This window comes from Ochlerotatus camptorhynchus, unplaced genomic scaffold (genome assembly GCF_037179485.1).
Source record: "Ochlerotatus camptorhynchus isolate MF236.1 unplaced genomic scaffold, CSIRO-AGI_Acam_v1.1 ptg000242l, whole genome shotgun sequence".
Lineage (NCBI taxonomy): Eukaryota > Metazoa > Arthropoda > Insecta > Diptera > Culicidae > Ochlerotatus > Ochlerotatus camptorhynchus.
Genome location: NW_027040732.1, coordinates 1442505 through 1514593, shown reverse-complemented (window position 1 = coordinate 1514593; position 72089 = coordinate 1442505). Strand labels below are relative to the sequence as shown.

General features: G+C 40.0%; 1 protein-coding gene across 4 annotated transcripts; it reads left to right on the top strand.

The window, feature by feature from the left end:
• Positions 1–22534: 22534 nt before the first annotated feature.
• siz (Brefeldin-resistant Arf-GEF family protein schizo) lies at positions 22535–71563 on the top strand. Of its 4 annotated transcripts, none has more exons than XM_065225956.1 (7): positions 22535–22814; positions 43264–43653; positions 65031–65345; positions 66273–67354; positions 67423–68226; positions 70153–70548; positions 71083–71563. In XM_065225956.1, exons 1-7 carry the CDS (start codon positions 22792–22794, stop codon positions 71511–71513), a joined length of 3441 nt encoding a protein of 1146 aa, XP_065082028.1. In that variant the 5' UTR covers positions 22535–22791; the 3' UTR covers positions 71514–71563. The 4 variants fall into 4 exon arrangements, with proteins under 4 accessions (XP_065082028.1, XP_065082026.1, XP_065082029.1 ...); XM_065225954.1 differs by lacking the exon at positions 22535–22814 and adding an exon at positions 23240–23380; XM_065225957.1 differs by lacking the exons at positions 22535–22814; positions 43264–43653 and adding an exon at positions 45973–46130.
• Positions 71564–72089: the final 526 nt, after the last annotated feature.

Here is a 72089-nt window from a genome sequence, read left to right as displayed (position 1 = left end):
TGCGCAATATAAAATAAAACAAAATTCCAATGATATTCAGGAAATATTCCTTTAAATTGAAAGTTTATGAGCCAATAACCCAGATCAATTTCCATATGGTATTTTCAAGACAGCGATAAGTAGTGATACTGTGTCCTGGCTAACAAAGTCGATGTCGATAAAGAAGATTAACGAATGTGGGTCTCATTGAAAAAGGTACCATTAAACAAAATCAAAAGAGCACTAAAAACAGCTGTTTGAGCAATATATACGTCACAAAAGAGCACTAGAAAATGCCATTTGAGCAATATAAAGGTAAAAAAAAGGCACAAAAAGCACAATGAATGTCTAAGGGAAAATTTCAAAACGCTCAACAAAAAATAAGAAATGAGCAAGAAACGTATAAAATTAGCACTCTGAAAAATAAATTGAGCATTTTATAGGCCATAAAGGTCACTAAGAACGAAAACAATATCTTTTGAAAACCTGCAAATCTTCATCGAACCATAGAAAAACAGACGTAACACTCGCATATTGTACATCGAACACGCATTTACCGGTCAATTTAAATATGTGTTAGTTGATAACACCTCCGCCGGTGGCTCCCATAGTTAATTTAATCTTGCCTTCATTTGATTGTTGTTAAAAAATGAGGTGATAGTTCGATCACAGACAAGCAGACATAATACATTGAATAGTTTCCACTGTAAACCATCTTCACTAAAACATTACCGCCATCTGTTGAGAACACTGTCACGGGTAGCACGGTCAACAGATGGCAGTAGTGTGTAAACATCAAACGTATGGAAATTAACTGTGGGCGCCACCGGCGGAGGTGTCATCAACTAACACATATTTAAATTGATCGTTAAATGCGTGTTCGATGTACAAGATGCGAGTGTTATGTCTGTTTGTCTATGGTTCGATGAAGATTTGCAGGATTTCAAAAGATATTGTTTTCGTTCTTAGTGACCTTCATGGCCTATAAAATGCTCAACTTATTTCTCAGAGTGCTAATTTTATACGTTTCTTGCTCATTTCTTATTTTTTGTTGAGCGTTTTTGAAATTTCCCCAGGGACATTCATTGTGCTTTTTGTGTCTTTTTTTACCTTTATATTTCTCAAATGGCATTTTCTAGTGCTCTTTTGTGACGTATATATTGCTCAAACAGCTGTTTTTAGTGCTCTTTTGATTTTGTTTAATGGTACCTTTTTCAATGAGACCCACATTCGTTAATCTTCTTTATCGACATCGACTTTGTTAGCCAAGACACAGTATCACTACTTATCGCTGTCTTGAAAATACCATATGGAAATTGATCGGGGTTATTGGCTCATAAACTTTCAATTTAAAGGAATATTTCCTGAATATCATTGGAATTTTGTTTTATTTTATATTGCGCAGGGTTCGTTTTTAATTGCTCATTTTTACTTTCCTGCATGAATTATTTTCTTTTCTTTAAGAACGATTCATATTTTACGATGGCTCATCCTCATGTTCAAGCATACATTTATCTCCTGGATCCTGGAACTTTTTCAGTTTTTAAAAGATATTTTCATTTTTTTCTTGGGGAAATAATCACGATTTTACAGCATAATTGGATTAAAACAGTGATAACTGTGCGCTTTGTGTGGGACATTTTTGATTTATTTATTGCGGTTATTCAATATAACATTGCTCATTTTGCCACTTTTATGGGAAAATATGTTCAACTGCAGGTGACGAAAGTGAGTTATTTAGTGCTCAAATTTCCTAATTTAGTGGAGATTCATCCTTATTTAATTGAGCGTATTGTATTTACTATTGCCCTTTTTGCCATTTTTACCGCTCACATTCAAATTATTAAAAGAAGCTTTTTATTTGTTTATTGCCTTTTTCTTCATTTCTATTGCAACTTGTTTTTTGTTTATTGGTGCACCCCTGTAGTATTTAGTGGCCAATTTGAGATTTTTTGTTGCTTGTGCTTTGTTAATTAGGGTACGTATATATTTTAGTCATTTCAAATATGATAAACCATCTAAGTTCTGACTGACTTTCAATGTTACACAGTGTTGTTAGTTGTGCAAGATCTTGCAAAACAAACTTTTGATGAATGCATATAGATGGTTCTATGCATTTTCATGATTCTATTGCCGAAAGTTTTATGATAATTTTGAAGTTGCATTGTGGCCACTTTTTTACATGATTTTGGTCACTTTTTAGTAACTTTTTTAAATTATGTTGTTCACTAATTTACTATTTTTATTTCTTAACACTGCTATCAGCCTTGCAATCTCATTGCTTCTAGGAGATTTTGGAAATATTTTCTGAGTCAAAATAACCTTTCAAGATTATTATAAAAAAATCAAAAAATTGGTCACTCTGGAAACTACTCAAGATACTCAAATCAACCATTTTATAGAACGAATTTCAAATAATATGGAGAAGCTACAGCCTTTCAAAATGGAATTACCATCAATACCTGCTCTATTAAATAAAATAACAATCATCTTATCCAGCATTCCGTCCCTATTACAGCAACCCTTTAAAGGGAAATATGCTACAACATTCTACCCCCAAATTTCGAAAGGCATCATTAATGGTCCATGCGATTCAAACTGCTCTTTATTCTCATCCCTCCTGCAGGCCAACCTTAGAAAAAAAAACGAAAAAGGTTAATGATCCCTGCTCCGACTCCATCTATGGAAACCTACTCTTTACATTACCTCCCTACCAATATTTGCTACAACTTCCGACTCTAATACTCTAGAATTACAAAATCCAAAACGACCAAGATGACGACCGACGTCTTCTCCGACAGACGAGGTACGGTGACGAACGGAACGGAAGGCACCGTGTGCCCCTAGTCAAGTCAGTGGGTGGCTAATGAAAGTGATCCCCGGGGGGCATGTCCCGACGACGATGACGAAGGCGACGGTTGTAATCCGTGATCCACGTCCCACAGTTGAAAAGAAGGACAAAAGCGTCTGGCGTAATTTCCAGGGAAAACCAAAATTGAAAAATATAGGTTGAAGTTTATAACACTTTAAATCTTACGGAGGCTCTTTGTGTCCATCGGAAAAACACATGTGGCGGCACAATAAACATCGCAAATTGTCGATTTCATCCCTGGGGGAGGACTTTCAAGAAAAGTTCTCCCCTCTTGGCACTTCGAATTTGGAATAAGTAACTTTGTTCAGAAAGTGGAAACGTTATTAAATGATAACGCTGATAAGGAGAAAGTCATCGTCTGCCTGGGGGAAATGGGGGATGAAGAAAAGGGCAGTCGTGCTCATAAAAAGCAACGCTAACCAAGAGGGTCGGTAGACAACGACGTTGGACATAAAATTGTTTACTTTACTGTTCCTCCCTTTTTGCCGTAAAGTTTAAAGCTACTACGTAGCAGGCGGGCACTTTCGTTTTAAAGGAGCCGAGGTGGCAGACATTCGAATGACATTTGAACTTCCATAAATGTGATCACACATGCGTACTGTCTTAGCCATCATTTAGGGGACTATTTTTGCCTTCTACTTGTCTCACTCCTCGCAGTGCAGCAAAATTTGCCTGCGGCGGAAAACTCATATAAACTTAACTCAAGTGCGACCGAGTGAAGATTATATTTATTATCTTTCCACCAACCGTACGTACTCAAATATATTTAGGAACAAATTAAACTTGGCCCTCCACACTATGGCTTTGAGAGCTACTGCATACCTAACGACACCGAGAGGGACTCAGTTGACAGTCGGCTTGTTGATCCTCAGTGCAAATATTGTTTTACGAGTGCCATAAGCGTTCCGTTCTCGGCGTTGATTGTATGCAAAGGATTTACGAAGGGAATGGGGTTGTAAATTATTGGAAATTACGGCGGATATGCTAGATTCCAAAAAATATGTTACATAAAACTTCACTGAAGTTGAATTACAACGTCCCAAGAAAATAGATCAAAATCATCACAACATGGTGTGCGTCTATTTTCGGAGATGCTGTGGAATACGGTGCAATCAATATTTATACAGGAAAATTTCCGCCATCTGTATACCTATTTATACCATAAGCATGGCAGAAGTACGCCTACACACGACCGAAGGAAGAAGAAATCTCACAAAACCGGCATTCGAAGGATTCCTTTACACACTCCTCGACGGCTACATGGAACAGTCTCTGCTCCTATACCCAAAAAAGAAAATACGAATACCGAGGGGGATATTGCCAGCTTTCTACCCTAAAATTACAAAACATAGAGAACAGACGAATAGCATTTTCTGCACAGTTTGTTTTCATCATCCTCCACCGCACTTTACTCACTCGCTCACTTGTCAAGCTCTCCAGTGCGACGAACTTTTTCGCTTTCGATCGTGAGAGGAGAGTAAACGATTGCGAGTGTTTTCGAAAAGTACCATCCACTACTTCGGAAACTGTAAGCTTCTACCTTCCATTCAGGCACTTATTTAGAATGGGAATGGAAGTAGTAAAGGGTGTTTGGCACCGATTTAAATTTTCTAAAATTACCAAACCGAGTCGTATAGCAAATTTAGAATACGTGCTTATGAGCAGCATTTTCACCGTTAAAACATAATAATGTCATTACTTCCAATGTAGAAAACGCCAATCGTCAATGACGTCAGACATCGTGCGGTCGTTATGGTGCTACTGCCCTTTATACTATACGTACGACAGCAAGGCATCGGCTTTGCGTCTGTTTTTGGGATTCTTCCCCTTCATCTGCTCATTCGCAATACATATTGCTGCTTCGACTAGGTTCTATAGAGGCAACCCCGGTTCCCAACACTTTCCCATTTTGCGTCATATTATAGCTTACCTATAGTCATCGTAAAGTTACTGTTTTGCGTCTTGCATCGATTTTCGCCGTTATTGTTCTTATGAAACGAAGCGAATGCTTTAAAATTGTATTCCAAAATCGATTAATATGGATTTTCTCTAGTTTGTCACTGAGCGCCAAACGTAGGGCAGTGAAGGATTTTCATCCACTGTTATGAGTTCCTTAAACGCTGTCCAGACTGGAGAGTTATAACATGTTATAACGGTTGTCAAATAATTGCAACACAGAAACCACCATCAAGATAGCGCTATAACATGTTATAACTCTGTAGTCCGAACGTACTATTAGAATGCCTATTCGCTCCATTTCTCACTGCACAGCCGATTAAACCAACTCAAATTTGAGTTTCATTCACTCAAATTCGCAAAAGCGTAGGTTTTTCGTCAATTCCAGGAAAAACTTTTCGAAAATGAGGAAAATCGAGAGAGAGTTTTCACTCACTCTATTAGTCTGCTAATTGACTGAAATTTAAGTCGATTTTCCTCGAGTTTCATATTTCCCTCTGAACTACGTTTTAGCGATTTTAATTTTGAGTGAATCTTATCGGCCGTGTGATTAATAACAGAGAGATTTCACGTTGGAATTGCAAATTCCATTTTTGTTTTATTATTAGCTTAGCTTAGCTTAGACTGACTGCACATATCAATGGGCTACTCCGTGATTGACCAGAATCAGTGAAATTGTACAATGAACCAACTGAATGGGACTGGGTGTGACCGTCCATTCTCATAGTACAAGATTCAGTGACTCCATATTTTGTAGATCAATAACGGCGCCGACCACGTCCTTGCAATCGGTGGTAGTAGGGAAGGAATATTAAAGTGACCTTTGTTGTTTGTGGGTCGTGTTTACCTCTGCACCCCAACAATAGACACAGGAAAGGATATTTTGTTAGTAAGTTGGGTTCCTTGGATCAGGATTCACCTTGATAAGTGATGCGACCATGGTTTTAAATGAATCAGTGTTATCATGCATTATACTTGGATTTGCCTGAAGCCTAAACAAAATAGTGGATCATTATAATATAAATCTGAAGACGTTCCATCATCGAAAAGCTGAAATAAACTTAGAGCATGAGCATGAGCAAATTGACCGCCCGCGACTGCCAACACCAAAGAGCTGAAACCAATTCAAACAAATCAAATCAACAGACAAAACCAGGGTGAAAGCTGTTAGAGTGAATCATTACAGTATGAATCTAATGATGTTCCGCGTTATCGAAGAGCTCGAAGAAAACTTAAATAATTTAATTCAATAGATCTGAATGAAGGCTGAAAAAAGAGAATACTTATACAGCAATGACTCCATTTTGTCAGCTAGCAAAGTATGTGGATCTTAAACATCCATCTTGAAGGAGGAAGATATGCAATCACAATTATGTGGAGTTACTGAAAAATAACAGTCTGATGCGCGGAGAGGCTGACAGGATCGGGTCATAACTGTAATGTGAATATTAGGAAGATTTATCATCATCAAACTATTCTTGAATTAACCTGGAAGAATGCTTGTGAATAATTGTTAAACAGATAAATTAAATTCAAACTGAACATTGGATTAGGTCCTAAGTATCATCGATCAATTCTCTTCGCCGACTTTCTGTTTCGTTAATAACTTGAGCACATAACCGTTTCTTGTTGTGTTTGTCGTATTAGATGCTAGATAAAACCTTCTTTTACCGATCTGTATGCTGAAAATACCTGAGAATGTATTTACATGGCCATATGTATAAAAAGAGAAAGTCGACAAAGAGTCAATGTTACTTAGGACCTAATGCAATGTTCAGCTTGAATTGATAAACTAAATGGTTCAAACAACAACTCCAGCCTGTAGAAAAGCTGAAAATAGGGAATATTTACAATGTGGATCCTACGCTATTCCACTTTCGACGGGCTGAAAGTATTCAGTCTAGATCAATAGATTTAGCTATTTGAACCAAAGCCGGAAAAGAAAGAAAAAAAATATACGGACCACTTCCATCGTAGTAAAGATGTACCACGTACCAAGCCATACCCAAGTAACAATTTTGGTTTGATGGGGGTTCTGTAGACAACTTGGACTTGTAGAATGCTATGAAACATCTGTAAAGCTTGCAATGTTACTTGAGTTTAAAACATATGATCACTACCCTACTACACGCACACACACCGAAAGCTCCAGTAATTTCGAATTATAAATGAGCTAATTAGTAGGCTTGATTCGCAGTAAAATAAACATGATAAATTGCTCCAACAAAAAATTAAAGGGTTGTGTTCTAGACACAACCGCAGTATGACGTAGAACCACGCAAAATTGATGTATGTTATGCATTTTTGACTATTACAGGGTGCGTGACGAATTTTTGCAGTAAATGGCATATTTGAGAAAAAATACACCAGTTAGTCACAGACAAACAGACATAACACTCGCAAGTTGTTCATCGAACAAGCATTTAACGGTCAATTTAAAAGTATCGTAGTTGGTAGTACCGCCACCTGTGGCGCGCATAGTCAATTCTCTTGCGTTTGACGTTTACACGCTACCGCCATCTGTTCAGCGAACTACCCACCACAGTGTACTCAACAGATGGCGGTAATGTTTAAGCGACGATGTTTTACAGTGAGATATATTCGATGTGTTATGTCTGTTTGTCTGTGAGTTAGTTATTCTAGCAATGAATTTTGTGCGATTTATTTTCTTTCACAACATATGGAAGTTGTAAGTAAATTTATTCAAAAAAATTGCCTTCCCTTTCGACGACTGTAGTTAGACGCTTCCGGAAACTGCAGTATGCACGTTTTAAAATGTTTCGATCCATAGATGTCATCACTGCCTTGATTTTAGCTTTTAGCGACTTAAGTGTGGTTTGGTATGGTTTGGTATCCCGTTGGACGACGCCCTATACAAAATAATCCAACGGATTGATATCGGGACTGCTTGGGAGCCAAATTTCTTCCTCCCAAATTTACGAAATATTTTCCGTAAGCCATTTCTGTGCTTTATTAGCAGTATGAGCAGGTGCTCCGTCTTATCACTTTCCCAAGCCTTTTTTAATATTATACACTGTTCTTTCAGACACATTTACCGACTGAATTATTTCTTTCATGCATACTCCGGCGCGCAACAAAGCGACAACGACTGACAGATTGCTCTCTTGTTTCGACATCTTTACGTTTACTCAACATTGTTTGTTTAAATCTTACACCTAACAGTATAAGCTATCCAGTGCTGCCAAATATATCTAAATCATGATGCACAAGCATGAGAAATTACTATTTGAAATTTACTGCAAAAATTCGTCACGCACCCTGTATACTTAATCTTAAATTGGGTGTTATATAACTTTTCCGCGTTTCGTTTTAGTTAAACGGGAACCAAGTCTCATTCCAGCCCATCGCTGGTTGTGAGAAGGTGATCACGCCGTGATCCACCTTTATCCGCTGAATTGCTGCAGGACAAAGTGCCACGCCGTCCGAAGCGGTAATGAGCAGAGGCACAACAGCAGCGCTGTTTTATATCTAGTCAGGTTCAAGCAGAACGATGTGCAACCAAGTGGTACTCGATTATGTTGACTGGGTTTGGGAAAAACGTTTATTTCATGAAAACAGATAAAATTATCATTTGTATATTTGTCAAATGTTTTTTTATGAAAAATTAAAAAAAAACATTGCTTCCAGCAGATTTGTAATGTAATATCCTATCGATTGGCGTATTTGGATTTTATGTTCATCAATAAATGGTAAAGTTACAAGCATTCAAAACCTAACACTATTTCACCACACATATTTTTTGATTTGCACCCCAGTATATTCGACAAAGACGTAGTTCTACGTCAAAAAAATAGAGTAAACAATATTTAATCTGGCGACATGAGAAAGCTAGGTAGTGATTATTGGATAACCGGAAAAAGGTTGAATAAGCGCTTTTCAAGTTCACACACAATTAAACAGCAGGATAACAGCTGTATAGAAGTGTAAATAGATATGCAATAAGAGCTTTTCCCAACCGTCACATCAGCCATAAGTAGCTGACTAAGTTCGCCAGATTCGCTTGAATAGAGGTTGAGTAAAGGTTTTCTCATATCTTTGGTTTGTTTTTTCCGTCGATCTTGTTTTCCGTGCTGAGCACCAATGCTACCGACGTGCCAGGAAGGCAGCTCCCACACCTGGACCCTACCTATCGACCCATCAACTCATGAACCGGGGACCAACGGCTTTACTTCCCATCCGAAGGAAGGCGTGTTATGTCTCAGAACATCCCGGCGGCGCCGACTGGGATTGAACACAGGCCTGCTGGGGTGAGAGGTAATCACGCTTACCACTACACCACCGGCGCCGTTGTTTTCTCATATCGTATAATATTTGAATACAGCTTGAGGCTGTATAAATGAAATGAGTAAAGCGTTAACATTGCGAAATTGTTATTTAGGAGCTTCCCTCTGGAAACAAGATCAGAGATGTTTGCTTCGGAACACTCCAATGACCTCGGTATCGGAGCTGGTATTGAATGCAAGAAATCAAGATTACGATCTTGAGCATCGCTGGCTCAATTAGTATCAACAATCACCTTAACCTAGCATCAAATTGAGATCGATCCAGAGAACTCGCATATTACTTTGACCCGGCCAGTACAGTACAGGCACGACTCGTTCTCCGATAGCGTGAAACCTAGCTTCGATGATGTTGTTTCATATATGGACCACGTGTTTCAACCCGTAGAGCCTGGGATTGACTCATGGAGACAGTTACCTGAAGTCCTGAAGATCCTCCATTCTAATAAGCCTTCGTCTGTTTTCGCCTACACACTTAATATAGCTCGGTAAGATCTCCAACAGCCGATTACTTCGGCATTCACTTTTGCTGATATCTCTGCAAAATATCTATTTGTTAGCTGATATCTCAGCGAAATGTTATTTGTTAGCTGAGTCTCGGCAATTGTTTGACTGCATCTCAGCAAAATAAATTGCAGAATTACTCGGCTATTGGAATTTCGGCGAAAAAATTTAAGTGTGTAGGTTTCCTTTGTACGTACAATAGAAGTCTTCCTTGATCCCAGAGTCACTCAGCAGCACGCAGTAACTAATGGGGGATATCAGATTTGATTCTGCAGTTCGAGCAGTTTAAAATTACATTGTCTACCACTCGAACTTTTCAACAGTGCAATATTTTTAGTTGTTTTTCTTCTAGAACTTGGAAAAGAGAGGATTTTATCTATATTATGGCTAAATGATCTTGATTGTATTGTTTCATTTCTATTAAATCACTCTTTGAGGTGGAACAATATTGTGAGGGGGGGAGAGGTAGCTCATCGATTCTTCCGGTTCGTCTTCTAGCATCGTGCTATAAGGTACCAGGCGATAACCAGGGTAGTTGATCGATAGCTCGATGACGTCATTTCGTTGGCGTCTGCAATGGGAAATTCTCATAGCAGGCGTTGACGATGGGACGTTGTCGAGTTGTCACCGATTACCTGTCGATCTGCCAAATTTGGAAAGACGTCTGCATTGAATTGTCTCATATAATAATATTCCGCCCACTGTATCACAAGAAATTGCGAGTAGCTGAGTGGAATGGAGATAAGTTAAGCATTGGGTACAGGACCAAGTCTCCCCTGGGTGGTGCCAAAAGATGAGCGCAATAGAATCATCAAGTTGCCATAAGACACGGAATGAGACTATTGCATGGCTGGGTAGTCAAAGTCTTCCATTCGTGAGTCATTTCAGGTGGATTAGAACAGGTTTAGGTTTGGGGTGGGCGTTGGCCAGATTTTGATTTTTCATATGTAATCCTGGATAGGACCCTGTCATTGAACGTCGCGTGAAAGTGGAACTTAATGAAGGCCTAAGTACTTTTTCGTAGTTTTTAGTTTTCGGATTTGAAAGATCGTCGGTTACATTGGCCTGCTTACTGAGCAGAAAAACGCGGTCCCAGGTCCTTATATATCAAAGAGATTTATGGTAAAATCGCTTGTGTATCGTGTATTTTGCGAAACTCGTTGTTGTCGTTGGTTCCGGGTTTGAATGGATACATAAATTTGAGCAACGGTATTATGTGATATGAGGGGCTCGGTGGCCTTAGAGCAACCGTTTTTGCTTACTGAGCAGAACATCATGAGTCTAATCTCAGGCCCATCCACATTCAAGATTCGTCAATCGTTTTATTTGTTAATATGACTACATGGTAATAACAGCAACTCGGTGATTAAAAAGGTGCTCGTTTGCCTAGTGGCAAACGTTTTTGCTTACTGAGCAGAAGACCATGGGTTTAGTCCCAAGCTCCTTCGCGTTATATGATCGTTAGGACATCAATTCAGCTTATCGTTTACCAAAACGAACCCTGCTGCAAACCCAACCCTCTTATCCAATATCCCAGTGATTGCTCGTGGAAGTGCAGAGGTGTTCTCGGCCTCCATCAAAGCGAGTGTCATGTCAACATAATCCTTCCCATTCCTTTCTTGACCTGTGTTCGGGCGCGGCCGGCGCTGGTATTGCCTAATTTAAGATCACCAGTTTTTACACATTGAGGATGATTGCTAGTCCCAAGCATCGTCTATTGGTTCTCTGTGTAATTACAGTTGATCTGGCAGTAACATAGTAGCAACCGTGGGCGGTCAATCAAGCTCAAGCTCAAGCTCAAGCTCAAGCTTTGAGGTGGAACAATATTGTGAGGTTTTTAAAACCTAAGCAATAGGGTTTATACTGTCGGTAGACTGTCGGCTATCCTCGCTGTTCAATAGACTGATGCAAAATTTGAAATTTTCACTCCACAGTGTTCAAACGGTTCCAATTTGGTTCCTGGTAAGCCTTCCAAAATTTGAAGTCATTTAGTAATAAACTGACTTGGCACAAACCATTTGAAGTTTATATGGAAATTACTATGCTGTAAAAATGTATAGCTGTACTTGTAGTAAATTTTCACAGCTACATCTTTGTTCACAGCTACACCATTTTTCGATAACATTTAAGGATCGAAAGTTATTAATGATTCAAGTCACTATTGTCTTATGATTATGCTCAATCAACGGCTCAGCAGGCAACATTGGTGTTTCTGGTGCGTAGAATAGAGCTAAAACATCATGGCTACTATGTCACACTGCAGAATACAGTGTTGCCCACAAAACAGTTGCTTGATCATGCCATAAGATTATCAATCTCTTAAACAATTAGTAACTATTTAATTTGATGTTTGGCTGAAAAACAACATTCCGCAAAGTTGTAGCTGAGAAAATTTTCCATAAGTATAGCTATAGAAATTGTTAACGGTGCAATATGGAAGAAGAATAGCAGACTACGAAGAAAAAGTTTGGTTTTTCCATAGTAATTTCCATATAAACTTCAAATGGTTTGTGCCCAGTCATTTTCTTACCAAATCAGTTCAAACCTTGGGAGGCTAATCTAGACCCGATTTGTCAATTTGCAACAACTTTGCTTTAGACACCTAATTTCAATCTCTTATGGTTCATGAGTTATTATTTTTTTTAACAATCAGGCCCCTTAAAAATTGGTTTTCCATGAATAACTTTTAATACGTTCATTTTTCGTAAAAACGATGTTCTAGACACTTTAAGAACTTTCAATGACAAATATTTGTGCTGAAGCTTAGTAGTACTTAGTAGTTGCTATCTTTTTCAATCGATTGTTACTTACATCTGATCAAGTTATAGCACTGATGAACAGAAACAGGAATAACCAAACTGACGACTCTCTACCCGAAGAAGCTCTCAAACTTTTAATTGTCAACTATTGATACTTGTCAAACTTACTGGTCATTTTAACAATAAATATCATTAAATTTATCCTTGCACTTTGTTTTTAATATTTATAGCTTGAGCTTGCTTGAGCTTGATTGACCGCCCACGGTTGCTACTCTGTTACTGCCAGATCAGCTGTAATTACACAGAGAACCAATAGACGATGCTTGGGACTAGCAATCATCCTCAATGTGTAAAAACTGGTGATCTTAAATTAGGCAATACCAGCGCCGGCCGCGCCCGAACACAGGTCAAGAAAGGAATGGGAAGGATTGTGTTGACATCCCTAATAAACAAATACCATAAACGAACTGTATCCCGGATGGGTAAACTATCCCATAAATGGTTTGGATGATACCCCGAACACGTCGTTAAGCTCTCTTTTATGGTTATTTTTATTAGGGATGATACTCGCTTTGATGGAAGCCGAGAACACCTCTGCACTTCCACGAGGAATCACTGGGATGTTGGATAAGAGGGTTGGGTTTGCAGCAGGGTTCGTTTTGGTAAACGATAAGCTGAATTGATGTCCTAACGATCATATAACGCGAAGGAGCTTGGGACTAAACCCACGGTCTTCTGCTCAGTAAGCAAAAACGTTTGCCACTAAGCAGACGAGCATCTTTTTAATCACCGAGTTGCTGTTATTACCATGTAGTCATATTAACAAATAAAACGATTGACAAATCTTGAATGTGGATGGGCCTGAGATTAGACCTATGATGTTCTGCTCAGTAAGCAAAAACGGTTGCTCTAAGGCCACCGAGCCCCTCATATCACATAATACCGTTGCTCAAATTTGTGTATCCATTCAAACCCGGAACCAACGACAACAATGAGTTCCGCAAAATACACGATACACAAGTGATTTTACCATAAATCTCTTTGATATGTAAGGACCTGGGACCGCGTTTTTCTGCTCAGTAAGCAGGCCACTGTAACCGACGATCTTTCAAATCCGAAAACTAAAAACTACGAAAAAGTACTTAGGCCTTCATTTAGTTCCACTTTCACGCGACGTTCAATGACAAGGTCCTATCCAGGATTACATCTGAAAAATCCAAATCTGGCCAACGCCCACCTAAACCTGTTCTAATCCACCTGAAATGACTAACGAATGGAAGACTTTGACTACCCAGCCATGCAATAGTCTCATTCCGTGCCTTATGGCAACTTGATGATTCTATTGCGCTCATATTTTGGCACCACCCATGGGAGACTTGGTCCTGTACCCAATGCTTAACTTATCTCCATTCCACTCAGCTACTCGTAATTTCTTGTGATATAGTGGGTGGAATATTATTATATGAGACAATTCAATGCAGACGTCTTTCCAAATTTGGCAGATCGACAGGTAATCGGTGAGTTACCATGATAGTTGCTATTCAACAACTCGACAACGTCCCATCGTCAACGCCTGCTATGATAATTTCCTATTGCAGACGCCAACGAAATGACGTCATCGAGCTATCGATCAACTACCCTGGTTATCGCCTGGTACCTTATAGCACGATGCTAGGAGGCGAACCGGAAGAATCGATGAGCTACCTCTCCCCCATTGCACTTTGTTTTTAATATTTATAAATCACTAACACGTCAAAGGGAAAATAGACTATTTTAATATTTAATAAGGTTTGTAACACAGTTCCAGTAGGCCACGTTTGATGTTTTATAATATAAGGTAGGGTAAATCGTAGAATAAAAGTTATCTTAAATTATCTGTTCATACATTGATCTCTAGCAAAAACTTTGTTCTACATAATTTTAGATCTTTTGATGGCGTACATTTCTGCCGATACTATCTCCTCCATTTGAAGAACTATGGCAGTTTTTGCATAAAAATATGAATTTAAAAAAATTTAATTAAATGCCATAAACAAAAATCACTCTCGCAGTTTTCCCACCATAAATGGACAACGATCTTTCGAATGGAATTAAAAGTTTGAAAATCAGTTTGCTCCTCTTAGAAATATTGACAATTGAAAAATGCCATTTTTTTTTTGAAGAAAATGGCCTTTAAATTTCCAATAAAAAAAGATAGCAACTTAGTTACTTCAGCAAACATATTTTTCATTAAAAGTTCTAAAAGTGTCTACAACATCGTTTTTACGAGAAATGAACGCATGAAAAGATATTCATAGAGAACCAATTTTTAAGGGGCCTGCTTGTTTCAAAAAAATCATAACTCATGAACCATGAGAGATGGAAATTTGGTGTCTCAAGCAAAGTTGCTGCAAATTGATTGGCAACAACGCCCCACGTGCATCCACGGGTTAAGTGAGAATCTCCTTCCAAAAACAGGATCATACAACCGGTAAAAAATAGGTGATCCAACAGGAGGATGCCCCAATGAGTGAGGAGAAGAGCCCGCCCTCTATTTGGAAATTTTACAAGTTCCAAAATTGCTGAATTTCAGCAAAGATGTGAATTATTTCCCATAGCAAAGAATTATGCAAATTTTCATGCAATCGTAGAAGATCGGGTTTTTGCAATTCGTCATTTGGCGTGGAACTGCTCATATAATTGAAGTATACCGGTACGGTAAGTGGTGATTCTCCTACAGATCTTGCATATTTTTTATACAAAACTGTAAGCGAGTCTTTCATTGCTAAGCAAGGTGTATTCACCCTTCCAAGTGAATAGTTCCCACAATGCGTGTATCCTTTATTATCTCGCTCCCTCCTTCCGTCCTTGCGTTGCCTTCTGTTTACTATTATCCGCTGTACCCTAGCAGCAGTGGTAGCAGCACCTCACTCACACCGAAAAACAACAGCAACAACCCCCTCGTGCGACGAACCGATGCGATACAGCAATCCCTCCATTTATGCGATTTTTTGGTACCGTCGATTGTCCTTCTACCAATTACGCTAGTTGTTTTGTATGTGATAAGTGTCAACCATAAACTAGTTATCTACAGAAAATCAGCTCAATTGGTTGAAAGAAAGAGGAGAAACGGCGTTGGGTGGACGGTATTGCCCACCACATAAATCGAAGGATTACTGTATGCCGATACTGATCACGGTTAGGATGCGAAAAGAAATGAAACCCCCCAAAACACATCATCAAGAGGTGGCTGTTTTGGAGAACGCTTTTACAACACACTAGCAACGGCAGCGGCATAGTGATAGTCAGGGTTGCCAACGGTTTTTCCAAAATATCAGGCAAACTTAATCCTCATTAAAATTGGATTTTCTTGCAAACATGCAAAATTCTGAAGTTTTCAAGATTTTTACGAAAAAAAAAATCAATTTGTTTATTTGATAGGACTTTACGGAGCCGACAGTTTTAAAATCAATACTGACCTAAGAAGTTGTAGCATTACAATCAATACTGACCTAAGAAGTTGTAGCATTACTAACTGTCTAAATTGTCCATTACGAATCTATCTAATTTATAAAAATTGACAAATGTCCAATAGAATTGATAATGTCTTTTTGAAACGATACTTCAAGGCAAGAACATGTGTTTGGGTGGTGAGATATGTTGCGAAAATGGTGAAAAATCCAACGTCTACATGTGGGAATCAAACCCAGCACCTCCTAATACGCTAGACGCGCGCTCTACCACTATGCTACCGTAGAATTGAAACTACCTTCATCAATCTTAAGATGCGGTGATGTGAAAGAGACGGTCAAACTCCCCTAGTACACGGGATGTGGGTTCGATTCCCAACAGTAGGCAGTAGATTTTTCACCAGTTTGGCAATATATCTCACCACTTAGCCTCCCAAAGTTTGAACTAATTTGGTAATAAACTGACAAGGCACAAACCATTTGAAGTTTATATGGAAATTACTATGGGAAATCAAAATTGTTCGTTCATATCCATCCAACAATTCTACAAATCGCTTATCTTTAAAAATGGTAACTGTGCTCGTAAGAAATTTTCTCAGCTACATCTTTGTTCAAAACCACTATGCTTAACCAACAGTTCAGCAGGCAACATTGGTGTTTCTGATGCGTAGAATAGAGCACAACAATCTTAGTTACTATGTCACACTGCAGAATACAGTGTTGCCCCAAAACAGTTGCTAGATCATGCCATAAGATTGTCAATCTCTTAAACAATTAATAACTATTTTAATTGACGTTTTACTTTAAAACTAAATTCTGCAAAGTTGTAGCTGATAAAAAAATTCCAAAAAAATAGCTATAGAACTTTTGAACAGTGCAATCTAGAAAAAGGCTAGAATACAATGAACAAAAAGTTTGGACTTCCCATAGTAATTTCCATATAAACTTCAAATGGTTTGTGCCAAGTCAGATTCTGACCAAATGAGTTCAAATTTTGGGAAGCTAATCAGGACCCGATTTGGGACCGTTTGAGCACTTTGGAACGAAATTGTCAAATTTTGCATCAGTCTAATGTTCATGCCTTCAAGTATGATTTCAAAAATTAGAATAATAGTTTTACTCAACATTAGCCATTTTAACCTTGAGCAACGGTTATACCAGTGTTTGTAAGTTCTGATGAGGCCACTTATTTGGGTACGTGATTGCTTGGGTCTAATGGTAGTACTAATATTAATTATTGATTGAGTGATCTCGATTTTTCCGAAAAAAATTGTTATGTGTAACTTGTTAACACTCCGAACACGATGCCTCCGGTAAAATGTGTAACGGAAAATTAGCAATGTTTGAGAAATCATTCTACAGCAACTTATTTATGGATTTTAAATCTATTGATATCGAATAAAATTTCAAAGTATGTAGCTTTGAATGGCACCAATAGATTTGATTTTTCAAACATTGTAAGTTTGCCGTTACACATTTTACCGGACGCATCGTGTTTGGAGTGTTAATGTAGATTTACGATTGGTATTTACCAGTAACAAATCAACATAAAAAATATGTTATTTAAGCTAGTATAAACGTTATTATTTAAATATTCTATTTTGGGACTTTTTTCCTAAATTATTGCAAAATAAAATCTGCAAGGGGATAGTATTAAAATGATTTATTTGACATGTATATTTACATTAGTGTTCACACATAACTGGGTGTATACTACCTGAAAACCCCAGGAAAAAATTTTAATTCTCAGGGAATTTTCATATCCTATTTATTACTAAGGAATTTTACTTTCCTCGATATGTTATTTCGCTCATTGAACTTAATAAATCCGACCCAGAATTATCTTCAGTATAATTTTTTTTTTTTAATTCAGAAATCTGATATTTTTCCACAGATTTTATTCGTATCAATTTTTTTCTGGTCTTTAAATAAGTATATTTGGAGAGAGGAGGGCGACACATGTAAATCTCAAGTTAAGATGCTCAACAAATCCACACTAGCGAATCAATCTTCGAAAAATCTTCTTTCATTTGTCGCATTTACTTGCATCGAGCATCATCTTTATGCAGGAAATCTTCAGAATTGTCATCAATCTTCTTTCTATCTACTCTGCGTGCGCGCAGCTAGCCACAGCAAAGCACAATCTTTTCTGCATCGTAGATAGAGTCGTCTCCCTCGATTTGGAGGCATTTTTTAAGAATCTGGACCGAAGATATATACATAATGATGCTGGGCATTTAACATTTATCAAGAACATAGATTTGAAAACAAAATCATCCAATCAAGCAGTGCTCGGAAAAACTCAAAAACTCAAATCTCATGCATGAGTTTATGCGCCTATGAGTTTTGCTTTCCAAAATTCAACGTCGCAAAAATCACCGAGAATCTTAAGCGTGAATTTTGTTTGCCGCATTCCCACTCGAGTTTACTCTCGCAAGGAGGCTCAATGAATGAGATTTGAGAATGATTTTCCGAACACTGCAACCAAGTAAAATTTTCCAGTTTAATGGAATTTGATTCGATTTTCTAAGGAACTCACTCCAAGGGAGCTCTGGGAAGAAATTGAGATTAACATCAAATGAAATCTACTGCCTAGGTAGTTCTGTGGAATTCCATATTCCATGTGAATCCTTAGGAGAATACCAAGATAGTTCTGAGTAAAATTCCATAGCAATTATGACGAGAATTTAAAGGATATTTTATCAAAAATTCATAGGAATTACCGAGGTTGCTTGCTAAGGAATGTTGAGAAAGTTTTGAAAAGAATTCTGAGGATTATTTCACGATAATTCTGAGGAGTACTTCAAGGCAATTCAAAGGAGAAATCCATGGGTATTCTGAGGATAATTCTAAAAAGTTTTTTAGAGGAAAATAATGCATAGCTATGGCAAATCTCGGAGCATACTTAGGGGGTATGCTATTTAGAATAAGGATTACAATTAAATCTGTAAATAATTCCAGGAGAACTTCAAATGAATTTCAAGGGAGTTCCTATTTGAATGCCAAACTAATTTTGAGGAGCAATCTAAAACAAATGTGAGAAAAACTGCAAGTGTATTCTTAGAAGAAATTAAAAAGGAATTCTGAAGTGAACTGTACGAAAATTCGGAAAATAATTTCATTGGATTTCTTAGAATTATTTCAAATGGAAAGTAAAATATTCTGCTAATTCCAAAGAAAATTCCCGATTTCCGAATTCCTAACATAGTTGCATCCAAATTTTGACGAAACTTTCAAAAGAATTCCGTAGAGAATTGTCAGAATTTACAATGTTTAAGGTTTAAGGGGCCTCCCTTAGCTCAGTCGGTGAACGCGCAGCTACAAAGCAAGACCATGCTGGAGGTGGCTGGGTTCAATTCCCGGTCCGGTCTAGGAATTTTTCGGGTTGGAAAATTTCTCGACTTCCCTGGGCATAGAAGTATGATTGGACTTGCCACACAATTATACAAATGCAAAAATGGTACAGGCATCGAAAGCTCTCAATTAATAACTGTGGAAGTGCAGCTAGAACACTAAGTTGAGAGCACGCAATAAGCTAATATGCGATATGCAATAAGCTTGAAATGCGAATAAGAAGAAGAAGAAGGTTTAAGAAATTAAAAGGGAATTCTGAAGTGAACTGAACGAAAATTCTGAAAATAATTCCAATGGATTTCTTAGGATTATTTCAAATGAAAGGAAAATATGCAGTCAATTCCAAGGAAAATTCCCGATTTCAGAATTCCTAAGATACATACATCAAAGTTTTGAGGAAAATTTCAAAGAAATTCCGTGGAAAATTCCCAGAATATTACGGTGATAATTTTAAGAAAATTGAAAAGAGATTTCAATAGGAATTCGGAGCAGAAGTAAAAAGGAATTCCAATTGTTATTCCATGGGATATGCAGAAGAGTACTAAATTACAGCTGAAACTGCGGAGAAGTGATTTTATTCCGGCCTCTTTTTCGAGGAATTGCTAGGTAATATACCACAAGAATTATTAATAATATGAAGAGCATTGCAGAGTGGATTTTCAAGAGTATTATAAACTGGTGGAAACTAACGATTTTAAATTGGCTCAATGCTTCACCAGTTTATTGGTCCCAAGCAAATCGATTAACGTACCCCATTTTAGTCGAAATTCTAGTACTACACTATGTTTGTTTTGATTTGTTTGACAGATAAAATAAGGGGTTCGTGATTTTTCCTATGTATCGAGGGCTGCATCGATTATCTTGGGACCGAAGAGAGTGCCAGAGCTGAGTCAAAAAGTTGAGCACGTTTCTTCGGGACCTTCTGGTCCTAGAGTTACCTCTATGGTATTACCATAGAGGTAACTCTAAGACTAGAAGGTCCCGAAGAAACGTGCTCATCTCTTTGGCTCAGCTCTGGTACTCTCTTCGGTCCCAAGCTAATCGATGCACCCCTCGAAACATAGGAAAATCCACGAACCCCTCATTTTGTCTGTCAAACTTTCATAGTGAATCGAAACAAACATAGTGTAGTACTAGAATTTCGACTAGAATGGGGTACGTTAATAGATTTGCTTAGAACCAATAGACTAGTCAAGCAGTGTGCCAATTTAAAATCGTTAGTTTCCATCGGTTGGTATTATTGAGCAAATCATTCCAAAACAAATTTGGAGATCCTAAGCTTAGAAAAAAATCATGACTCAAGATTTGAGATAAAGATTTAAATTCTGAGGTTTCGATTTTTTTAGATTACATGATGAGCCTGGATCTCGAATGCATGAATTTAATTTATGTGTTTATGAAACAGATCGGTTTGAGGATTTAGTAGTATCTCGTCTTCTCGTGTTCCTCCAAGTTGAAGTGTCAGCCCTTCGGTTCTAAGCTCTTACTCAAACACCACCATAGTGCATCTCGAAACCTTATGTTCAAAGTCCATAGCCCTTCATCCTCCTGGTTACCAATTGTTACCCCTAACCTCGAGCAAACCGCGAGTAATCGGCCCCCGCTCTTCTTCTTCTTGTTCACATTTCAAGCTTATTGCTTAGCGCATACTAGCTTATTGCGTGCTCTCAACTTAGTGTTCTAAATGCACTTCCACAGTTATTAATTGAGAGCTTTCTATGCCAATACCAATGTATGAATTTGTATATTGTGTGGCAAGCACAATTGTACTCTATGCCCAGGGAAGTCGAGAAAATTTCCAACCCGAAAGATTCCCTCGACCGGACCGGGAATCGAACCCGTCGCCTCCAGCTTGGTAATACCGTGCCTTTACTGACTAGGCTATGAGGCCCCCGCTCTACTAATTTCAGTTTTAAGTAATTTTGTTAAACATAAACTGAATTTTGATTTGTTACGAGTTCTTAGACTTCGTAAACTTAAGTAAATGTTAAATTTCAACTTTTAATGGTTTTGATAGTAAAATCGGATTGTCATGTCTTAAAATAATTTGTGGAAATAAATGTTGTTGTTATACCAAAAATAATAAATTTTCTAACGAAATTTGAAATCAGCATACTTATAAACATGGACATTTTCATTAGGTTAACTTTGACATAAAATTATGTAAACTGTCCTAATAACAAACCTCGATATTGTCACACGGCACGCATGACTGTTAATAAGGTACATATTGCATTTCCAGAATTCATTTCCAATATTAAAGTTTAAAGTATAAGCAACTTAATGATCCTGTAACGGTAAACATACTTCAAAAAATTTTGCTATTAATAATGAAAAACTTGATAAAACTGGATGACTTCTCAAAAAACTGGAAGATTTCTAACTTTAACGTTTGACTGGATGCGTCAAAAAAACTGGAAGAATGCAGTTTAAACAGGAATACTGGCATCACTGGTGATAGCTATCTCTAGATAGTACCACTTGCAGCCCATCCACCCCATCCCGTTCGTGTGGTCGTCGATTTCAGTTGTAAAACGAACGTAGGAACCGAAACGCACCGCATGTCTACTACCCTACCACGGACAGTAGGGAAAACAGAGTTTCCATTTTCATTCGCATAACCGCCGTCCGTCGTAGCTTGTTCGTTCGTAGCATAAAACAAAAACGGGAGCGCGAGAGAGAACGAAAAACGAGACTCTCAGTCTCAACTCTCCACTCAAGCTCTTCTGCCATGCTCCTTTATGCTCTATGATGATGCTTCTCAACCAAGAACAAAAGCAAACTGAACCGCACGGATTCGGCTCAGTCAACCGAAGGATGTCGCCGAACGCGGACGAACACCACCCGAGATCGATCAGTGTAGCATAACGTAGAGCATAAATCGCATCTCAACCCACCCCGCGCCCGCCGATACAAAAGGATATTCGACGACGACGACGACGCGCGCGTTCCGTAAAAACGGTTTCCATTGTTTGCATTTGCTGGGAGGAGGAAAATTCGTCGGTTGGTGAGAGCGAGAGTGAGTCAATCTCGCGTGTGATCTGTGATTCTTTTATATTATACACACACTGACTGGTGGCCGCCGGCAAGCAACCTCCGGAGCAGGACTTTTTCCGCAATAGCTTCAAAGCTCCCTATGATAAGTGAAAAGTGGTTTGGGGACGAAGGTGCTCCCACTGGCCAGAAGGGGGACGAGCAGACGTAGTGAAGCGTGTGCGTGTTTTTAAGAGCTTATCGATTTTTCGTCCACCCCTAACCGTTCCGTCACTCTCTCTCTCTCTCTCTATGAGTCTATGTTCAGTAGAAGCATAAGTGAAAAGTGTAATTCGCCGTCCGTCGTCTCTCTACGGCATAGATGACTGTGTGTAATTTTGCATCCGATACGAAAATCCGTGGACGACGTCAGTGTATTAGTTAATGACGTCGAACGGGCTGTGATATGTGGTGATGGAACTAGCGAGACCTGAAGAACGAAGCAAATTATCAAGTTCGTCCATGCAAGGATAATCAGTGAAAAGTCACCGAAGTGGAAACTCTACATATGTGTGATTACTATCTCGGGAGCCGTAAAAGCCGTAACAGTGACCGACCCACAGAAAAGCCAGAACCGGGCGAAAATGCTACTGTTTCAGATCCTAAAGTATTGATTTTCGAAAACCGTTATCACACCCCGCACTCGCTGTTTGTGTTGTTCATTCAAACATCTACTATTTCTTTTACGCTCCCTCTCCACTGCTCTGTTGTTCTGTTTATTCGAGTGTGCGTCTATTTTATGAGTGGTTTTTTTTTTTGTTGTTGTTTACATTCATGCTACCACACTCTGATGCTTGCATAGATAGATAGATAGATAGAGACACGCAATTATTCTCGTTTATTTGCACCGAGCGGGACCCCAAGAACGAACAACCCCAACCGGAACTGTAATAATTGCCAAGCGTGAATGGACCGTAACCCAAAATTGGAGTTGATAACCATAGAACTGTGATATAGACTGTGTGTGTGTGTGTATTTGCTAAAAAATAGTCGAACTCCTTTGCAGTATTTTCATTATTATTATTATTATTATACATAGTTTGTGCTTGAGTGAAAGTTAAGCAACAAGACTTCTGTTTCTGTGTGTACAAATTGGCTTGAACCGGAGGAGAAATCGATTTACTGTGTCAGCAGAATGATTATTTGTATCTCTGGATTTATCATAGGTGGAAGGTAGAGTTTTATTTTGATTTTTGTTTACTTTAAAAGCTAGCTTTAGAATGTATTTTAGTTGCTAAGTTTGACCTTTTGGTTTGATTCTTATTTGAGTATGGGATATTTTGAATGTGAAACAAGGGTGGAGTTGCTCTTTAAGTTCGATCGTTTGTCATTAGTCGCTTGGTATCAACCATGTTTTACAATCTACTGAGATTACATAATCATAATCATAAATTGAAAATTTGGGTTGTTAGTATTAAGCTAAATCAATAAATTTCCACTGTCAATAGTTCTCCGCAGAAAACTTCAAAATTTGCTTGGAATTGTCCCCAGAATAGTTTTAACTATCCAAGTATTCGATTGATTTAGAAACCTTGGAATTGAATTTTATTGGATGTTGTCCTTAGATTTGTTTATTTTTAAATTCCCTTTAAATTTTCCTCAGATTAATTCTTGAAATACTACCATTCCTTATATTATCGACAGAATTCGATTACCTTTTAATTCTTCTCGGAACACTTTGGTTACTCCCTTCTATTGCGATTCAGCTTAGAATGCTTTCGGATCTAACTTATTTGAGATACTTGTAGGACAAGGAAGCGTCCACACAACCGTTATGTAAATCTACTCAGAATTATCTCAAAATTCTACTCAGAACTCTGCTTAGAATTCACCTAGAGGTCTTCTCACAATTGCGTTATCGTTATCTCTAGAAGGATTTTTGAACTCTTCTTTAGATTGGTTAACAAAACTTTCTTTTTAATTCTTCGAAGTAATCGAATCTTGAGAATATGTTCAATAGACTGATGGAAAATTTGAAATTTTCGCTCCACAGTGCTCAAACGGTTCCAAATTGGGCCCTGATTAGCCTCCCAAAATTTTAACTCATTTAGTGAGAAACTGAATTGGCACAAACCATTTGAAGTTTATATGGGAATTATTATGAAGAAAGTATAATTTCGGTTCATATTTATCTCAAAACTCACCAGTTCACTCTACTTCAGAAAATGATAGTTGAGCTTGTTGAAAATGTTCCCAGCTACAACTTTGTTCAAGACCACTTTTCGATCAAATGTAAGGAACAAAAATTATTAATGATTCAAGTCACTGATGTCTTATAATTATGCTCAATCAACTGTTCAGCAGGCAACATTGGTTTATGGCGCGTAGAATAGAGGACAAAAATCATGGCTACTATGTCACACTGCAGAATACAGTGTTGCCCATAATTCAGTTGCTTAATCTTGCCATAAGATTATCAATCTCTTAAACAACTAATAACTATTTAATTTGACGTTTGGCTGAAAAACAATTTTCTGCAAAATTGTAGCTGATAAAAATTCCCATAAGAATAGCAATAGAATTTGTAAACAGTACAATATGTAAAAAGGCTAGAAGACAATGAACAAAAAATTTTGTTTTCCCATAGTAATTTCCATATAAACTTCAAATAGTTTGTGCCAAGTCAGTTTCTTATCAAATGAGTTTAAACTTTCGAAGGCTAATCAGGACCTGATTTGAAACCGTTTGAACAGTGTGGAGCGAAAATTTCAAATTTTGCATCAGTCTAATGTTCAAGGGCCTTGAAAATCATGTATGGTTCAGAATCATTATTATTTTTCTTAAATCTGATAGGGTGTCGAATGGCCTTGAAAAACCCACGAGAGAGCCTAATCCAAGCATGGGGAAAACAATAACTTACAACGCCCATTTTCAGCATCATGATGTATTACATTTCAAAGCATCTTTTGGATGGATTCGTGATTAAAATTCTTAAAAAAAAAAACCCCCCGTTGCCCCAAAATCTGCAAAATTTCTAAAATATTCCTGTCCCAAGAGGTATTCAACTATGCTCACCTTAATCTGTGCCGAAAGCAGTGCCAAGCACTATACCAAACGTGTCAATGTAGGCAGAAGTGTCCATATCAAGGTGTCAATATCCCATGAATTTGGCAACCCTGAAGTTATGACATTTACGATTGTGTTTAAATTTTCATTTTCGGAGTGGGAGGTGGAAGAGAAATTCGACCGTTCCACAAGATTCTGACTCGATGTCAGTTAGAATGACTGAATCCTTGCAGGTGTGCAGAAACGAAGTCATAACCTGACCGGCATCATTTGAAATCCTCTCCAACTAAAGTAAACAAAGAACTCGAACGGACGAAAAGATGATCGACGCGTCGAGTACCTAGTGCGGAAGATAGCTCGTAATCTCCCGATAAGAAAGATTGGAATCTAGAAATCTGCGTTGCACAATTATTACCACTGAATCGAAGACAACAAATCAAGAAGACTGGCAACACTTAAATTTTCTCATACGAACGCCATGAGACGGGTACAATCGTGTCATCTGCCGCTCAAAGGTAAATGCTTCGAATGAATTTGATAGCAAAGATCCTCAGAAGAAGGGTTTGTGTATTTGCTAATTTTTCTATGCGTTGCTTCCACCTTCACTCAAGCGCAGCGCCATTGTATCTGTCGCTTGGATTCTGGCAAAGTTGCCAGTCTTCTTGATTTGTTGTCTTCGACTGAATACTTGTCTATAATTTGGTCAATAATCTAGTGTTGATGTTGCTAGTAGTTCAGATTGCAAATATATTCATATATTTAAAGCGTAATTCAGATATGCTTCGCATCTGCAGTTCGACTGTTGGTGTAATTGGTTAATCTGATAGGATCTTGCGAGACTCTTCCTAAATAGCACATTGCTCTAGAGGGTCGCCAATCGCGAACAGCTGAGCGTACCGAAACTCACTCTGCAGCGAGTCAATTTTTTCTAAATTCAGTAAGGCCTTACAATTGATCGATCGGTAGGCCACCCATCGCACCGGGGCCTCCTGCGATGAATTGTTATTTGAACTAGTGAGGTGACAAAAGTCACGTCGTGTGAGGTAACTATCCGTGCGAATCAAATGCCACACGAGGTGACTTTCACTAGTGACTAGAGACGCAGAATAGGCCTGAATGACAAGCAAGAATATCTAAGGAGAAATCGAGAAAAATTCCACACCGGAAGATCTCCGGCAAATCCGATATTCGAACCTGGCCAAAAACCCCTATGATAAGCTTTTTGACATTATTATTTTTTTATTCGGTGCTGGGTCATTAAGCCGAAGTACGTTAGACTGAAGGGCGTTAGGCCGATGTACATTTATCAGTCATTCTGCAAAACAAACTTGTAAATGTAGATCATCTCTAGCCTGCCCTATCCTTCGTTCCAAATGTAAATTTGACCTCCGCAGGATACAGGATATTCTTCCGACCGTTCTTGGATCGGTTATTGCTTTGCTGGACGTGTTGCGCAGTGTTGTCGGGAACATCTCTATCTGTCCGTGGTGGTTGGTTCGACTTAGAACAGAGGCTGTATCGTATCTGGATTTGTGCCAATTTATGATCGAATCCCGTAAGAAACTCACTGTAATGAAAAGCCTTATTTTCAAGAGCTGTTTGGAAGAACGAATCGTATCTCTTTCCGGATGTCTGGTGGACATCCGTTGAAAACCGACTCCTTTAAAATTTATGCTGCAATCGGCACAATTCAGCCACCGTTTAGAGGAGTTTCATCCCTACAGATGGTTGAGAAGAACTTGGAATAGAAGCTGTTCTGGACAAAACCACAAGCCGCAGGATATTCGCTTTAGATGGACTGAGTTTTGTTAGATGACAGTTTTTTTTTAATGTGATGTCAAGATTCTCCAAGTTATTGGGTTTTACAACGGAGTGAACAAAGTATTCATCCTTAGCAACAATTGGCAAAACATCAACGCACGACAGTGATGCCATTTTAGAATATATTTCTTGTGTTCTACTTGTCAGCGTGTGCCCTAACGTGCCGCACAGTGTGCCATGCTGTGTTTGGGCACAGTGTTAAATCTCGAAATAATTTCCATGAGCCTCAATTTTTACATTCCTACCAATAGACTTCTCTGCATGGCCAAGTATCAGTGCAACCGTGGCTCCGAGTATAACTGCAAGAATGATCGTCTGCACACGGCTTACTACACTTATAGTTGGAGCCCTGAGAGAGAGAGACGGAAACCCGGATCAGCAGCCAATTGGGTCCTTTAATTTTGAAAAAAAATACATTAATCAAGGGGTGGTCACTAGACTGATGCAAATTTTGACATTTTCGCTCCACAGTGCTCAAACGGTTCCAAATAGGGTCCTTATTAGTTTCCCAACATTTGAACTCCTTTGATAAGAAACTGACTTGGCACAAATTATTTGAAGTTTATATGGAAATTACTATGGGAAATCCAAACTTTTCGTTCATTGTTTTCTTACCTTATTCCATATTGCACTGTTCGAAAATTCAAAAGCTATACTTATCAGAATATAGTTGTTGAGCCAAACGTCAAATAAAATAGTTATTAATTGTTTGAGAGATTGATAATCTTATGGCATGATCAAGCAGCTGTTTTGTGAGCAACACTGTATCTTGCAGTGTGACATAGTAGCCATGATTTGTGTTCTCTAATCTAAGCGCCAGAAACACCAATGTTGCCTGCTGAACAGTTGATTCAGCATAATCATAAGACATTAGTGGCTTGAATTATTTATAACTTTTGATGCTTACATTATATTGAAAAGTGGTTATGGACAAAGTTGTAGCTGAGGAAATTTATTACAAGCTCAGTTATCATTTTTCAAAGCAGAACGATATGGTAAGTTGTGAGATTGATATGAACATAACAGTTGGTTTTCCCATAGTAATTTGTGGTTTGTGCCAAGTCAGTTTCTTATCGAATGAGTTCAAATTTTAGGAGGCTAGTCAGGACCCGATTTTGAACCGTATGAGCACAGTGGAGCGAAAATGTCAAAATTTGCATCAGTCTAGTGGTCACTCTTCACACTTATTTTGCGCCAACATTTTTCTCGGTGTGCCTCAAGTGTGCCGAGAGTGCCAGTTATCGGGCTGACTTTTTTGTGTGAATAATTGTATGTTCAAATGTTTTGTTTTGGTTTGTCAAACCGTACAAGCTGTCGAAGACAATGGTCACGTCAACGCCAGATCAACAGAAACGACATTCGTGCCGCAGTTTAAGGTTAAGACCACGGAGAAGCGGGAAATTTCGATGAACGTGTACCTGTTGAGGCACGTGAAGCATCCGAACATTGTCAACATGTTCGATTGGTTCAAGAACGACAAGCTCTTCCAGGTTGTGATGGAAATCCATGGCTCCGGGATGGATCTGTTCGAGTTTATCGATCGAAGACCCGTGCTGACGGAGAAGCTTTCGTGTTATTCGTGAAGATGTTATCATCGATCACAATATCTATATGAAGCTGATTGACTTCGGAAGGGGAACTGTTTTCAACCTTCTACGGCACGACCGAGTACTGCAGTTCGGAAGTGTTCGCAGGAATACCGCTACTCCAGTCCAGAACTGAAAATGTGAGCTCTCGGTGTGACACTGTACGTGTTGATGTTCTTCGAGAACCCATTCGTGGACGTGAAGGAAATCCTGCAATCCAAACTGATCATTCCGCACGAAATTAGCGCAGAATTGGAGTACGTGTTGCTTTCGCTGTTGGACAAGAATCCCAAAACTCGGATCACCATCCAGGAGCTACTGGAGACGGAATGGATGACGCAGGAAATCAAATCGTCACAGATCTATTTTGCCAAAATCGTCCCCTGCGAGTTTGACAGCTTGGTGGTTGACAGTGCACGAATGTTCAGATCTTGAAGTACCAAAATCAGGCATGGAAAATTATTTGTATTTATTTCGGGCATTAATTTACATTCATTTGCCTCTAACTTTTGTCATGTAAATGAATGCACAAAATGAATGTAATTGATTGTCCATGCCTGACTACAGCCGTCCGTATAGACTTGTAATGTTAAAGAATTTTTGGTTCTCCACATTATCCTGAAGTTTGAATCGTGAAGTTCTACAGTCTGTACATAGAGCTTCATGTGGTCTCATCAAATCAACACACAAAATGAAGCCAGTTAACGAATCTTTACCTTGGAGTTTAGATCGAGAAATTCTACAGGCTAAACGTACACTGAAGCAAAAGAACGTAAGAATTCCATAAGAACCACTTACGAATTTTAGCCACAATAAATCGTTATATGTTTCAGTCATTTGCCTGATGATAAATAATGTTGGCAAAAAAATAATAAAATGGAGCAGACTGAAACCGAACCATGGACGTTGAGATTACGGGGCCGGTGTATGGACAACTCGGCTTTCAACGCTTGTTAAAATTAAATGGTTAAAGATGTACAAGAGCTACCTCATGTTAGATGAAAATCATTGATAAGTCACGTTTATGAAATTAATATATGCCGTTCATAAGTCGATTCTTATGAAATTGTTAAAATGATTTGCCTCAGTGTAGAGCTTCATGTGATCTCATCAAACCTTGTGGGGCAATAAACAATCCACCAACGTTAAATAAAGGAATGAAGACAAATCTTTATCTTAGAGTAAAATGTACTGAACTGGGCAAATCAAAACTGTTCGTGTGTGAATCCGATGCTCTCCTACGGCAGATCCATTTCCAAAATTAAAACTCAATAATAATTGAAAAATTAAGCTAGTCCATTAAGCTGTCTTATTGTTGCAGATCAATGTGAATTTATTAACTCAATCATTGGAAATTTTGCTACTGTCTCATTTGGTGGTTATTACTCGTCACTGCTTCATTTAGTGTGTACTGGTTGTCAGACCGACTCTTTGCCATAATAGAAACATTTACAAACAAAGAGCAATCACCAAAGCCACAACCAGGGTCACAACCGGCAATGAAATAATAATCACTAAACACTGTTAATCCGAACGGGCGTGATACGGTACGCGTTACAGTGTATCACCTATCTTCACATTCGCATTTTATTTTCCCGTACACTACATAATTAAAGATAAAAGACCAGGAACGTCATCACGTGGCTAACCATTCCGGTGTCACGTTTCGCCACTAACTCGCGAAGTTTTCAACAAGAATCTACTCAACGGCTCATGTCTCACCAATACCACCACCACCACCACCATCACAACCAGAGCAGCGATCGCATAATTTTGTTTAATTAAATTTTTATATTTATTAACTTCAGGCTTGGTTGAGCAAGCGGAACCACATAAGTGCAGCGAACGTAATTTTCCCTTCTTAGCGGGTTCCATTTATCTACCGCGGGAGTCGGGAATGGATGGCCACGGTGTGGATTAATATGTAGCAGTCTCTAATCTTCGAAGGAGTTCAACTACTTTTGAACTTTCTCGGTGAGCAGCACACATGTTTGAAGTTAACAGCGATTATTTTTAGGCAACGAAACATGTGCACCATTAAATCTCCGACTTCGAAACGCTAATATAGACGGCGACATGTGTTTAGGGTTTTGAAAGTACTCATCCGTAAATATCTTCGCCCAGATGATCACTTCAGTGTGGCGTAAACAAAACAGTTTGGGTAGTGTTCCCTCTTTTCGGTTCTACTTTGAGTTGTCTTCTGCTAATATATTAATGACCCTGTGAGGGCTGTGAGATTTTCCTAATCAGACAGGGAACTGACACGTACTTGTGTGGGAAAGACAGATGGTCAAAAGGGTATATCGTTTCCTCGAAGGACCCGAAGTCGTGTGGCTAGACACGCGCCTTCTGCACGCCTGGTGGATGGGTCAGTCGCCATGGTGACGCCCTCCAATCATATTTTGGTCGGTGCGTACTTCTCGACTACTGTCGAGGACATAAAATTAGTACCGAAACGTGCCGTTGCCGTCTCGCACTTGTCAATGTTCTAATGAATCTTGACAGACAGACGGGTGTGTTAGTTGGCGAGTGCTTGGCGCCCATGGCATCCCGAAAAATGAGGAGGGGTTTCTTGGCACAAAGGGAATTTATTTCCGGAGCTCTCGAGCCCTTGCGTCACTACATGGAAAGGATGCTGGAGCAAAGTGGAAGCTTCCAGCAGTGACAAATGATCGTCATTTTGTTTTTCCTCCATATAGATTGGCAATTTCAATGGAACCTTCCGACTCAGCGCACACTGGTACGACCTCAAAACGTAGATTATCAATATCACCTGCCAACGCCAGTCGCGTTGAATGCTGTTTTCATCCACTATCAATAGCTATTACACACCATCTCCCCCATGCGGGAACATGGGGGTGTTTCTACTCTAATAAATCGCAAGTCATCGCCATGCTCATCGGGGTGCTTGTTGTTATTGCTGTTGTTGTACTACAACAACCTTGCTTTCACCATATCCCTCTTGAGTTGAAAGTTATGCTGAAAAGGAGCACATTTGAATATCACCATTCTGCCTCTGCCGGCGTTCCTAGTTCAATATTCCGTGAACTGAGCAGCTCATCCTACACATCGATGATGGTGGGGAAATTCGACAGGAAATGGTTTTCCTGAAGCGGCAGCTCTGCACACGGATGCGAACCAAACCGGAGTAGGATGTCTTGATGGGAAAGTGGAAAATTATGAAAATGAAGTTTACCGTAACCTACATCTACATCATAAGCATCTAAACGCCAAGGTGGGAGCTTGTGATGTACGTGGCATAGAGTGTGTCATGCTGGCTGATGGCTGTATCGGCTTATTGCGGTACAAATAGTGGGGGATTGGATGGAAATGATTAGGGGACTTTTTGCTTTTTAGTTGATTGAAGTTTTATTTAAGCAGTTGTTAGAAGTGCGATTAACATAACAATTAAACCGATCTTATCATGAATCTCATAAAATTTTATTATTACGAAATGGATGAAGCAGAAAATCGAAACCAAGTATGAACCTCTTTTATCTAATTTATGCGACAACGCGTTTCAATTTATTTTGAATTTTTGAAAAACAACTTAACTTTGCATAGCTGAATGTTTGGAATGGTGTATCAGATACCCTACTGTGGAATAAATCGGCTCATTTTTATAGGATATCTTATACATCCCAACTAACAATTTTCGCAATGTAGCTTTACTCATTTCATTTATACAGCCTGATTTGGAGGCGAACCAGCCCAAGGCTGAAAGCCTCCTTAATAAAGTTAAATAATAATAATAATTTATACAGCCTCAAGCTGTATTCGAATGTTATACGATATGAGGAAACCTTTACTGAACCTCTATACAAGCAAATCTGGGGAAGTTAGTCAACTACTTATGGCTGTTGTGACGGTTGGGACAAGCTCTTATTGCATATCTATTTACGCATCTATACAGCTGTTATCCTGCTGTTTAGTTGTGTGTGAACTTGAAAGGCGCTTACTCAACCTTTACCCGGTTATCCAATAATCACTACACAACTTTCTCTTGACGTCAGGTTAAATATTGTATACGCTATTTTTAGTTTATTTTACTGCAAATCAAATTAATCGAAATTAGTTATAAGGACGCCACCAAATTATTAACACTGTACCAGAACCTGGAATTGAACTCGAGACTACCAATTTCGCTACTTTGAACTGACGTTAACAAATTTACATGCCCTTCTACAACAAGATTGCTGAATAGAGGCTTTAAAATAGTGCACATGAATCACTTTTCTCGACTAGTCAATTCAGCTTTGTAAAGAAGCAGAGTAAAAGCTGTAAAACTGCACAAGTCTAAAAATAAACCTAGTTGACTGTAAAGTAGCTTTCAAAGTAGCGCTAACATAGTTTATTAGCTGAGTACAATATTAATTGGCGTGATAACCATAATTCGAATCATTTGAAGCGTTTAGCTGAGTTTTTTAATTTAAAGCAAACGGTAAATTAATATACGCGTATTTCCAGGCACAGTAGAACTTTAATTGACCACGTTTATTCCAATTTTGATTCCATTTGTTCAGTTACGGATACTGATTTGAAAATAACCGATCATGAGACTTTAGTGATTAATGTCTTAGACCATGTTAACGATAACGATAATTTTGTAAAATTGAAGTGCTGGAGGAAATATTCGAAGCAAGCTGTTTCAAATCTTGTTGAGAGAAGCCTGGATTTTCCATTCGCGGCCGGTAACTTAGATGAATCTACAGCTGTTCTTAATAACGCTTTGAAAACGTGTACCAATCAACTAGTTGAGCAAAAGTTTGTTTCTTTGAAAAACTCGAACAGCTGGTACAATTTGGATCTTTTGCGTCTTAAACGGAAAAGGGACAAATGGTACAAAAAGTTTTGTAGATCTAATAATGACAATCATTGGACTAGGTACACAATCGCGCGTAATAAGTATTCACAATCGATAAAGAAAACTCGTTGTGAATATGTTCAAAGGAAGATTGATCAGCATCAAAACAACAGCAAAGAGTTATGGAAAATTTTGAAATCTTTATTAAAACCTAGTAATTGCAAACCGCGGTCCATAACTTTTAATGGCACATTAGAACAGTCAGAACAAGTAATTGCATCTAAGTTTAATGATTATTTCGTAGACAGTGTTTCATTGATTAATCAATCTATTGAATTGGTCGATGAACCTGACGAAATAAAACAGCCAGTTAATAGTAGTTGCAGATTTGAAGTTTTTCACCCAATTACATTAGATGAACTTAGAGTTATTTGTTTTTCATTAGGAAAATCGGCTGGAGTAGATAATGTTAATGCTAGAGTTATTCAAGATTGCTTTCATGTCATTGGCCACATCTTTCTGGACCTTATTAATGAATCATTGATGAATGGACATGTGCCACAAATTTGGAAGGAATCCTTAGTGATTCCTATTCAAAAAGTTGCTGGAACGATTAAAGCCGAAGAGTTTCGTCCCATCAACATGTTGCACACATTAGAGAAAATCTTAGAACTTGTTGTTAAAGGCAAGCTGTTGGAGTATTTGAATAGCAACTCTTTGTTGATACCAGAACAATCGGGATATCGGGAAGGTCATTCTTGTGAAACTGCATTGAATTTGGTGTTAGCAAAGTGGAAAGACAACTTGGAGCGTAAAGATACGGTTGTTGCTGTTTTTTTGGATCTGAAACGCGCTTTTGAAACAATTTCTAGGCCCTTACTGTTAAGTACAATCAAGCGCTTTGGAATTACGAGTACTGCATATAAATGGTTTGAAAGCTATTTGTCTGACAGAACTCAACGGACTGTTTTTAATGATTCTGTTTCCAGTCCCGTGGGGAACAACCTTGGAGTGCCCCAGGGAAGTGTATTAGGGCCCCTTTTATTTATTATGTATATTAATGACTTGCGACGTGTTTTACGGTTTTGCGACATTAACCTTTTTGCAGATGATACTGTGTTATTCATTGCAGCTAAGGATTTAGAAGTTGCCGTCTCACACTTGAATGAAGATTTGCAGTATCTAAGTAGATGGTTGAAGTGTAAGCAGTTAAAATTGAATACAAGTAAAACTAAATTTATGGTAATTTCGCGGAATCGATTAAATGAGAACGTCTTTGTTGTAATTGATGATGAGACTATTGATCGCGTTCAGGAGATTAAATATCTTGGCGTGATTATTGATGACAAACTTAAGTTCAACTCTCACATTGACAATGTCATCAAGAAAATTGCCAAGAAGTATGGAATTCTATGTCGATTGAAAAACGATTTAACTATTGCCAGTAAAATACAGCTATACAAATCAATCATCTCTCCTCATCTAGACTTTTGCCCATCCATTTTATTTCTGTCGAATGCAACACAAATATCGAGATTACAGCGCTTGCAGAATAAAATAATGCGTTTGATTTTGAGATGTAATAGATTCACTTCCTCAACTTTGATGTTAGACGCCTTACAATGGTTGTCGGTGAAGCAAAGAATTGTATATTTGACTATGGTGTTCATTTTTAAAGTAGTTAACGGTTTGCTGCCTCGATATTTGTGTGATCGAATTGAAAGAGGAAGTGACTATCATAGATATAATACTAGAAACGCGGATGAAATAAGAACACCACATTTCTTGACTTGTGCTTCACAGAATTCATTATTTTTTAAAGGAATAAATGTTTTCAATTCGATGCCTAGGCACATTAAACGTTCAACAACATTAGCAGAATTTAAGAGACATTGCATTTCACACGTTAAAACTGTCTTTTGAACGGTTATCCAGTGATTTTTTTTTATGAATTGACAAATTATGTATCTTGACGAAGTTATTTTTAACGGATTACTTTGTATGGATGGCTGTTATAACGACTTTTTAATAATTATTGTAGCACTGCAAAAACTATTTTGTTCGCCACGATGGTGATGATGGATTTTTGATATATGATTTAATAGTAGTAGTAAAAAAAAATAGTAGTCTACAAAGGTTTGAGCCTCGCGCGCGTATTACGGATATAGAGGACTGAATTTAACATTTGATAAAAAAAAAATGCAATTTTGAAGCTTATTTGGAAGATACCTTGAGTTAGTAGTAAGTTTTCTGGCAAATGTTGAGGGTTCGTGAGCATTCCTGACATTGCTGAAAATTATGATAGCATCAGATTGCGGGGTTACTAGTGTAATAGGATGCTTTGTTGATTGTTCATTAACTCTTGATTGCTTGTAATACTTATGAATATTTTAGGTGGACAAAAAGGCGAACTAAGAGGTGGACGCCTGAGCTTTTCAACATTTATATCGCTGTGAAGCAACTGTAAACTCTAGAGGGAATTTATATCTGTAACTGAAACCAGTTCGATTTTGTTTGCCAACCTGGTTAAAATGTCATATTTAATTATCTTAAAGATAAATCGTCCAGCTCAAACCTTTGTAGGGGTAAGAGGTGGGACCATCATCATCATCATTAGTACAGGCTGTTTAGTTGTTGAAAAAGCACTTCTGATTTTATGTTATTCAGCAAGAATGGTTGGTTGTATAGAAGCCATCAAATAAGTAATATATTCGCTTTGTTTTACAGCTAAAAGTTGAACGTTGATTAATATTTGCATAGAAGTGACATTAGTGTTTATTGGTTGATGTTATTCACTGCAACTGACAAATTGAATAATGGTTGTGAAAAAGTTGAGTAAACGCTCTCCAAAACTAATTTGCTAGCTTCTGCTTGTAGCTGTTTCAGCTACTTTACAGCACAACGCTGGACAAGTTGGCTTATAAAGCTGAAAATGTTAGTTGGGATGTCTTGTAGACGTTGTAAAATTGCTCAAAAATCAGATTTGAGACACATGAAGGCTGTTCATAAACTACGAAGACACATCGGAGGTTTGGCAAATGTACACGGAGTAAACAACTTTAAACAAAAAGTGCGGACAGTTGTGCAATCCAGCTAGACAAAATCAATAACTACTCGGGGTAGCATTTTGATGTCTTTGACATAGCTACTCAGCTATAACAACCCTACTTTGTGAATGCAAAACTTCAGTTCAGTGAATTCTTGTTTAAGAAGCAGTTCTGTTTTGTATCTTTCAGTAGCGTCGCGTAACCTCACTTTTTACCTGTGCACCAACTTTCAAAACCAGATTTATTGCCATATTCATACTCGAATCTATTGAAAAATACTCTCGAAATCTATCTATTGAAAGCAATATTTTGATAATTGTGTATGTTTTGAGAGTTGGTACACAGGTAGATTGAGGTTAAGGCGACGCCACTGGTATCTTTTGAAGGAATCATTTTCGATACTTGTTTTTTTTCGCAAAGCAGGCCTTGCGATTACGTTGAATAAAGTCTCTGAAGACTTCGGAACCATGCGAGCAATTAAATGTCACGTACAGTTCCCTTTTCAGCATAGTTGTCCCATTGGTTAAAACAGCAAGCTGAGAAAAACGCTGTTAAAGATTTTTTTTCCTCCAAGGGCTCTTATGGATGGGACAACACAGTTTTGGTTTATTTCGCGACATTTTCTGAACAAAGTAGGAAACTTTTCGTGTACATTGTACAGTGATGGTACTTGACAATCGATTTCAATTCTAGACCAACAATTGAAATAGGCGGAACAACCAAACGTAAACAATGGCTTTAAACGCCAATTTCTCGAGAATCAAAACACATCCACGCAATCTAACACCAACATCTGATAGAGCACACTGGTTTATCGAATGGCATTGTTAGTTTGCGTGGGTGTGTTTTGATTCTCAAATTTATAACTCATTTTCGCCAAAAATGCTAATGGGACCGTTATGCCGCACAGGGCAGTACAGTACTTGTTCGCTAACTGGTTTGAAAACGTATCCCAGGTAGAGAATTCCACTCGCTTACTGAGCTAGATTCTTAAACGTCAAAAAACACTGAAGGGAACTTCATTGGATTGTTTGATCGACGTTAAACACATTTCACGTGCATTGAATAGAAACAATGTAAAGTTTGTTTTTGTTATTTTCACAGCATTCAAACTCGCGAGTTTAGAAAGGCTCAACGCTTTCGCTAAAAACACTTTCAAGTCTTGATTCAATTGTGAAATAAAAATAATTTCAAATTTATTGATATTAGTAAATAATATTCCATTCGAATGCCCCCCTTAAATTATGACAACGAAATGTCAAACTGAATGTGCCGTGTACTGTTGACGTATAATCAGAGTTCCCAAGTGATTTTTCAAAAAATCTAGCTGTTTTAGAATAAAAGATGTTCTTAATAATGGCGTTTTTTATATAAGGGAAATGGCTCTAATGTTGGCCTATGGATCTAAGATTGGGCCCATCGCTAAAAATCTGCTATTTATCAAATTTATCTAGATGAACGCGTCATTGGGATGGTACTAATGGATATTTTTGGTCGCTATTGAAAATTTAGTCGATTCCTGAATTTATGTATGGGCCCAAATTAGGGGCATTTAGGCCGACATTCCATCCATTTGCCCTATACCAATTTTATTCACGGTGTTTACATTTACTTTTGACAGATGAAGGTTATACATTTGTTACTTTTTGACATACTTTGAAATCATATATTGAAATTTGATGGTCGAGTAGATAAACACCAAGCCAAGTTAAAGTTAACATGATTGTTATAACCAGAGTTCCATGCATTATCGAAATTACTGTTGGTTTAGAGATTTAATTCAATTAATACTGAATTCTTATTGGAATTTACTAAACAGCCGGTTGACGGAAGATAATGAGTGAGGCATTTGAAACGCTAATAACTTTTCGGGATTAGCTCGGATTCATATTCGGTTTTGAGCCAAGATGTTCGCAATACTCCAAAGATTCTACATTTTGTACACGAAGTAAATCGACCCACTACAGCGCCACCTAGAGCCGCGAATGTGAAAGTGGCTCGTTCTCCCATACATTTTGTCGATTTTTCCCATACAAACTTCAAGCCGTTTGAGCGAGGGGTTCCCGTGAACCAAATGGCTTCAAATTTTGGCATGGTGTTTCTGACCCCCCAAACTACCATTCCAGGAGGTAGCGTTTGAAATTCCAGGATTGACCTACACTGGAGTCGCTTTTTACGCGGGTGATACGTCCCGCGTAAAAAAAAACCGCGTAAATTCCGGAATCCGCGTAAAAAAACCGCGTAAATTCCGAAATCCGCGTAAAAAAACCGCGTAAAAAAAACCGTGTAAAAAAAACCGCGTATAAAGCGACTCCAGTGTATTTTAAAACAGGGTTAACTACCCCATTTTCGTCCTATTAAGCACAACCCGCACTTAGTCTTTCTTAATCTAGCGTAATTTAGCACCAAACGGAATGTTATTATTATTGATGGATTCCAAATTTATTTACCTTTCCATAGGTACAATACGATTTGATGAAGAGAAACAATTTGTTGAGATATTGTTAAAAGTCTAACACTGCTTCTTAACGCCAAACTCGGCCTACGAATTCTAAACTCGGCCTAACGCATTGGAACGCCAATGAATTCACTTCGGTCTATGGGATGAAGATAAAGATTGATTCGGTCGGAACGCTTCATTTGTATTTGAGAATATTGGGTGCAAACATTCAAATCACGCGTTCTTATTGACTTCGTTCGGTATCAAATTTTGAGCTAAAGTATCGTACCAAACGCATAATTTACCTGTTAATGCCGAAATCATGGATTTATTTGATGTTTTCTGCTTGATAGGCCCAAAATGGGCGCTTACGCCGAAGTAGTTCTCTACCCTATATGTTTAAAAAAAAACTGTGTGGACCGTGGATAGTTCCCAAATACCCCCTAAACTGTCGTAGTTTATGAACAGCCCCAAATACCCGAAAATTTAACCTCGATTTAACCAGAAAATAAATATAAAATTTAAGATTTATCAGCACTCTAAATTTTTGATCATCCACCTGAATCGTTTCCCGAGGAATAATATTTGAAATATTTCCGTCAGTGTTAAAACCGTTGGATGGATCCTTTCTTAAACATTGTGAACCAATCCAAATTGAGAACTCTGGAATAATCTGGACAAATAAAGGAAAAGTCTGGTCCAGACAAGAGATTGTCTGGATGTATGGAAGGTCCATAAAAAGCTGGAAGATTCCAGTTAAAGCTGGAAGGTTGACAACGCTGTGGATATAACTGCCTTTTAACTGAGGTACAGCCAACAGTCAATACGAAACTAACGATTTTAAATTGGCTCATTACTTGACTAGCCTATTAGTCCCAAGCAAATCGATTAACGTACCCCATTCTAGTCGAAATTCTAGTACTACACTATGTTTGTTTTGATTCGCTATGAAAGTTTGACAGATAAAATGAGGGGTTAGTGGATATTCCTATGTTTCGAGGGGTGAATCGATTAGCTTGGGACCGAAGAGAGTACCAGAGCTGAGCCAAAAAGTTAAGCACGTTTCTTCGGGACCTTCTAGTCTTAGAGTTACCTCTATGGTACAGCCCAGTTAACGATCGCCTAGTTAAAGAAAACCCAGTTAGCGAACAAGTAATGTAGTTGATTTTGAAAAATTGCAGCTGAAAACGTATTTTTTTTCCTTACATAGGATAAATGACGGCATCGGCAATACCTTTACCTATTTTCGCATCAGCATCAATTGGCATCAACCCACCATAATGAACATAAGACCCGGTGTCGTTTTTTTTCCAGCCTTTGCTTCGAATGGGCTTAGGTTTTTTTTTCTTTATTAAAGAGATTCAGCCCTAGGCTGGTTTGTCTCTTACCGGACTTATGCAGTCAGTCTTGAAAACGACTGTAGAAGTCACGAAATAACTGATCATAGTCACCCTTTTTTATTTTATCACTCTCGAATCGGACGCTCACTCAAGCGACGTACACGCAGGCAAAAGAACGTAAGAATTCCATAAGAAACACTTATGAATTTTAGCCATAAGAAATTAGTGTGAATTCATTGATTTGCCTTATGAAAAATAATGTTGACAAAAAATTACAAATCGGAGCAGACTGAAACCGGAAAATGGACGCTGAGGTTAGGGGGCCCGTGTGTTGACCAATCGTCTTTCAACGCTTGGGAAAATGAAATGGTTAAAGGCGTATAAGAGCTACCTCATGTTATCTGAAAGTAATCCATAAGTCACGCTTATGAAATTCAAATATGTTGTTCATAAGTCGAGCCTTATGAAATTGTACCAGTTGCTTTTGACAGTTGACAATGAAAGTTGGTCACTCACCGCTATATTCAATCAGTCGTGCTGTTTACACTCTTCTTCATAGTGAGTGTCATCTCAGCCGCAATTTTTCTATCAATCAGTATTGTTGTCATTCGTTTGCCTATCATTGATGATAATCGTGACATTCATTTTTCCTATAGTTTCCTCCGGTTCTAGCGAACAGTTTTTGTGGCCTTCCCACGAAGAAACTGAAGAAAATTTCATTGATTAATATCACCTGAAGAATTCTGGTTGTTAGAAAAAGTTACCGTTAAACGGGGTGTCTTTGATTGCAGAAGAGACTTTGATCAGCTCGTGCAGCGCTGAGCTGCTCAGGCATCACAATTATCCCTATCCATTATCCAATCTATCATTGGATATTATCCCTATCCCTATCCGGATAATTATGGAGCCTGGTTCGTTTTTGTGTCAATAAATCTGGAGAACTTTGAGATTTGCACGTATTTGATTTTGTAACCAAACACGCGAATCACCGATTTCTCGCAAATAAAAGCTCGATCTCACAAGGAAACAATACCAACTGATATAGGAATCATTCCTCTACCTAAACGTGGTGCATGCTTTCGAGGTTGAGATTTTCGGTAATCGGTAATTGGCGTGTTTTGTTACAAAGGTAAATACGTCCAAATCTCAAAGTTCTCCAGATTACACAAAAACGAAACTCAAAACAACAACAATGATTACTTGTTGTCTGTGTCACACTCAGTCTTGACCCAGGGGGGCGACACATCTAAATCTCAAGTCTAGATGCTCAACAAATCTTACACTAGCGAATCAATATTCGAAAAATCTTCTTTCATTTCTCGCATCTACTTGCATCACGTATCATCTTTTTGCAGGAAATCGTCTAAATCATCATCAATCTTCAATCATCAAAACACAATCTTTTCTGCATCGTAGATAGAGTCGTCCCCCTCGGTCTTGACGTCTCATCATCTAGTCGCTTAGTCGACACTCAGGTTCCGAATGTCAGATATGAACGTCAGTCTTTCGAAGGATTGTCAGATAGCTCAACAAGTCAGTCGGGGTTTGGTGTGATGAGGGTCATCGATGAGATTCGCTTAATTATGCTTTGGTCTTTTTCCTTTCGCTATGTTCGCTCTCGTGACAATCGTGAGATTTTGAAACTCTGTATGCAGTTTATCAGACCAATAAAAAAAAATCGGTTTATTATAGTCTTTAAGATTATTCTATGTTTTATAAACCTCTTCCAAACCATGATAGCATCAATATTGTTGCTTACGTTATATTGCAAACAGAGCAATTAGCGGGTTGCATAATTTGATAAACAACTTTTTTATTTTTATTATTATTATTAAAGTAACTTTAACCATAGAGGTAACTCTAAGACCAGAAGGTCCCGAAGAAACGAGCTCAACTTTTTGGCTCAGCTCTGGTACTATCTTCGGTCCCAAGCTAATCGATTCACCCCTCGAAACATAGGAAAATCCACGAACCCCTCATTTTATCTGTCAAACTTTCATAGCGAATCAAAACAAACATAGTGTAGTACTGGAATTTATACTAGAATGGAGTACGTTAGTCGATTTGCTTGGGACCAATAGGCTAGTTTAGTAGTGAGCCAATTTAAAATCGTTGGTTTCGTATTGATTGTTGCTTTAACGCTTTTGGGTCATTCGTGACTTGTCTGGGGGTGAGATTTGAACTCGTGATATTGGCGTGAGAGGTATGGATTCTAACCACTACGCCAGGGTCGCCCCTAGACAGATAAACAACTTAGTATTATCAAAATGACCTAAAAACACGACAATGGCCCTAGGAATTTCAGAACAGCATTAAAATCGTCAAAATGATTCTAAAATTCCAAAATAGCCTAAAAGACGCGTCAAAACTTCCTAAGAACCTTCAAAATATATTTAAAAAAATAAGACCAGTTTTTGTAACACCTCCTACCTGTCGGGATTAAACTGAACACAGCTATCTCTGAATTTGGATAACCTTTGTAAATATTTAAAAATTAAATGAAATCATTTTACACACGTGTTCCACTACTGACAAATTATAAACCCATCTTCACCAGCTCCAAAAGTCTGTGGAAGTACGACAAATTCACACGCTATTTATCGAGCAAACCCCCCATCGTTTGCTGGTGCCAATTTCAACATGAACAGATGTCCCTTTTCGCCGCGAAGCCAACTGTTGATCAGTCGTCGTCGCTCCGGGGATAGAAAAGGAAACACCACATATCCATTTAAAATAAAACCAGAACCTGATTTTTTTTTCTTTTGTAATTGCATTCATGTATCAGTTTTCATTTTTTTTTTTTCACCCTGCGTTACTTGCCTCCTCTGCCTTCGTCTTTCATTACGATGTTATATAGTTACTTGTGGAAGAAGTAGTGGTAGCTGTAGCAGTAGTCTTCCCTGCCACGGTGTGCAGGAGAAGAAAGGAATCCTTCAGCGAAACATCTGCTCCGAAATCATGGCCATCGAGTTTTAATCATCCTTTCCTTTCGCTTCTCTTTCTCATCCGTAGTTTTCCACAAAAGATCGATCGTCCATCCCAGATTTACTCGACACATCATCACCATCCCGGTAGTGGTAGTGGTGGTAGTGCTAGTATCCTAGCCAGTGGTGCTAGCAGTAGCAATGCGAGCAGCCTCTGCGGAGGATCGACCGGTGGTAGCAGCGGGGCCGTGGCCACTGCCACCGGTGGCTACGTGTATCTGCCGCAGACGACGGCACAAACCCAGCACCAGCATTACGTGTCGCCCCAGCAGCTTGCCTACCACCATCATCATCAGCCCAACAGTTACCACAGTCATCAGTTGGCCGGCCATCAGACGATCGCCACCCCTACGCTGCACAAGAAGGGCTCGATCCGTGGCAACGGCGAGGTGCTCAAAAGGACACGGGTACAGAATGCGTAAGTATCTACTATTTGCTGCCTCTGGCCTCATTAGTCCCGACAAAGCTACGTACCCGCATACGACTAGTAGAATACCTGCATACGAAGTTGACTTTACGAAAGACATAAGCCAAAATTCTTATTCAACCCTTAAGGATGACATAACTCGTCGTCAAAGACGTCTCACACCTGCCATATCTGCAGTCGTGAACTTGCGCTCTGCTGCCGTAATCTAATTGACAGGCCTAACCAACCGCAAGAATCAATACACAACGAACCGACTAAAACCCATCGTCGGTCGTGGTGGTGGCAATGCTCTATAATTATCCCCCATTTCACCACACTTTCTGATGGACTGTCTGTCCGGTCGGTTTGTCTGTCTATGCATGTTTATATGTGGGTAGTTTATGTGAGCAGCACGCCGTTTTGGCATATATGCTAGGTGTGATGACGAGTTGCCTTAATTAATATCGTGTAAATCCATTTTAATAGGATTATTCCTTGAACATTCTACGAGTATATCCACTATGTGGGAAAAATGTGCAGGGGGAGATGGGGTAAGAAAACCCGTCGGGGTAAGACGAACCACAGCCAGTTCTATAAGCAATCCTCTAGATTCTTGCAAATATTCTGTATAGAAAAGATCAACAACATGTTTTTAAACCTATAATTCGGAGGGTCTTTTGACGATCACGAAGTGACAGACGACTAACTGGTGAAGAAATCAATTAAAATAATGTGATTCGCTGTAATAGAATGTTCATAGAAGCTTGTGCGATGAGGCACCAGATTGGCTAGTATTTTTGTTTTGATTTGAACAAATTTGATTTTGTGTGCAATGATATTTGACAGTTTGCAAAGAGTGTATCATTTTGTCATTTTTTATGCATTTCAGTTTTGAGTAGAGTGAAAGAGATATAACCAAAACATTCTAGTACATTTGGTGAAAATGCTAGTACAATCCAGTAGTAGCATAGAGGTAACTCTAAGAAAAGAAGGTCCCGAAGAAACGAGCTCAACTTTTTGGCTCAGCTCTGGTACTATCTTCGGTCCCAAGCTAATCGATGCATCTTTCGAAACATAGGAAAATCCACGAACCCCTCATTTTATCTGTCAAACATTCATAGCGAATCAAAACAAACATACTGTAGTACTAGAATTTCGACTAGAATGGGGTACGTTAATCGATTTACTTGGGACCAATAGGCTAGTCAAGTTTTGTTTAGAATAAAATAGTGTGGATGTAAAAAATCAAAAATCTCACGTCTCCCTATAATGCGTACTGATTAGCCTAGCACTGACGGCAGTTGACCTGTATTGTAATTTTTCTCGCAACAAACTCTTTTTCGCGCACTGAAAAATATACTGTAATGCTCCGAGTCCCGGACGATTCGTTAATCCGAACATTTAATTTTTAATTAATTATTGCAACATAATAAACATGTGGGACGATTCTGAAAGACAATCAACTTTCAATAGTGTCCTGATTTATGGAGTAAGTGTCCGGCTTTCGATACATAGGAGTATTACGCAAATTTATTTGAACTATGTACCGTAAATTACATCCACTTTGGAAGCTTCGCATTTTTTCCCCGCCAAGGGCGACACCTATCCGTGAAACGGCGCGCCACCACGAAAGCGAAGCCCGACGAAACCGCAAAGCACCGCGAAGAGTACATGCTCGAGAAGACACACAGTGTGAACTCGAAGCCGTAAATTCAATCGGAAGCGTGGGCAACAAAATTGAAGAAACACCTCGCTTATCAGCTTCTTTCTACCGAGTTTGATTGACGGATGGTGGCGGCCAAGGTGGCAGCATGGTCGTGTACCTTTTGGGGTCAAAATTTGATCTATCTCAAGGTGCAACAGTTGTTGATGTTCTCTTATTTTTTCTGCTAAGACGATCATGCTGCATCCATCTGACTCATTCTAGTTAGACGCAAAACAACCGTTTCCTTATCAACGGAAATCTAAGAACGACTGACCGCCTTTTTTTTGGAACAAAACAAACTCGATTCGCTTCGGCTTAAATATATTGTTGACAATAGAAGCGCATCGCATCGCGCCTTTCGTAAGAACAGACTTCGCAAACCATCTTCTGCTAACGTCACATTCGTGTAAACAAGTGGCTTCACCACAAGCTGATAACAAGTCGAATCGGTCACCACATGTGTGTAGGGTCTGGTTGGAAATCTACCCTCTAGCCATTATGTTATTGTTTTAAATTTGCCCAATCGATAGGCACAAATGGCGATTCGACCTTAACTGATAACAGGCCCGCTTCGCGAATCTGCCGAAGTCTACCGCCTGCAAGCTGCAAAGCTAGTTGAATCTCTACCGCGGGACGGAGAACATAGTTCGGCATCGATATCGTTCCAGAACTGTCAAACCTTGAAACGTACCAACCTACACTCACTGTGCAAACGTGATAATTACCGTCCATTAATTGGAAGAAGCAGAGCGCAGATAATTCTTTGTGCTGTGGTTAATTGAAGGTAATTGAAAGTGAATTTCTAGTGCACTATCGCTGCACTAGTTACCTAATCGAGACGAGACACACATCTGACTGGACCAACAGCTGGTGATTTTTTTTCAACAAGATAAATGGATGCGGAGGCGAAATATACCGCACCACTTGAGACATAAACTCGTACAAACAATGGATCAAATGTCACATTCACTTGGCGACGAGGGTTACTCAATTCTGAATTTCCATAGGTTAAACAAAAAAAAATCTCTGATCTCAACCACCCCAATGGACAAAGGATTTCGAAAGATCAGCGAGATGTGAATGGAATAGCTAAAATCCAACGTTGATATTTCTGATTTAGCGATAACACATCTTCTCGCAGCCGTTTGTTTCCGACGACACAAAGTAGCACCAGTTGTATTCCCACGGTGATCTAATTTATTGAAGTACTAAATAAGATCGTGTGAATGTGTGTTTTGCCTCTATTTGACAGCTCGGCGGTAGCACTTTATCAAATCCAGAAGCGTTGCACGTGTCATTAACCTGCGGTGGTATAACCCTTGTCGAACCCGGAAAACTCGCTTTCTCCTGCCACTTGGTGCTTGGAATGAAAAATTGATCTCTCACTTGTGCGGGTCCTCCACCTACTCATTTCGGATATCGCGGAGCTACATGCAACTGCTGATAGAATGAAAGCGTAAAGTTCTGCGTTTCATCCTGTCGTCATACAGCAGCAGCAGCAGCAGCTGAGATGACTCGACGAGAATGGAGGATGTTTACGGAGTACTGAAAATCGCAGCTCCATCAAGCAGCGTGAGTTGGCTGGAAGAGTAACGTGTGGATGAACTGAGATTTTATGAAGTGATCTATTGCACCCCAGTTCGGTACTCGGTATCGGATCGGGATATAGTGACTCTAAGGGCTGATGAGGCGTAAACAAAAACAATTTACCGTCGGTGAGGCAAATGCTGGGCTTAAACCATAAGTAAATCGGTAAATATTTGCCGGACCGCGTCTCCTTGCCAACTAACAATTTAACAGCAATATCATCAAGATTGGCTTATAATATGTTCACACTAAGATTATTTTACAGATCTCTGTAAAAATTTCTTAGTGTGTATAACTGCTCTATCTGGGGAAAACCTCACCTTTTCAGATTTATCTGGATCAATGTCGGCCAAAGCTTCTAAAATTAACCAATCGGTAAGGTAAAATTTCATTCCAAGTAAAGGTTCACACACATGGTATACGTTAGAAATACGTTGCGGCAAATCTGACAGTTAAACAATCAAGTTAGCTGTCATTTTACCACAACGTACCATATATCCGTTAGGATGCAATGCGTGTGAAGAGCAGGGTCGTTTATGACGATAATGTTCGTTAACGTTTTCAATGCAAATTCCCATTGACGACATTAACGCTGATGTCAGGACGGTAGAATAACACCGACAAACCGACATGAAACTAAAACTTAACTCTTAATCGAGAATCCATAACGGCGGATTCAAATGTGCAGCGATCCCATCTGTCAAAACCATAGAGATTTGTTATCTAGATAAAAATAATTTTCCCGGAATAGATTAGACACGAACCAACTCATACATTTAGTAAGTGTGTTCGTGGCTAGGATACACATTTTTCGCGAACACGGCGGCAGATGTCAGTTTTGTGCTTTGATCAGAAATTTGATGATACTTTGTATGATCATTCATGTCGGTTTGTCGGTGTGAATAAAGCTAAAAAAAATAGGATGGCATAAATACCTTCAATTATTTCTCGGTACATCTTTGATCTACTTAAAAATACTAAATTTTCGAACGCACATCCATCATTTTGCATAAGAAAACGGGGCATTTATGTGGTGGGAAAAAATGATTTTCCTATCACAGATTTCAGATTTCAGTACCTAGCACTGAATTTTGAAAAATATACTGGTTACTGCTCGTCTGCAAGGGCTTAATTTTCTGAGCGCAACGATATTTATTTCGATCCCATAGACTTTCATCTCGATTTTTAAATCAAGACTTGACACCGAACCAAAGTTACCTCTTATCTACAATGCAGAAAAGATTTTGTTTTGCTGTGGTTAGCTGATTAGTGTCACACGCTGAGTAGATAGAAAGAAGATTGATAACGATTCTGAAGATTGCCTTCAAAAAAATGATGCACGGTGCAAGTACATAGATGCGAGAAATGAAAGAAGATTTATCTTAGATTGATCTGCTAGTGCGAGATTTTTCGAGCTTTTAGAATTGAGATTTAGATGTAACGCTCCCATCACACAAAACTAACAAAGCCACAGCTCGCTCCCATACAAAGTACCAGCGAGGGGCGCTAAGGTGACGATTTTTGCTAATGTAATCGTACTTAAAGTGCCAGTACCTCAAATTTTATAAAATTGTGGATTTCGAATCCATTTGTAATCCAGATTATGGATATCCAACTACCTCAATACCCCTAATGAACCCAATTGTAAGTCCCTCCTTTTTTACACACTCGAAACAAAACATTCTTTCTTTCGGTGGGAAATCCTGTTAGGGGCGGGGCTTACAATTCGAATCTAAATGCACCTAAATGTTCCGAGAACTTATTGGAAATGTTCTACTCAATTGAAAAATTTCGCCAATAATAGGTGCATAATTGCTTTTCTTTAGCGTCCTGTGTAACGCCCCACCAAACCGATTAACAACCCTGGGAAGAGCCTCGTATAATGCATCCGGGTCTGGTCAGCTATGGCAATTCTGACAGTTACGTTAGATTTAGGTCTCCCCTTGTCGAAGTGATCAATCTGTAAAGCCGTATGTTTTGTCCCTGAAATTAGAGAGTAGAAGAAACAGCAGATCGAATTAAGTGATGTATATAAAAACTAACATAAATATCAACTCACATCAATTTTTTTTTGAACCATCCATCGGATCCAAGAACGAGAACTTAGTCTTGAAGTCGTCTTCAAACCAAGGTTGCAAAGACTCATTTCAGCTAAAATAATGTTTTTCGGAATAATAAAACCAAAAGATGGTATGATGGCATGTTTTACTTGTAACTTACAAGAAGAGGTTACAAAGTATGCGTTGGAAACATACAACCTGTAAATGTTGCTTTCTATGAGTCACAATCAGCGATTTGCTGATCGCTGAGTGAGTGAGTGAGTGAGTGAGTGAGTTTGTGAAAAATCGCTGATTGTGACTCTCATGAAGTGAAATAAACAGGTTTAATATGTCAAACACATTCTTGTATCCTACCAATTCAAAATTTGATCATGGCATCTAAATATTTCATAATTTAGAAAAACATTGTTTTAGCTGAAATGAGTCTTTGCAACCTTGCTTCAAACCAGCCATGCGATCAGTTCCTTAGCAATAAAGCCCACTAGGAGGATGTTCTTTATGAAATTTTCAGCATATTCAAATGCCTAGTGGTTCTGTCAACAGATCCAGAACACGTCGCAGCAGATGATGCAGCCATGGTTTGACGAATCGCACCGGTATCTGAATCTTCTGTAACGTATTCATACCTTACCTTACCAATCAGACTAAGGCCTTGTTGTTTATGCTGTCCGAAGAAGTCGTCTCCACTCTACTCGATCCATGGCCACACTTCGCCAGCCTCGTAGTTTGCACTCCACCGTAGATGGTACGCAACACCTTTCGTTCGAAAACATCAAGGGCGCGTTGGTCCTCCACGAGCATAGTCCAGGTCTCGTGGCCGTAGAGGACCACCGGTCTAATCAGCGTCTTGTAGACAGTCAACTTCGTGCGGCGGCGGCGAATTTTATTCGACCGGAGCGTCCTCCGGGGTCCAAAGTAGGCACGATTCCCTGCCATAATGCGTCTTTGAATTTCTCTGCTGGTATCATTTTTGGCAGTCACCAGTGAGCCCAAATACACGAACTCATCGACCACCTCGGTTTCGTCACCGTCAATCTAAACGCTGGGTGGGAGGCTAACATTGTCTTCCCTAGAACCTCTTCCTTTCATGTATTTTGTCTTTGATGCGTTGATGGCAAGTCCAATCCGTCTAGCTTCAGCCTTCAGTCTGATGTACGTTTCCGCCATCGTCTCAAAGTTCCGTGCCATGATGTCAATGTCATCAGCGAAGCCAAGAAGCTGGATGGACTATCCCAGCTCTTCTGATCACACCTTCTACGACTTCGAAGTTGCGTGGTTGAAGTTCGTCATAGATTAACCTATCGCAGCCCGGGAAGCCGAGCAATTTGCAGTTCCCTGTTCCAAGTTTTCAATCGTAGTCCTTATTTCGTCGCGTAGGTCTGTGCCGATTGTTCCGATCCGTATTTCTTTCTTCAGTATTTGCAACTTTGTTTTTTTTTCAGGGCGGCTTGTTGGGCCTGCCCCAACCCCCTGTCTCGCCGGGGGACCATCGTGCACAGCTCTGTTTAGAGTCCCACGCTGGCACTAGGACGGTGATCAGTCGCTCCTAACATGGAGAACAGACGCCGTTTTGAGCCGCACCTCCATGGTGAACAGACGCTCGGGTTTAGTGAAGCATTTACTCTATCACCGTACTATGGTTACCGCGCCAGTGTTCGCGTCGCATCTCTTCACTTTGCTATTGCCGCACTGGCAACATTGCCCAGGCTACGCCACCCAGCTGTGTCCATGTTTTAGCTGGTAGTCTTTTGTTATCATATGACTCGGGGAGGCGTGAAGTAGGAACTTGAAAGGACCAGGGCTAAGTATTCCGCTCCTTCCAGGTTGTCAACTCACCATTTTGTAGCCCTATTAAGCAGCATCCAAAAAACAACCTTGCGAAAGTAATCAGAGATATTCGAGCTAGGAACATTTGCTACCGATCCAAAATTCAGTACTTCTCTGGTTTCATTACCATCGGTTTGATCCGGCATTTCACCATGACGTACACTTTGCCAGGTTTCTCTTCTGGAGTCTGAAACCTGACAAAAGACCCTCTCCAATCTGAAGCAATTTCAAAGATATTTCGACAGTGAGCATGCATAAGGGCGAATACGCGATGATCGATTCTCTTCATCGATTTTCTCTTTGCATTGCTACAGCTAAGCGAAACAATTTTCTAGAATTTGTTCAACGCAGAGTAGTAACAGGTTGTATTGGCTATCAAAAGCAACAGCAAACGCACCGAGAAACGTTAAATCTAGCGAGTTATTAACAAAAGAGAAAATCGACGAAGAGAATCGATCATCGCGTATAGGCCGTTATGCATTTTCACTGTCGAATTTGTACATTATAATAACTTACCATGCGTTATCGCCAGTTGGATTCGATCGCTGCTCGTCTTCGTTGGTGGTTAGATGCTTGATTGCGGCACTTGAACTGTCATCATCTGACCGGGAACCACTTCGAATTGTGTATGATTCCTCAGCTCCTATTGTTTTCTTTTTTTTTTCTATTTTCAAGTCTGTCAAAGGATATACTACACTGAACGAATTCCTCATCGGTATTCGGACTAAGGCTGTGTTCCATTTGGTCAATTTTCAGTTAAATTTGACAGATGGAAATTTTTCAAATAAACCTGCTATTCCAACAGACTTAAGGCCCAAGCGCAATGACAGCGGAAGCGGAACGGCAGCGGCAGCGGAAAAGCCCGATCTGAGTTAGCCTACTTGTCGGATTGAAAACTAGTTAGAACCAAATCGACTTCGGTTAGGCATCTTGATGTCTTTTGCGACAACTGTCAAACTTTCCGTTTCCGCCCATATTGCGTTTGGGCCTTTATTTCTGACAGACAAAGAATCAACTTTGACAGTAGCTTTCTCGAAAATAGGCCGATCAACACCGGAGTGATTTTCGAACATCTTAATTTATTTTCGAAGTGTCACATTTATAGACTGTTCCAGAAAGTATAGGTACACTTTCAAAATAACAAAAAAATCATGTTTTTTTTTAAGTTTTAATAATTTTATTTGGCAAATCATATTTGTATTTGTATTTCAAATGATATTTTACTCTCGTTTAATCAACACATTTAATCATAGCCAAGACTCCTAACTTTTCCTCGAACATGACCCATTAGCTTCTGCACAGTGGTACTTCCCACCATTTTGACCACTTTTGGCCAATCTATTTTGAATTTTTGGATGTCGTCCGCTGGTTTTATTAATTTTCGAAGCTTTGCTTTGGTTAAAGCCCAAAAAGTCTCGATTGGCCGTGCTCCGGCAGTTCGGCGGATCTAGTTTCACGTACGTTTCGTCGTCCATTATTATACACCCAGAATTTCGACACAATAACGAATCGTAGAGTTTGCGGGCCCGTGGTTTCACGGACGCGGCCTGTTTTGGGTTCCTTTTGGGTTTTTTCTGCTTCCGGTATGTTTTTAGCCCAAGTCTTTCTTTGGCACGCATGACGTTACTCGACGAGGTCCCTAGTTTTTTTTTCGCAACATCCCGAACGGAAGTCGCTGGTTTTCGTTTGTAGGCATCCCTGATCTTTTTATCGATATCCGGACTTACAGGACCGGATTTCCGGCCACTCTTTGGCGCATCTTCAAACGTACACTGTTCTCTATATTTTTTAATCGCAGTTCGTACCGCTCCGACGCTTACACCCTCTTCCTTGGCCAATTTTCTCAAGGAGAGTCCGCTCACAGTGCACCATTTGTGCACGATACTTTTTCGTTGTTCCGGAGTAAGACCACGCATTTTGACAGGAAATACAAACCTGAGCACTTTTTTGATGCTATGTCATTCAGAAATGAGCAAACACAAAGAACGCAGCCAAAACATGTTGAAATATTTCATTATATTCAAAGTGACCGTTAAAATAAGGTGTGCTTATACTTTCTGGAACAGTCTATAAGTGAAAAATTTCCAAATGGAACACAGCATTTGTATAATTTTGAGGAAATTAATAATCAAACCAATGCATAAACGTCGCTTATACTCCAAATATTTGATTTTTGATCTATATTTGTTTAGTAATATTTTTGAGTGTAAACACCAAATTTAAATTTTAAGTTCCAGCAAAACAGTTTGCTGAAATGGGTTCAGTAAAATAAATCTTTGTTGGAAGTCAGTGTTAACATTTCAAGCATTGCCTAAGAATCCAGTAAAACAGACAAATGTCAGAGCATTTGCTGATAATCAGTAAGCAGAGCTTCCTGTCTACTAAAATGACAGCTTTTGCAAAACCTTGCTACGCTATCTGAATGGAAATTTCAACTTTGCCATTGATGTTTTTTTTTTAATTGACCGCTTTGTCAAGCAGTTTTGGTGTGACTTCAGCGATTGCACAAAACTGGACCAACTAATTGGCTACTTTTCTCATGGTTCTAGAAGAAGAAATCTCAAAATCTCAACAATCAATGTTCCGGGGGAAAAATTTAAATTATATTCCAGAAATTGGCGACTGACAGGTGGTACTAACAACAATCAATACGAAACTAACGATTTAAAATTGGCTCACTACTTGACTAGCCTATTGGTCCCAAGCAAACGATTAATGTACCCCATTCTAGTCGAAATTCTAGTACTACGCAATGTTTGTATTGATTCGCTATGAAAAATTGACAGATAAAATGAGGGGTTATTGGTTTTTCCTCTGTTTCGAGGGGTAAATCGATTAGCTTGGCACCGAAGAGAGTACCAGAGCTGAGCCGAAAAGTTGAGCACGTTTCTTCGGGACCTACTAGTCTTAGAGTTACCTCTATGGTACTAATCTACTACCGTGAACCGTATTGTAAAGAAATCTTAATAGTCATGAAGGACCATAAGTTTGTCGCATTCAAAGGATCCAATCAAGCGATGTTGTTAAATTCATCGATGGAATGGGTCTTCAAAAGCATTTCTAGATAGAGCAGGAAATAGGGCGTAACAGCTTTTGTAAACAATGACTTCTATCGATGATTTCTAGGAATTCAAGGCACGTCCTTGCAGACCAACCCAACTAGCCAAATGTCTAGAAATCATCAAGATAAGTGTCTAGAAATCATCAAGATAAGTCATTGTTTACAAAAGCTGTTAGGCCCTAATTCCAGCTCTATCTAGATTTTAAGGTTGCACTCGTATAATAAAATTGGAATCATCATCACTATCATAGTGCCTCTATTTCTCATCGGGGGCTAACTCTGATTTGCGAATAGGGCAACATGCTTCTTCCATTGACCTTTCTGACGTTTAAAACACACACACTTGCGTAATCCCACTTTCAAGTGCGTAGTTTTGTTGGTTTGTTATTGTTATCTTCACTTTCAGATCATCAAATGCGTATGTTGACGGTGAATTGTCGTCTGCAGATTAATTATTTGTTGACATATGATTAAAATCATAATTGATGGCTGTTTATTAGGCCCAGGTTTGGGACATGTGCCCTAGACGACTACCACACGCTTGATCCAAGAGACGTTTCTCAGTGGAACTGACAGTTAGAAATCTAGAGTGTGTGAGTGATCTGATGTCAATGGTCCTGAATGTAAACATAAACAAAGCATAAATTCATATGAGAATAAACTGTCAGTTCTACTGTGATCTGTCAAAAGTTCTTGGTAAACAAAAAAGTCAGCTGATCGCAATTGTCTCGTGAACAGCCTTATTTCTCGATTACTTTTTCGAAGGAATGTATCAGCTTTTGTAAACAATGCATTTGATCATCGGTTTGGCGTAACTGATAGCTCGCCCACGCATCCTAACACCACTACCAGGTAGGTAAAATGTCCCATATCTGATGGTAGTGTAAGCATGCGCGGGTAGACTAATGCAAAATTTGACTTTTTCGCTCCACAGTGCTTAAATGGTGTCAAGTCGGGTCCTGATTGGCCTCCCAAAGTTACAACTCATTTGGTTAGAAACAGACTTCGCACAACCCATTTGAAGTTTACATGTAAATTACTATGGAAAATCTCATTTTTTGTTCATTGCCTTCTAGTCTTTTTCCATATTGAGCTGCAAAATAATTCGATAGCCATTCTTATAGAAAATTTTCTCAGCTACAACTTTGCTGAAGATCATTTCTATTTAAAACGAGACAGGAAAAAGTTATTAATTATTTAAGAGATTGGTAAACTTATGACATGGCCAAGCAGCTGCTCTGTAGGCAACACTGTATTTTGTGACATAGTAACCATGATTTTTGTGTCCTATTCAACGCGCCAGAAACACCAATGTTGCCTGCTGAGCAGTTGATTGAGCATGATCATAAGACATCAGCGCATTGAACCATTGATAACTTTTGATTCTTTCATTTAATCAAAAAGTGGTAATCAGCAAAGTTGTAGCTGGAAAAAATTCCTACAAGTTGAAAGATTTTGAAGCAGACCGATATGGTGAATTATTAGATAGACATGAACAAAAATCTTGGTTTTACCATAGCAATTCCCATACAAACTTCGAATGGTTTGTGCCATCTCAGTTTCTGTGCCATCTCAGTCAGGATCCGATTTGGAATCGTTTAAGTATTGTGGAGCGAAAATTTCAAATTTTGCATCACTCTAATGCGCGGGTGAGCTACCAGTTACGCCAAATCGACGATCAAATGCATTGTTTACAAAAGCTGATACGCTCGAAAAGTAATCGAGATTTCATTTCATTTATGCCTTGTTCATCTTCAGACTACAGAGTTATAACATGTTATAGCGCTATCTTGATGGTGGTTTCTGCGTTGCAATTATTTGACAACCGTTATAACATGTTATAACTCTCCAGTCTGGACAGCGTTTCAAACGCTGTACAGACTGGAGAGTTATAACATGTTATAACGGTTGTCAAATAATTGCAACGCAGAAACCACCATCAAGATAGCGCATGTTATAACTCTGTAGTCTGAACTAGCTTGGCAGTTATAAGCAGTGCTGCACGCTGTCAACAATGTCAATTGACTAAACTTATCCGGAAAGTATAACCACCTCGAATTTCGTTATTTTTTTTTTTTTTTCATTCATGGGTATATCCTACTAAAATTTGTGTTGTTTTGAAATAGCGTGCAGAGCCAGAATATTCGCCCGATTGCCCCAACCGGTTAACCGCCCTTTCCCCACATAGTAAAAAATCCCGAGCTAAGTAGCCGCCTGTTTGCCAAAATCAAGCCGCCGAATACTGCCCAGTGACGGTAACTTATGGCGACCGTATCAACCGCCCATATGAGCGAGTTTCTCTCGCCGCAGCACTTCAGAGCCACTATCGCTTCATCATTTCTGCTGACCACCAGTGGCTATGGAGGCGATACCTGTGTGATGATGAGCTTAATTCTACACTGCAACTCCCGTCCGGATTGCACGGAGAACGCCGCTTATTAGAGGGTGTATGTGGTATGTGGTGAGCGATAGCGCTCGAGCGTGCGATATAGGAGAGGAGCACACGACTCATCGTCGGGGCATAGAATTGAGGGATCACCAATCGGCCAACCGACCGACCGAGTTTGCAGTGCTCCGGCAACAGTACGGTCTGTCACAACGGTTTTGCGCATCGCGGCGAGCAGCGGTTCGCGCGCGTCTTCGGGCAGCGTGTCGATATCAGTCACGGATCGTTAAATCAGGGCACCCAGCACCGGTAAACCACACTTCCGTCCACTGTTTCGCCAAGTTCCTCCGATTTGTGTGTACGTGTGCGCGCCCGGTACATGAGTTTTTATCGAATCAAAGGAATTTAATAATTGCCGTGTATTAATTATACAATATCGACGGTACAAACTGCACAAACGGTTGTAAATTGGAAGAAAACAAGGCCCGTTTGAATGAAGGAAAAGGGCAGATTGGCACGCTCGTGAGTGAATCGATCGGAGTTATTCGGTGCGTGAGAGAAACAATCAATCCAGCGGCAGTGCCAAGTCTTTGTGTGCTCGATAGGAATTTATGTCTTCCTTGATCGCACCAGTTGCGGATGTAATTTTCCATTTTATAGCGTCCTGGTGAGAACCTATGAATAATGGACGATCTCACACACAGGCGAGACAAAGAAAGGGTCGGACCGGTGCAGAACCGGAAGTATTGCTTCCTTCTTGAAACGGAACTAATTGCATTGTAATTTGTACGTCGTTTGAGCAGTTTGTGTTCGGTGTGTCTCAGCATCCAACGAATGGCTTTGCAGCAATTCTGTATCGGAAGTAGGAAACGGACAAGTGGGACAGGGAAAAAATCCCACAGATGAAAACACCTCACCGAAAACCGATGTGAAAAGTGTGTAAGAACAAGCAAAACATCGGGCAAGGTACCATACCTAACCTATCAGAGCAAAAGAGGCGGCCCTGTGTGTGAAGAAATCCCGGAGAAACGAGGGAGAAGGGGGAGAGTGACGCGCATGTGAATAAACAAATGAGAGTACACGAGGAGCATCGGGGACGACTGTTGTATGTGATGTAAACAAAGAAGATGAGACATGCGGCGGCAGTGGCAGCAGCAAAAAGACGAAGAAAATTGGAGCAATGTTTAAAAGATCATTAGTTTTCACGAAAGAGCAAACGCAAAAGAGCACACTTGGATGCTGTCGGACGCCCTTTTCTTTACCACTTAATAATGTGTGGCCGGGGAAGAAGACTGTAAACACGGGAGTCTTCGTCTGGGCAGAGCATAAAGAACGAATGTTTTAATTAAAATTTGATGATATGCAATCCTTTTTGACGCCTGCCTACTCGCTAGCGGCAAAACAGCCTGAGCTGAATTGAAATTGACATAATTAGAGTCAAATTAATATGAACGAGAGCGCGCGAAACTGATTTAAGCGGGTTTCCTTCATCAACCGACGGGTGTGGATTCTATCGCTACACGCTCCAATTAGAGCTTGTTGGGAGTGATTAAGCGGCGATCATTGGCTGAGATTACATTCTTGGGAAGCATATCTGCTGAACGGGAATGGGTTTCGGCCTGTCCCTATACTGCAGTGAAGCCCGGATTGAAACTGTGTGTGATATGTGGCACCGTTATCTTATCTCGCGTGCTCTCGTCAATCGATATTTTGCTGTAAATGCAAAAAAATTGTACCGCTTCTCTGATATGAGACCTGTGCAACAAAACAAAATTGGCTGTTGGTTGTGCATGTGACGCAAATGTTGACGCCCAGACTTATAATCAGCCTGCCTTAAATGAATTTCCATTGGTCTCTAGAAAATTACCGCTCAGTGGATTTCTTGTCTACATGACAGTATGGCCTTTATCGCTTTGTACCATGACAGGTTACCTATATTTACCTTCTAATCTTAGCTGGCGAAATTCTTCATTTTTATCGCATCATGATAACATCGAATCGACGCGATTTTCCGCACCATCCAGCACTAGTCTGGTTCGACCTGTTGTTTAGGTCACGTACCACAGTCGATCCGGTTGTACGACATCCTACCCATAGTTTGTTTTTTTTTTTCTTTTGGCTCACAGATGTGACTATTGGAAATCGTTTCGGATTACCCACCTTCCTTCAATACTCGGAAGTAGGAAATCTTACAATTCCTAGTCTCTTCCCCTCTTCTAGAATATAGACCACTTCCCATCCAGCTCTACGGCTGGTCGTAAGTGAGGACGCGTGAGCTTATTCCCAGTGACGCGTAACAATCGTGAACATCGAAAATATGCTCTCCCTCGGTAGGAATCAATTTCCATGAAGCGACCTCTGCTGCTTGATACACCAAGTACAATATTCAGAGGAATGTTAACAAACAAGCATTCAAAGTGAACTCTACATCAGTGTATCATTCTGCGATAGAAAGTGAAGAAGAACGAGGGCGCCTGCAGCCATGGCAGCGAGACGCGCCCTATATGTTGACAAAACTTGAATTAATGCGCGCTCGGTCGTCGTCGGAAGTGGTAGTGGAACCAGAAACCAGTGATTTCGATCCCGCGTCACCGTTTCGGAACAATGTTGAATGACAAGCCACAAACGGCGCGGTATTATTATTATTCAGTGCCAGTAGCGAAACGAAAGTGCGAATTCCAAACAAATCCCACAACGGTGGCCAAAAATGTACAATAGCAACAATACCGCCGCGACCGTTAGTGATGCGTACGGTGGCAGTGTCAGCGACGGGACCACCAACAATGGCGGTGACAATACTCGACCGGAATTCCAGTGTGATTGTGTGTGCTTGTGCTGTTGTCAGTGCTATGACGTTAAACCATCGATGGAGATCATACCCGTCGCCGCACTGAACAACAACAATGCAATCGACAATACTCACAAAATTAACTCACAGGATCTCGTTGTACATCGGTTGCGGCGGCGACGCCGGAAACGTCGAGCCAAATCCGGTAACTTTGAGCAACTGCTCAGTTCCAGCGAGAATCCCACCAAAGCATCTAGTCTGCTGATTAACGGTTCTCATCTGAACCGCCGAAATTCAGCCTATTGCATCTGCAAGCTCCAGATCAAATTCGTATGGTAATTAATCACGTTCTACACCGCTTGTTGTGACACATTTACGGCCCTGTTCTTGGGTTGGACATTTTCAAACTTCTCAAAACCATTCAATTTTGACACGGGGCCATGGGGCCATCCTCTCGAGAGGGACTAATGGTAAAGTTTCTAAATTTAGTACCCAGCTTCGACGGTTTTAAGGTTTCTCTACAGTCGCAGTACACTCTTATTAATTCCATTGCCTCGAGTCGAAAGGTATACGTTCATACACCTATACAGCACATGTGAGCTCACTATTAATTTAGAGAGCGCTCGTAAGGTCAACGAATCGTAATTCTATGAGTGGTGATTCACTTCTTGATCGCTTTTTTTTTTTGAAGACACACGCACAGTGAGTAGACGCTCAAGGGGCATCAGGTTTGGCGACATTATGAAACATCACTAGACCAGAACATTTGTTACTTCCCTTTGAATTTTATGTTTCTTATTGTGGTTTCCCTGTTTCACGGCCAACGCGCTCCCTAATTGACGATGATTGTTCTTCATTGAGCAGTCAAGGCTTTTCCTGAAGGTAGTTTTCTCCAAACTCAACGCTCAATAGACGAATAGCCAAAGCCAGGTGTATAACATTTAATCACTTCCTCCATTAATCCTTATTTGATCCCACCAAATGGCACTTCAAATCACCGGCACTGGTGCGCATTCTAACTCTGCCACTTAGTGAAAAACTCAAACCTGCAAGAGAGGCGGCATTAATTAACCAAACATTTTCCAACTCACTCCCTCATTTCTGCCGTTCCTCCCGCACCGACGGGACTGAGACCGGACAAACTCCAGATATAGTGCAGCGTGAGCGTGGAAAGCCGGAAAATCAAAACAAATCACGATGCGGACAGGCGGAAGCGTTGTGTTGGCGCATCGGGTGCACTTTTCCCATCCTTTTCGCTGTTTTATTCGATATTGTAGTAACCTACATTGAAGTTGACAATCTTACTCTGGTTTCCCCCCCGTCTCGACGAGTTCGTCGTCGACTAGAACTAAATTTAGCTATCTGTTTACTACACTGGCTGCCTACTCTCAGGCAGACAGAACCGTAGCCATAGAGGCAAAGACAAACAGACGTGACGGATCGCATTTGAACGTTCCATTTGAATACTATCAGCAGTGGCGTTTCCTTAACCTCAATCTGCCTGTACATCATTTGTGATTAGCCCCGGTCCCTTCCAAATTGTAGCATTATTTATGAACGGCTCTTATATTTTACATCGGATAGTGCTGGATCAACAATAGAAAAGGGCTCATCAGCATTTGTAAACAAACCGTTGCAAAGCCCTTTACTCACAAAGCGAAGGCCACCCACGCAAACTAACACCATCATCGGATAGGAGGAAGGAACTTCTACCTACACGGTGATGGGCCCTTTTCTATTGTTGATCCAGAGTGGATGTCAAAATGGTATTTCACATTCATCTAGTGGTGTCCGATTTTTATTCGAATAATCGTTAAATCGATTAAGGAATCGAAAAATCAATTATTTTTAGTCGGTTATATCGTGCCAAGTAAGCATTAGATCAACCGGTGAACACTCGTGTTTATTTCAGTTACCGTGGGGACGTAATTTGTGATTAGCAACGGTCTCTTTCAAATTGTATCATTATACACTAAAAAAATATTCAAATCTAAATAGATTAAAAGTTACGCTAAATCTCAACTCTCCCGTCCGACGCATAGCTGCCCTAATAAAAATTGTATGGTTAATTTGCTTAACGACGTGTTCTGGGTATCATCCAAACCATTTGTGGAATAGTTCAATGATTTGGGTTATCGTTCGTTTATGGTTATTTTTTATTAGGGTGGGTATAAAGAGAGAGAATACGAACTTAGTATACAAATAGTTTATGCGTGCCTTAGTATAAAATGTGAATATACTTGCAATGTATGTATGCGGTTTATTCAGGGTAGTGCGTTTTTTTTTTCTCGTTTCTATTTAGTATATTTCTCTTGAATGAAATTTTGTTTTGTTATGATAAATTTATTTTTAGACAAAATTAAATGATTGATAGCATTAACAATATGACTACATGGTTAGAATAACAATATAACCACTCATCATTAATCTAACTAACATGGGATTGGAAATATGCACGATTGGAATGTCATGCAGGACAAGTAGCTCCTAGATGTCGACCGGAAGAGATTCACGTGACACTGATTCATCCAAGTCTTCAAAGCTCTCCCCAATTTCCGACTTTAAACACGTACTGAAGCCTCGTGAACCAGGTTTCCGGTTTCTATTATTGAAATGCCACGCTACACCGGATGTCCCTCGAAGTCTAGACGAAGAGTTAGACGTGGCACTGTAGCTTTAGTTCGGTCGTGCAACTGGTTCAGAAGTAGTAAAATACACCGAGTCTGATACCAGTTCTGGTTCTGGTTCTGAGGATCCCGTTTATTCTTACATAGACACACGGGATGGAATCTCCTCCATGGACAACAGTAATATTCGGCTTGTTCTGTAAAAGAATAAATTGATTTGAATAATAAGAATGTTCTAATCCAGCATGTAGTGCATCCTTACTGCGTGCCGATTTGACATGGATGATTGTTCGGCCTTTGTTTAAGCTGCGACCTATGCTGCACAATCGTGCGAATCGGTGGTGAAATCTCCAAGCTGACGTTACAGCAATAGAGCTGTCGTGTCTGCTGTTTATCACCCTTTTATCACCATTATCATCGCTTTGGAAGTTGTCATTAGGTGTAGTATTGACAACGACATCACGGCACGGTACAGAAACGAACAACATTGCAGCATAATTGAAAATAAAATTTTGATGTCATCTCTTTGGTTTTCAAAATATGTTTATCAAACTACCTATGGTTCTTCCAAATAATACTTTCTAAAAGTATTTTTCCATGACAGTTTTCAATAAATTCACCAAACAAGCTATCAGCCAGGCGACCGAAAACGAACAGATCGAAGAGGAAAAATGATAGAAGATATGACGTTCAAAACTGAAGTAATTTAAAATTTAACATTATTTGTTTATGTACACTGAACGAATTTCGCTCCGTTACTCGAACTTAGTATTATTTTTATGTGAAATTTATGCAGATCAATGTATGAACATTACGTAACCGAAAATGGATTAAATTTTAATCTATCTTTGTTTAGTAATATTTTTGAGTGTATATGAACGGCCTTATATTTGAAATGACGTTTCACATTCATCTAGTGATGTCCGATTTTCATTCGAATAATCGTTTAATCGATTAATGAACCGAAAAGTAAACTATTTATAATCGGTTATATCGTGCCGATATAAGGATTAACATCTCCAGAGGATCATCACCGATCGTTTCAAACATGTGCTGCACTCTCATTAGTGGAAAAATGGCAGCACAGCGAACAAAAAATAATCGATTAGTTGTTAATCGAGTAATTAAAAAATGGGACATCTCTGATTTAGGTGTGTTTGTTTTGATAAAAATGAGCGCAAAATTTCATCTCTTCCGAGGGGGCAGCAAAACCACAAAATTACCTTGAATACGGGGGGTTCTCATTGGATGAAAGGGACCGTGAAAGAAGACACTAAAATAGAAAGTTTTTCTTCCGACAGTTTCATCTTAGTATTCATCTTTGATCGAACTTCGTCAGTATCATCGGGTACACGGTAAAAAAACATCACGTTCATGTAAAGTGATTTACTGTTCAATTTGCACTACTTGCCAAACATTGCAATTCGATGTGCAAATCCCTAAGAAGAGATCATATCGAAGAACGATTAAATCAACAGCAAATCACTTCATTTTAGATTGTACTGCACATCGTTGTTGATGTGCAGTGCTCAGGGCTGGCAAATGTCATTTTCAATGGAAGATCTCACGCGATATTTACAGAGATACTTCTGTCACTATCATCGGATGAGAACATGATGATGGAAATTTTCTTCAAAATCTCATCGAATTTTTTGTCATGACAGAACGTGACAGTGTTGTGTTCATCGTAATTACTAGCTCATTTATTGCTATTAATGTTGCTAGTTCCGAGGAAATCTTAATAATATATTCACTCTATCGATTACATACGGTTGCTTGCTTTAATTCATCTAAATTAGTTAGAAATGACGGCTGTGATATTTACCAGCTCTGACAGTGCTTTGAACTCGAAATGTCAACCATACTGATATTAACAATCTATCACTTTAAGAAAATAACTTTCGAAATGTCACTTTTAACCACGAGTTAAATTTAACTCGGCAAATGGTTCACAGCCTTAGTAGAAGCAAGACAAGACACTGAGCAATAAATTCGATAAGTGTGACAATGTTTTGTAATCGAACTTTTCTGGATAAAACACTTTTATTGAAAATAGCAACAATTTCGTATTACTCACGCTCTAGAACGCAAATTATTTCGGGCGGAGAGGGAGAATTATCGCTTCTCTCACTTGACTTCATTTGTTGTTGACTTCCCTAATAAACAAATACCATAAACGAACTGTATCCCAGATGGGTAAACTATCCCACAAATGGTTTGGATTATACCCTGAACACATCGTTAAGCTCTCTTTTATGGTTATTTTTATTAGAGTTGCCATCTTCACGAGTAATGTTTGTCATGTGCGTTTTTGACATTTGCTTCCAAAAGCCGATTCAAATGATAGTCATTTTGATTTAAAGGTTTTATACGGTATATTTTACAATGTCAAATAACTTTGTTTCAAAACGCAAATAACTTGAAAATCAATAATAAATCACTTCGATTCGTAGTGCCGCATAACAGACTGAGTCAAGTGCAAGAGCATTTGGATTAGATGTGGTAACTTTTTACTGTGTACAGCTGCATGTCTTGTGGTTTGTTTATCGTCGCGATTAGGAGTCACTACCTTCTTATAAGTCGACAGCCCGGCTCGTTTTTAGTTCGATGGACTTGTAGCTTGTTTGCAACATCTAAGACTAAGAGGTTGTGGTTCCGCTTGAAACCGCTGATCACTCTTTTCGTCATCGCTGCGGCTTCCGGCGTCCGATTTCCCTCCGATCGAAGGGAATCTGTTAATGTTACTTAGGACCTAATGCAATGTTCAGCTTGAAATGTCAAAATCAAAATAAAGGCATCATTCTGCTTGCACCACTCGCACACACCTACAAAATGAGGGGTGTTCAGTTTTTTTGTTAATGTTCGATTAAATTAAATGCGTCAAGTTTAAGTCGACCAAATTTTGATCGTAACACCCTTTAGTACAACAATGGGTACGCTTATAGATGTACTTGTGACCAATGGGCTAGTCAAGTAATGAGCCAATTAATTATCGATAATCTTGTATTGAGTCGTAAGTCTCGTCGTTAGTACCTTCCATGCCGATATTATGAAGGACAGATTGTTCAAAGCGCTACGTCTGTATGTCTGTGATAGAAGAATGAACTTTTCCCTACAACCCGTCGTTCGTCCGTACCGGTGTATTAGTAGTAAAATCACAGGAATTCCCAGCTTAGTGTGAAGTCTCCTCTGTGACTGCGTTAATTAAAATTGAGACTGGGACGTTGTTGATGTATGCATTCGCCTAAGTCGGCCTTCAACTCAAAACGAAAACACATCGTATGGGTACTACTCAAACAAACAAGTCATACTAAAATCGTTTCCATTCTTGTCATTGTATCCATCCAGGTATGAGTTGTCGCAGGATCTGTTGGACAAGCAGATCGAACTGTTGGAGCGCAAGTACGGTGGAGTTAAGGCGCGCACCGCAGCCCTCACCATTCAGCGGGCGTTCCGGCACTACACGATGGTGAAGAAGTTTGCCTCGATTACAGCAATGGCCAAGGCGGAGAAGCGCATGAGCCGAAGGGTTCAACACCAGCAGCAGCAGGCGGAACTGGAAATGATGCAGCAACAGCAGCAGCTTCACCAGAGCCACCTAGCGGAGGAAGGGCAGCAGTACGAGGATGGTAGCCTCGTCGGTGGACAGCGCGTTTGTGCCACGTGAGTATCCATCAGTTTGGTTTTGTTCTTTGATATATTTGGAAATTAATTGCATGCACGGATTGATTGAACATTAGATTTAAACCAGTAATATCATCGAATCAAATCCTTATCATGATCGTGTCTAACGGGCTATTTTGGCTTCGATATAGGAATGAATAATTCCAACTGAACGCAAGTATTAAAAGTTAATCCAGGTTGGAGCTTACGTGCATCAGGGAAAAATATCGATGGAAAAAATTTATATACAGGGACACGCTCGCTTGGGTAAGCGAGTAATGAAAGCAAAAGAATATATTCGGTACACTTCCTTATCTAATCAATTCTGGATAACTTGTACAACACACCCAAAAGTTGCAATTCTTGCGAACACGTTTAATTTACTTGCGAATTAAATTGTTTTCCGTGTAGGTATCAAAAATGATTTTGATATCTACGCCCAAAACTCATTTAAGCTGTCCCTTTCCTTAAAACTTACCTGCAATTCTTCTCACAATTCCAATTCAATTTTCCATAGCCTGGATTTATTTATCTTTGTGTGTTAATTAATGGCACCAAGAACTGTGCAAAATATTGCGATGCACTCAATTTTTATTTTGCACGCACATCGAATCGAAAAGAAAAGTCATGTGCAAGGGTTGCAAGATTGTTTACCTACAAAACCCTGCTGCTGAATTGTATTTTGTTTTCTCCGCCCATCAAAACGGCAACGGCGAGGCAGGCGGCTTACTATTTTTGACGGTGGAAATGCCCTAATTTGACGTTTGCATATAAACAAATCTAAACAAGGTCACCCATAAATTCCGTCACAATTCGCACAATCCCGGTATGGTTTGTTTTGCTTAGGTAGATTTTACAGGATTTAACGAAAATATCTCATAAATTTCTTTCAAAATTTACTAACCCCTCTTTTTCCCCCCTCTCCAGAATCTCCGCCACCCCGCCGGGAACGCTACACCACCGGGTTACGCCGGTCCGATCGATGTCCCTCCGCGAGCGTCGTCTCGATAGCAGTCCGATTCCCCGCAGCCAATCGGGAACCGCTTCGCCTGCCCCACCTGCCAACAGTTCCTGGTCCCAGAGCCAAATGTCCACAACGGTTGCGACCGGATCGCCACAGCAACAACAACAACAGCAGCAGCAGTACTCGCACCCGCACGTAAATATCCTGCACCAACAGCAGCAGCATTACTACAGTAGCGGAGGAGTCCCTTCGTCCTCGCCCCACCAGCTGCAACAGTACCAAAGCCAATACGGATCCCAGGATCTGAACATCAGCGGTGGCAGTTCCGTGCTGGACTCGACCATTTCGTCTATGAATCTGTCCTGGAACAGTGGTTCCGGAACGGCCATTGTTGCCACTGCCGGCAGTGCACACCAAAGCCCCTACACCCCACATTATACGGCCGCACAGATCTACATGCGCCCGCGTGGAATTGGCATCGGAAGTTCCGGTGGCAGTTCCGGATCGGCCGCCAGCAGCTGCAGTGCCAGTCGCAAAGTGCCACCGGAAGTACCAAAGAGAACGTCTAGTATCACCTCCCAGCACACACCGAACCGATCACTAAGGCCCAACGGTCTCTGCAAAACGGCCGAAAACGGATCGCTCAGTTCGGTTCAGTCATCCGGCAGCGATTCTTCGGCTTCGGCCGAACGAATACAAGGCGTCGGGGAGCTGGGATCGGATCGATCCAGCTCACCCCAGTGGAAGCGAAAGGGGCCGGGTAGCAGTAGTGGAAGCGCTACCGGAATCGTTATGACCGCTCAAAGTCCGGACCTGATGATCAGTGCAACGACGGGGACCGGAGTGCAGAGTGGCAGCAGTGCCAACGTCACCATCAGCAGCATAGAAAACGAATGTCTCAGCTCACATACCAGCGCCGCACAGTATTCGATGGAGCAGCACGACCAGATAGTGCACACACCCACCAGCTACAAGGTTTCGGAAACGATCCGGAAGCGACAGTACCGGGTGGGGCTGAATCTGTTCAACAAGAAGCCCGAACGAGGTAAGATCGTCATAATTAGTGTAAGTCACATGAAAATTTTACAAACCATCACTTGCTTTCCTCAACAGGTATAACCTATCTGATTCGGAAGGGCTTCCTGGAGAACACCCCGCAGGGTGTAGCTCGGTTTCTCATCTCGCGCAAGGGTCTCTCCCGGCAGATGATTGGCGAGTACCTCGGAAACCTGCAGAACCAATTCAACATGGCCGTACTGGACTGCTTTGCCGGCGAGCTGGATCTCTCTGGAATGCAGGTCGACGTAGCGCTGCGCAAGTTCCAAGGCTACTTCCGAATGCCAGGTGAAGCGCAGAAGATCGAACGGCTCATGGAGGTCTTCTCGGCGCGGTACTGCCAGTGTAACACGGACATCGTGGCGCGCCTTCGCTCGAACGATACCGTCTTTGTGCTGGCATTCGCCATCATCATGCTCAATACAGATCTGCACACCCCGAATCTGAAACCGGAACGGCGCATGCGCTGTGACGATTACATCAAGAACCTGCGCGGAATCGACGACTGTCACGACATCGATCGGGACATGCTGACCGGGATCTACGAGCGGGTCAAGGCGAACGAGTTCAAACCCGGCTCGGACCACGTGACGCAGGTGATGAAGGTGCAGGCGACCATCGTCGGAAAGAAACCGAACCTGGCCCTGCCGCACCGCCGTTTGGTGTGCTACTGTCGGCTGTACGAAATTCCGGACATCAACAAGAAGGAACGGCCCGGAGTGCACCAGCGGGAGGTGTTCCTGTTCAACGATCTGCTCGTGATCACCAAGATCTTCAGCAAGAAGAAGAGCTCGGTCACGTACACGTTCCGCAATAGCTATCCGCTGAGCGGAATGGTGGTCACGCTGCTGGATGTGCCGAGTGAGTATCGGGGTTTTGATAGGGGTTTTTTTGTGTGTGTGTATACAATAGGGAACCGGGTGAACCCACATTGCTGTAACAAGATTTTTCTTAGTTCTCCTGTTGGCTTTCAAACTTTTATCGATTCTTTGGGATCTGCGAGAGTTGTCAGAATTCCGGAGATTTTCAGAACGCTCTGAATTCTACGATTTACGTTTGAACTTTAAGGAATTTCAACCGATTCCGAAACTCTAAATATTCCGGAACTCAAGCAAAAAAAACTATAGAACTCCGGAAAATGTCCAACACACAAACTGGAAAATCTCCAGTCAAACAAATTTGAATAAAGAACTGCAAGAAATCTCAGTACTCAGAGAACTTCTGGAAGTCAACCAACCCTTAGAAATCCTGAGAAAAGTCAATTTTGGTACTCTGTCCTGTGCATTTTCAAAACTTCTAGTATCTCTCAGATCTCAAGTATTTTTTACCAAAGTGCAATACCCCAACGGATTTTTGAAAGCTCTTTTGGTACTCTGAAAAACTTTAGTATCTTTCTTCTTCTTCTTCGCATTTCAAGCTTAATATTGCATATCGCATATTAGCTTCCCGAGCAAAGTCTGAGATCAAATGGAAATCTAAATTTGATGTTGTGATTTCGCTGATAATGATTACTCAGGTTGCTGTCGTTTTGGTCGTTTTAACGGTTAAAATATCAAAATTGAGAGCAAAAAAATGTTCCTGTGACATCACATTGAAAACTATTTCTGCTATCAGTGAGAGCAAACTGAAAACTCAATTTGATATCAATTTTTCCTGTTGATAACAAAACAAGTAATACATTTGATGTTATGCTAAGGCAATGAAAACAAACCCACAACAACATATTTTTGTAGAGCAAATGTACAGCAAAATGAAAACGAAATTTATCAATTGCATAAACTGAAATCAAATTAGGATTTCAGTTTGATGTTGATATCAAAACTTGATTTCAATTTGCTGTCATTTTGATGCTGGACTTTGCTCGGGTTTTTGCGTGCTCTCAACTTAGTGTCCTAGATGCACTTCCACAATTATTAATTGGTTTAATTGTGAGGCAAGTCCAATCATACTTCTATGCCCAGGGAAGTCGAGAAATGTTCCAACCCGAAAAATTCCTAGACCGAACCGGGAATTGAATCCAGCTTCCTCCAGCATGGTCTTGCTTTGTAGCTGCGGCTTTACCGACTAAGCTAAGGGAGGCACCCAAAGTAGTATCTATAGGAACTTTTTAGAACTCATGAGCACTTTAGAGAAATGCTGGTACTATGTGATCATAAGAACTGTAGAACTCCATCAGGAAAATTAACAACTGCAAGAACTAAAGCATGCAACCCTAGAAATCTTGAACGTTTTAAAAAATATCGGTACTCCAAAAACATTCAAATGTCTACGGTTGCATCATTGAGAACCGGAAGAATTCTCCGAATTCAGGGAACATGTTGAGCTCCAGAAACATTTGAAACTCCGAGAAGTTCTGGTTCTCAGCGGGAACCACTCTGTAGAGTAGTTTCTCCACCGACAAACCGACATGAATGACCATAGCAAAAACAATAAAAATTTTGACCAAAGCACACTACTGACATCTGGCTCAGTGTTCGCGGAAAATATTTAGCTAAGCCATGAACCCGCATGCAAAAGTTATGAATTGGTTCGTGTCTGATCTATTATGGACAAATTATTTTTATCTAGATCAATAAATCAACAGTTCGGATCACTGCACATTTAAATCGGCCGTTTACGATTTTCGGGCATAAGTCAGAATTGAGTGTCATGTCAGTTTGTCGGTGGTTTCTCCACCACTCTCCGTTACCTACCACCTAGTTTACTCGACCACTTGTTGAGTTCGGAATATATTTTTGGAATAATCCAACTAACAATTACCTTTCCTTGCCCCCCTCCTAATTCCAGACTACCCGTACTGTATCCGCCTGTCGCAGAAGGTCGACGGCAAGGTGCTGGTCACGTTCAACGCCCGCAACGAGCACGACCGGTGCAAGTTCGCCGAGGACCTCCGGGAATCCATCAGCGAGATGGACGAAATGGAATCGCTCCGCATCGAGGCCGAACTGGAGCGGCAAAAGTCGGCCCGCGGCCAGCGGGGTGCCAACAGCGAGAACCGCGACTCGGGCGTTGCCGACGTGGAGGTCTGCGCTGGCCAGTATCACCACCATCATCTTCATCAAGGTAGTGGCCCGATCGGCGGCGGTGTCTCGCCTAGCGAATGCGGAATTGCACACACACATAGCGAAGCACAGTTGAAGCGAAGCGCTCTTAGCAATTCACTCTTAGATATGCACGAACAATGTAAGTCATTCTAGTGGTTTTCCAATTTGTTTGGAGGGAAAGAGCTTATTTTGGTTTCCTTTTCGGTTCGAAAAAAAAAGAAGGAGCAAGCAAGCTTTGTTGTTATGTTATCGTATTTTTCTTTTGTAATTCAATATTTTATAGTAGCTTGTCCCTTAGGGATCCGATGGAAGAGCCTCAAGCATCGTGTGATAAAGTACCGCAGCCTTCCGTTGGGTCTAGTTTTTCGTGCTTGATTCGAAACCATGATTAGTTGTTTGAATAAATGCGAATGTTATACTCACTGATTTTCGTTTCTATTCTTTCTGTTTTGTCTCATTTCACATACACACAATGCGAATGTGCGAAAAATGCTGTACAACTCGTCACGTTCCTCATCAAAAACAAAATCATCATCTTGCACCCACCGAAACCAATTCTAACCGACAACTTCTGGCATCGTGCGACTTAACCATCATCCATCAACCACACCCACTCCACGCGTGCACGCCGTTTGGTATCGTTTCACAATGAACTTGTGTTCGATTTGAGTAGTTGGAAATGAGAAGCCTCAACGGCGTGGTAGTGTTGGCTCGCTTGATAGTGGAATGTCGATCTCATTTCAATCCACCTCCGCAAGCACGGGTTCACGTAGTGACATTAAGGTGAGAATGCTGCCTCATAGCAACACATCCGGTCAGATCATAATGCATGCCGGCCAACATGCCACTGCCCTGATGGGTGCCATCTATCATCAGCAAATTCTGCAACAGCAACCGCTACCAACAGCAGCAGTGGCAGCAGTCGCCGTGGCAACGCAGCCAATCAACGGACAACCACCGCAGCAGCTAGTGGCGACGCAGCCAAATCAGCCACAGCAACAACTTCCGGTGACGCGACGAGAGCGGAAACTCTCCCGCTCGGAAGACGGTGCCACGTTGACCGCGGCCAACGGTGGCGTGGTTGGACGCTCAACAGAAGTCTAAGCTTTCTTCTGGTTCTATACATGCTTCATAGTAGTAGAAATCTGCAAAAACCGTGTAAATATACTGCATCAAACGCAAGAAACACAAACCAAATTCGTTTCCTAGAAATAGTAGATGTTTTCTTTTCTTGTTCGCGCAAACCACAAAGATTAGAACGCGAAGGTGATTCTTTACATTTATAGTCATATTTAAGCAGCCACTTTCCTTCGCCCGATGAACAACAGACAGCAAGTTGAATAGGCGTCTCATCCAACCAACCAACCAACCCCTTAATAAGCAATAGCAATTATAATTACAGCATAAGAAAGCAGGCAAAATTTAAATTTCCACCACTTCTTGTTGTAGGCATCCTCTCTCCCGAAACTGAAAAAAAAAGATAAAATAGGAATTGTGCGTGTAAATAGTTAGGATCGATGTTCCCATTGTCCAGTTCACCCCACACTCCCCGAAAATTCGAATGACAAAAAAAACAAATCTAATAACTACTATAGTAGCTAATGTAATTCCGCTGTTTGATGGTTATTGTAATAAACTAAGCAAAGAAATAATCTACTTGTGAGTACATTTAAAACAACA

Bases quoted from the DNA above. Each gene is read 5' to 3' on its own strand.
- siz (XM_065225954.1), top strand. From the start codon at position 23,343: ATGATTATTTGTATCTCTGGATTTATCATAGGTGGAAG. The intron at 67,355-67,422 runs GTAAGATCGTCA...TTTCCTCAACAG, and splicing joins CAACAAGAAGCCCGAACGAG to GTATAACCTATCTGATTCGG. The intron at 68,227-70,152 runs GTGAGTATCGGG...TCCTAATTCCAG, and splicing joins CACGCTGCTGGATGTGCCGA to ACTACCCGTACTGTATCCGC.